The sequence below is a fragment of the Triticum aestivum genome, chromosome 1B (genome assembly GCF_018294505.1).
Source record: "Triticum aestivum cultivar Chinese Spring chromosome 1B, IWGSC CS RefSeq v2.1, whole genome shotgun sequence".
Taxonomy (NCBI): Eukaryota; Viridiplantae; Streptophyta; class Magnoliopsida; order Poales; family Poaceae; genus Triticum; species Triticum aestivum.
In genome coordinates, this window is record NC_057795.1 from 154,693,963 (window position 1) to 154,754,910 (window position 60,948).

Below are 60,948 nucleotides of genomic sequence, written 5' to 3' on the forward strand. Positions count from 1 at the left end.
TTTATACTAACCTATCTCTCGAGTTCTTGTTGAATTTGTTGTGGATGAAGCTTTTGAAAAGAAGAGAAACCATGATATGATAGGAATTAAGGAGACATAAAAGCTCAAGATTGGGGATTTCCAAGGCACCCCAAGATAATATTTCAAGAATTATCAAGCATCTAAGCTTGGGGATGCCTCGGTAGGCATCCCACCTTTCTTCAACAATCATCGGTTAGTATCGGTTGAGCCTAAGTTTTAGCTTCTTCACATGAGTTGTGCTATCCTTGCAATGTCATTTTATTTTGTTTTTCTTGCTGCTTGAATACAATACCAAGATCTGAAATTCTTAAATGATTGCATAATTATTTAGGTACTCATTGATCTTCACTTATATCTTTTTGGATTAGTTCTTCATTTACTCGTGTGCTTCACTTATATCCTATGAGTAAATGGTTGAATGAGTTGGTTGTCATAAATCTGAAATTATATATGTCTCTTTTGCTTATCCCATGGGGAGTAATGACTTCGCATCTAAGAAGTAGAGGTTGTAAATTTATTTACGGTTAGCAAGCATTGTATTAGTCATTTGAACAATTCATGAAAGAATATTGAAGGAAGGGAGATTTCACATATAAATATATTATCATGGACATCTTTTATAATTGTGAGCACTCATTATGTATGACATGCTAAAGAGTTGATGTTGGACAAGGAAGACAACGTAATGGGTTATGTTTTCTCACATCTCAGTTAAAGTATATTGTCATGGATCATTCAAACATGTTGAGCTTGCCTTTCCCCCTCATGCTAGCCAAAAATTCCTAGCACCAAGTAGAGATACTACTTGTGCTTCCAAATATCCTTAAACCCAGTTTTTGCCATGAGAGTCCACCATACCTACCTATGGATTGAGTAAGATCCTTCAAGTAAGTTGTCATCGGTGCAAGCAATAAAAATTGCTCTCTAAATATGCATGACTTATTAGTGTGGAGAAAATAAGCTTTGTAGGAACTTGTTATGGAAGCAATAAAAGCGACGGACTGCATAATAAAGGTCCATATACAAGGGGCAATATAAAGTGGCGTTCTTCCGCATTAAGATTTTGTGTATCCAATCCTAAAAGTGCATGACAACCTCTGCTTCCCTCTGCGAAGGGCCTATCTTTTACTTTATGTCTTTTACTTTATGCAAGAGTCAAGGTGATCTTCACCTTTCCCTTTTTCATTTTATCCTTTGGCAAGCACTTTGTGTTAGGGTGATCCTGATATATATATATCCAATTGGATGTACGTTAGCATGAACTATTATTGTTGACATAACCCAAAGGTGAATACGTTTGGAGGCAACATTATAAGCCCCAATCTTTCTCTGTGTCTGATTAAAACTTCATAACCACAAGTATTGTGTGAGTGTTAGCAATTGTAGAAGACTATATGATAGTTGAGTATGTGAAGTTTGCTAAATCAAAGCTCTGACATAGACTCTTCCTGAAAGTAAGATGAATTGCAATTGTTTGATGACTAAGAATGAAGTTTGCTAGTTTTTAAGAAAGTTTATGGTCTACGCTTTAACATGTGAATTGCTTGTTACTAGTTCGTGAAAAGTTTTATGAGATGAACTACTGTTATGACATATAATGATGCTAGTAAAGGTGATTCAAATTATCATTGATCAAACTTGTGCACCTCTAGCATTCACACTTCATAAATTCTTTCTTTTATCATTTACCTACTCGAGGACGAGTAGGAATTAAGCTTGGGGATGCTGATACGTCTCCAACGTATCTATAATTTATGAAGCATTCATGCTATATTATTATCTGTTTTGAATGATTATGGGCTTTATTATACACTTTTATATTACTTTTGGGACTAACCTATTAACCGGAGGCCCAGCCCATATTGTTGCTTTATTGCCTGTTTCAGTATTTCGAAGAAAAGGAATATCAAACGGAGTCCAAACAGAATGAAACCTTCGGCATCGTGATTTTTTGGAAGAATATCATCCTGGAGGCTTGGAGATCAAGTCAAAAGATCCTCAAGGAGCCCAGGAGATAGGGGGCGCCCCCCCCCCCTACAGGGCGCGGCCCCTTGTCTTGTGGACCCCTCGAGCACCCCCCGACCGACTTCTTTCGCCTATATAGTCCCACGTACCCTAAAAACATCCACAAGACAAGATAGATCGGGAGTTCTACCGCCGCAAGCCTCTGTAGCCACCAAAAACCTCTCGGGAGCCCTTCCCGGCACCCTGTCGGAGGGGGGGTCCATCACCGGTGGCCATCTTCATCATCCTGGCGCTCTCCATGACGAGGAGGGAGTAGTTCACCCTCGAGGCTGAGGGTATGTACCAGTAGCTATGTGTTTGATCTCTCTCCCTCGTGTTCTCTCTTGTGTTCCCTCTAAGGCACGATCTTGATGTATCCCGAGCTTTGCTATTATAGTTGGATCTTATGATGTTTCTCCCCCTCTACTCTCTTGTGATGAATTGAGTTTCCCCTTTGAAGTTATCTTATCGGATTGAGTCTTTTATGAGAACACTTGATGTATGTCTTGCCGTGCTTATCTGTGGTGACAATGGGATATCATGTGCCTCTTGATGTATGTTTTGGTGACCAACTTACGGGTTCCGCCCATGAACCTATGCATAGGGGTTGGCACACGTTCTTGACTCTCCGGTAGAAACTTTGGGACACTCTTTGAAGTACTTTGTGTTGGTTGAATAGATGAATCTGCGATTGTGTGATGCATATCGTATAATCATGCCCATGGATACTTGAGGTGACAATGGAGTATCTAGGTGACATTAGGGTTTTGGTTGATTTGTGTCTTAAGGTGTTATTCTAGTACGAACTCTTGAATAGATTGATCCAAAAGAATAACTTTGAGGTGGTTTCGTACCCTACCATAATCTCTTCATTTGTTATCCGCTATTAATGTCTTTGGAGTGACTCTTTGTTGCATGTTGAGGGATTGTTATATGATCTATCTATGTTATTATTGTTGAGAGAACTTGCACTAGTGTAAGTATGAACCCTAGGCCTTGTTTTCTATCATTGCAATACCGTTTACGCTCACTTTTATCATTAGTTACCTTTCTGTTTTTATTATTTCAGATTACAAATTCCTATTTCTACTATCTATTTTGCATTTGTATCACCATCTCTTCGCCGAACTAGTGCACCTATACAATTTACCATTGTATTGGGTGTGTTGGGGACACAACAGACTCTTTGTTATTTGGTTGCAGGGTTGTTTGAGAGAGACCATCTTCATCCTACGCCTCCTACGGATTGATAAACCTTAGGTCATCCACTTGAGGGAAATTTGCTACTGTCCTACAAACCTGTGCACTTGCAGGCCCAACAACGTCTACGAGAAGAAGGTTGTGTAGTAGACATCAGCTACCAAAAACTCAGCGAGGCAATGACGCGGTATGGGTCATAGTGGATATGTTAACCAAGGTAGCTCATTTCATTCCTGTCAGAACCACATACCGTGTTGATCAGATCGCACAATTATATGTGTCTAGAATAGTCAGTTTACATGGAGTACCTCGAACAATCACTTCCGACCGGGGGTCCCTATTTACCTCCGCTTTCTGGTCGCGTCTCCATCAAGCTTTGGGAATAGCATTGAAATATAGTACTACTTATCATCCTCAGACCAATGGGCAGACTAAACGGGTAAACCAAATACTTGAAGATATGTTGCGAGCATGTGCCTTGGCCCAAGGGACTAAGTGGGAAGACTGTCTGCCATATGCTGAGTTCTCCTACAACAACAGTTTCCAGGCCAATTTAAAGATGTCACCGCATGAGGCTTTGTATGGCCGTAAATGCCGCACCCCGTTGAATTGGTCTCAAACCGGGGATAGCCGCATTTTCGGAATAGACCTCATGATGGAAGCTGAAAAGCAAGTACAAGAAATTCGAGACCGTCTGTGACTGGCCAAATCCTGACAAAAGAGTTATTATGATGCAAAGCACCGACGGGTCAGTTTTGAGCCCAGAGAACAAGTATACCTCAGAGTCACTCCTATGAAGGAAATAAAAAGGTTTCAGACTCGAGGAAAATTGGCACCCAAGTTTATTGGTCCATTCCCAGTTATGTCCAAAGTGGGTACTGTTGCATATCAGTTGGAACTGCCACCAGAATTATCAGAAGTGCACAACATGTTCCATGTCTCCCAGTTGAGACGATGCATATCATCGCCCGAGAAAAAGACTGCTATGACAGAAGTGGAGTTGACTAAGGATTTAACATATGAGAAGAAACCGTTAAAAATTTGGATGAGATGGAAAGTGCCACTCGAAGCAAGGCGAGAAAATTTTACAAGGTCCAGCGGGAGCATCATACAGAGGCAGAAGCAACCTGGGAGCAAGAAGAATTTCTAAAGGCTAATTATCCTGAATTGTTTTCCCGAGCAACCGAATCTCGAGGACGAGATTCATCCTAAGTGGGGGAGGTTTGTGATAGCCTGGTTTTGCCCTCTTTTCTTTTTCTGGATTTCATTTGGAATTGATTTGAATTTTGGCATTTGAATCATTTCAGTTGGACTTAAAACAGTTGGGCATCACCTTGGCTTTCACCCAAGTAGCTCATTTCTCTCCCAAACCATCATTTCCTCTCTGGTCTACCTCAAAATAATATCATGGATATTTTTCTTAAATGAAAAATATTCATTTTCCTCTCAAAAACCCTAACCAGAAACTTGTGCTCCAAAGTAACCCCAATTTTTCTTGCTCACAAAAATCTGAGAAAATTAACAAAAATCCTTGGAAACCTAGGGCACCTCCCTGAGAAAAAATATCACACCACTTTCTGGAATATTTTTGCTACAGAAATTGTTTTCTGTTCTGGATAGAAATGGTAGTTTCTACAGCAACTACCATTTTACTTGCTCCAATGAGGCTGAACTTTCTTGTGCATCACTACCCTCCTAGATGATTGCTAACCACCAAAGCATAGCTCCCAACTCCCAGTCGTTTAACCACAGCAAGCTCTCACAGTTACTGACCAGTAACTTGCAACAAAGTAAAAATCCAGTTTACTGCACCTGAGCTCAACTCAAAGCCTTGGCCCTAACCTAAACACTAAAGACTACAAGCCAGACATGAAACTTGGGGCAAGCCATGGCTCTATGTCGCAGTGCACACAGTGACCACGCATGTGCATGATGCAAGCATGCTTGTCGCCGCGCTCTGGGTGCCCCCGAGCGCTCTGTTCGGCGCGTGCTCGCTTCCCCGCCTGCCAAACCTCGCCACCATCATCGTCCTGACACCATTAACTTCCCCATGGCGCTCGCCGACGCCGGAGCTCGCCGCAGCGAGCACGGGCGCGGTCTGGCCAACCCAATAGTGTGTCGCGCACTGTGTTTGTCGCTACCCCCGTGTTCTATGCTCGTGTCGGTCCGTTCATAGTTCCCGCGTGAGCCGCATCACCTTCCCCCTCTCTCACTCACGCCGCTCGTTGCCGGGGGTAGCGTCCAGGTGTCCTCCGGTGCAGCCCGAACCCCTCGCTCCGCTCGGCTATAAATCTAGCCCCCCCAGCCTTCTCAAGCATCCCCAGCTCCACTGACACACTCCACAAACTCGTAGGAAGCCGTAGCCCGGCCGGGCAGGCCTCGGGCCGCCGTCCCCGAGCTTGAGCTCGCCGGCGATCCCCTCTGTCCGTCCGGACCGCTCTAGCCCCTCCCAAGCTCAGGCGACTCTTCCAGGTCCTCTGTCGTGCTTCAGTGGCATCGTCCGACTCAGTTGGAGCCACTGGGGCAGCCCCTCGTCACTGTCATCTCCAACTCCGGCGACCACAACCCTCTGCCACCGCTGGAGAGGTTCATTCTGTCACCGTCCAACCACCCCTAGATGTTCTACGGGTACGGGCAGGTGCGCCTCTCTCTTCTCTTTCGGTCCATCCCTTCAGATCGGGCCAAGTCGCCCTCCTCGCTGGCGTGTGCTCCGACGAAGCCCAGCCGTGCCTTATCTCTCTCTCCCCCTCCCTCTCACCTGACTAGCGGGGCCCGCTGTCAGCCACTCTGGCTGCAACCGAAGCAGTACGAGTGGAGGCGCCCAGCGGGGTTTACGCTTTCGACGTCACCCCCCCCCCTAGTTCTGTTTATATTATTTCAAATTCAAATAATTCCAGAGAGCTTCAAACAGCCACAACTTTTTAACTATAAGTCCAAATGAATTGATTCTTTTTGCATTGTGTTCTGTATGAAAATCTCTAGCAGCACACCAAAGATGAGATTTTTCTCTGCTGCCTAGATTTTCTGGTGAATTTCAGAGTGTTTATTGATATTTTCTTTTTTGTGTTTTTGAATTGATTTCAGAAAGTGAAGCTTGTTTTGAGGATCACCAGGAGGAGTGTGACCCTCATCTGCACTAAGGCAAGCCACAGCAACATTTTCATGGTGCCATTGCAATATTTGTGATTTATTTTTAACTTGAATGATTAAATTAGTTCATGCATTTAACTCACCTAGTTGAATAATTATTTTTATTTTGTTGCAAGCTTATTCATGTGGATATGTTGATTGACACAAAGTTAAAAGTTAACTAAGTTAGCTTTAAGTTATTATAAGTGATGATAATTTATGAAGAAATAATTTGCTTATGGAAAAGAACTAGTTTGGATAATATTTTCTTGAGTAAGAAAATGATTATGCTATGATATTGCCATGATTAGTTGCTGCATAAACATGACCAGAATAGTGCCATGAGTCTTAGAAATGTTTGATTAGTGCTTGATATAAGTTGACCCGATATTGTTCTAATGATTAGTGAAGCATGTCACATGAGTGCATTTGCATGGCATATCATGACACCGGTTATTTTTATTTTAAGTTGAACCTAATAACAAATCAACTTGAACATATCATTGATCGGGTCATGGTGCCACTGAATCGAGTTTTTCCCAGCGCAACCACATTTGCCTTTATGGGAAAGCCTTTATTCAGTCCATTGTCATTCCTTTGGTCGGTACCTCCAACGAGGGAAGGTTATGGGCGTGCGGTACCCTGGCCCGGTAAGCAGACATAACCTTGTGTGCGCGTTGATGTTGTTATGGTACCTTGTCCCTGTTTGGGACCGTTTTGCCATGATGTGGCCGTTTTGCCACGACGGTGGCTGTTGGTGTCTAGGGTAGACACGGGGCCACCCATGACTTAGCCCAGTGGGGAGTTAGTAGGTGTGGCCGGGAGAGTGTCGTGGCAATGGAGGGGTTCTGTTGGAATGCCGTTGGTCCACCCGAATGGGAGTGCGAGGCCATGGGTTCCTTGGTGTGGGTAAAGTGCGCTAATCGATAGCCGAGTCCACGGTTACAGACACGCTCGAAAGTAGGTCACACCATGGGTCAACGTTTTAATAAATCTTGCACACTAAGTTAATAACATGGCACTGTTGGAAAGAGAATGATTGAAGAACCATGTTGATTTTGATGACCAAGTTGTTGGTCCGTTTGTGATCCGAGAGAGATCACCGTTTGGTTACGAGGTAACCCGTTTGATGACCACATAGTTGGTCCATTTTCTGATCCGAGAGAGTTCACCGTTTGGTTACGTGGTAACCCGTTGGTAAGCAAGTCCGAGGGACTTGAGGCACGAGGTTTCATTCACTGCATCCATAGCATGATTTTGCATTGATGATTAAATTGGTTAATATCATGATATTGTTTGTCATTATGTTTATGCTTGCTGTGAGCTTGCAAGTACATTCTATGTACTGACCTGGTGTGTCATGCCAGATTTCAGGAAAGGTGTGTTGGAACGGAGTGTTGTTCGAGTCTAGATCATGTTCACATTGGTGTCCCTGTGCTATGGAGTCCCGCTTCATCGTCGTTCCGCTGCCGCGTAGTTGTCATGATCGAGGCCCCCTTATGTTCATTAAATAATGTACATATTGTTCAGTCGCATCGTGTGTGCCGCTTGGCCTCCTAACTTGTTGTAATATGAACCATGTTCCGCTAGAATTTATAAAGTGTTTGTTTTCTGTACCAAGATGTTGTGTGTTGCCAGAAGACATGGTCTCTAGGATGGCAATGCAAGGTAAACCGGTTGCTCTGAGCTGGGGTGCCACAGAAAGTTGCTCTAATACTACCGTTGAATCAACCATTCAATAGTAGTCTTGGGGACTACACCCAGTGGGTGCACTTAGCGTGCCCCCACTGGTTCGGTTTTAAACTCGGCAATGGTCTGTCCAGCATGAATAAAAAAGGAGATTCTTATACCCCAGCCGACTACCAGCAGTCGACCGTGGTCTCGGGGACTACACCCAGTGGGTGCACTCTGCGTGCCCCCACTGGTTCGGAAACACAGTCGACTCAACCTAGTCGACTCAAGTGGAAGAACTATACAACTCTAAGACAGAAACACCCCAGTGGGTGATTGGATGTGAAACACAGACCTATGATAGATGCACATAATAGGTTCCAAAAGGCTCATCCTAGAGCACCATATGGGCAACGAAGCAACAGTAGCAACTATTCAAAGAGACCAGTCGGGAATCAACTAACCTTGACGTTGCTTTGCAGAGTGGTGCTGGCGTCATAAGCTACCCGACTGGCCTCATGCACCACCTTCATCTACTCCATCACGAGATTTACCTGGAGAAGGGCCTCCCTGGTAGCACTCGGTGAGTCGTCTAGAGTCTGGTACGCAGTGAAGAGTGATGAGGGCAATGCAGTCGGAGCAGCCACAGGGTCAGATGCATGGAGTTGTACTGGAGTGGCAGAGGTCTGAGCAGTCGACCCTAATGGACGATCAGTCGACAGCGGATTGGCAAAGGTAACATTGGTCCAAGCCAGATCTCCGAATCGCTAGACCACTGTCTCAAGCACTAGTGCCGACTGAAGGACCTGACCCTCAGGTGCTTTCCCGCTTGACGCCCTGCCTCTCCTCCTCTCTCTCGGAGGCACTTCTTCTTCATCATCCGGAAGCTCAATGACGTCCCGTGGAGCTGCAACAAAAAGCAACCTCAGAAATTCAATCGGCCAACAATTCAATCGGCAAAATAAACTCAAGTCGAATGGAACATACTAGCTTTGGAGGTGGCCGCATCATCAGTTTCCTCGTTACCTGGGGCCTTGTCAACGTCCATGTCAATCGCAGCGGAGGTTGGGCTGGAAAAGTTTACAATCCATTCGGTCAGAACAGAAGTATCAGTCGGTGGAAGAAACGCAGAAAGCAAGAAAACTCACCCAGAGGCAACAGGAACATCCATCTTGATCTTGGGCAAAGCCTTCCGAGCCTTTGAGGGGACGACCTTGGGCTGCTTGATGACCTTCTCCGTCGGCTCTAGAGTCTAAGTCCGAGTCCGCTTCTATGCTTGAGTGCTTGGAGCCATGGTCTTGCCACACCCGCTCGTTGGATCATGGAGTAGCTTGGATCGACGTTCCGTATGAGGTGGTGAGTCGACTATCTCGTCGTCGTCCGACTCATCGCTTTCCTCCTCGTCCTCGTCTTCTAGAGATTGCCAATCACCGCTTTCCTCCGCACTGTCCTCTCCTTCCTGGTCTTGCTCCAGAGCTTGCTCACCATTGGGCATCGAGTACATCTCAGTGTAAACCTAAAAGACAAGAAGTCAAGTAAATATCAGTCGGATTCGAAGACAGTCGCAAAATGTATCAAAATACAGTCGGTAGCAGAGACCAAACCTTATCTGGCTGGTTGCTGTTGCTGAATGGGTCGACTCTCCTGGCTCCTCTAGGGTTGTCCTTGTTTCCTGTAATACCCTTCAGCCACAGGGCCACTATCTTGGCTGAAACCTCCTCTGGATGAACCCGAGTGGTGTTGTTGGTTCCAGAGTACATCCACATCGAGTGATCACGAGCCTGGAGCAGCCGGTGACACCCTGATTGATCAACTGGACCACTCTCTCGACCAACATGTTTTTTCCACCCTCTCCGCAGCGGTCACTTTCAGTGAAGAAGGTTGTTGGGCACGATCTAAAGAAAAAGGGGGAAGTCCAGTTGACTAACCTAGAGTCGCAATGTCCTGGCAGTAGAACCAGGTCGACTGTCAGCCCCTGACCGACTCATGAAGTGTCATGGAAGGGAAAGAACTTCTTTTCCTCTTATGGATACCCAAACCCCCACACATTTGGATAATGTGTGTTCTCTCGTCACTCGTATTCGCTTTCTTCACCGACTCGGAGCAGATTGTGAAGATGTGCTTGAAAAGACCCCAGTGCGGTCGACAACCCAGGAAGTTTTCGCACATGGACACAAAAGCAGCAAGGTACGTGATGGTGTTGGGAGAGAAGTGATGGAGTTGGGCTCCGAAAAAGTTCAAGAAACCCCGAAAAAAGGGTGCGGGGGAAGGGAGAAACCGCGATCGATGTGGGTGGCGAACAGAACACACTCACCTGGTCGCGGTTGAGGTTCCGTCTCCCCTCCGGCAGCCTCGCATTCTTGTTGGCGATCAGTCCGGATTCGGCCAACTCCTCCAAATCTTTCGGCCAGAGCGAAGATCGGATCCAATCACCCTGGATCCAACCCGGCGGCAGCGCTGACCGTGATGACGGACCCCGATTTGTCTTCTTGCCTTTCGCCGCCCCCTTCGCCTTCTTCGGACGTTCTAGCGCTGCCGTCTTGTCCTTCACCATGGTGGCAGGGTGGCGGCATCGAGAGCGGAGGAGCTGGATGCGGTGGAGAAGCAGAAGAGAAAGAAGGAGAATGGTGCGCACAGTGCAGACGCTTCGGCCCCGTCGCCTTTTAAGGACCCACTTCCGAGTGGGTGATGCGTGGGCCTGGGTGATCCTGTCAAATCCCGAAATACTCGCGTGCTGAGTACGTGGCGAAAAAGGTGGCGCGGAGGTCGAGGCGCTTCTGTCTATCCATCCCGCTTACCACGGCATGCTCTGTCTCGCGCGCTTCCCTAAAATTTCGAATCCCGTGAAATCCGGGATACGCTATAACCAATCGTGCCAAAGATTTCGCGTCAAAAATAACACTCGACGGGTGATGGTATAAATCCACTCGGCAACTTCTGAATCGATCAAGGCGGCTGAAACGAAGCTGAAGTTCCAACGCGGGCTTCCAGTTCAACATAGATATCTGTGAAGCTCAATAGTCGAAGCAAGACTAACTTCAACTTCTTCTCACTCGGACCTTAATCCATTCGGGGGCTAATGATGATGATATAGACCTAGGGTAGGGTCATAGGCCTGACCTATATGCCCTACCCAAGGTCACTACCCTAGAAGCAAAGAAGCTCAAGAGGAAACAAGGATTGCCCAATGAAGGCGTCGAGTGCAATCCACTCAACCAATCAGTCACTCGGGTACCCCTCCTTCCTGATGTCACATGACCAGTCAATCACTCGACCATACAAGAAACCACTTGACCTATTGAAGACCAGGGGTCACTCAGAACTACAACTGTCAGGCGTTCACTCCGTAGTCTTTAAGATCATTAAAAGCACTTTATGGCTGGCGTTATCAGTAACGCCCCATCTTTATGTACATTGAACTCTTGGTAACGGGGGATGGTCGGGGTCCTGCGCACTCTATATAAGCCACCACCCTCCTTTGGCACAAGGGTTTGCACCCCCTATAACACACACTCTCATAATCCAGTCGACCGCCTCAGGGCACCGAGATGTAGGGCTTTTACCTCCTCCGAGAGGGGCCTGAACTCGTAAACACTTGCGTACAATCTCATCGTAGCTAGGACCTTGCCTCCTCATTCGTACCCCCTATACTTACTGTCAGACTTAGAACCACGACAGCGCGCCCTCCACCCTCGTGGGGCCCACGGGACTCCCCTCCAGTAGCTTTTCGTTCCAGTATTTTTTATATTTTCCAAAAAAATCTCCGTTGATTTTCAGCACATTCCAAGAACTTTTATTTCTGCACAAAAACACCACCATGGTAGTTCTGCTGAAAACAACGTCGGTCCGGGTTAGTTCTAACCAAATCATACCAAAATCATGTAAAAATATTATAAACATGGCATGAATACATCAAAAATTATAGATACGTTGGAGACGTATCATGCCCCCCTCTTTCCTTCTCCCTCTTCTACTCCTTCTCTCTCTCCCCCTCTTGGAAAAGGGAAGGGGACTCCAACTAGGATTGGGAATCCTAGTTGGACTCTCCCTATAGGCGTGCCCCTCCTAGCCATCGGCCTCCTCCCTCCCTCCTTTATATACGGGGGCAGGGGGCACCCCAAAGCACAACAGACAAACTCTTAGCCGTGTGTGGTGCCCCCTCCATAGTTTAACACCTCGGTCATATCGTCGTAGTGCTTAGGCGAAGCCCTGCACCGGTAACATCATCAACACCGTCGCCACGCCGTCATGCTGAGGAAACTCTCCCTTGAACCTCAACTGAATCAAGAGCTCGAGGGACACCATTGTGCCGAATGTGTGCTGAACACGAAGGTGCCGTGCATTCGGTACTTGGGTCAGATGGATCGTGAAGACGTTCGACTACAGCAACTGCGTTATTAAACGCTTCCGCTTTCGGTCTACGAGGGTACGTGGATACACTCTCACGTCTCGTTTCTTTGCATCTCCTAGACAGATCTTGCGTGATCATAGGAAATTTTTGAATTACTACGTTCCCCAACTGTGGCATCCGAGCCAGGTCTATGCGTAGATGTTTTATGCACAAGTAGAACAGAAAAGAGTTTTGGGCGATAATAGCCACACTGCTTACCACCAACTTCTTACTTTGATTCGGCGGTATTGTTGGATGAAGCGGCCCGGACCGACATTACATGACCGTGTTCATGAGAGTGATTCTACCGACGTGCTTTTGCACATAGGTGGCTGGCGGGTGTCTATTTCTCCAACTTTAGTTGAATCGAGTTTGACTACGGCCGGTCCTTGTTGAAGTTTAAAACAGCACACTTGACGAAAAATCATTGTGGTTTTGATGCGTAGGTAAGAACAGTTCTTGCTAGAAGCCCGTAGCAGCCATGTAAAACATGCAACAACAAAGTAGAGGACGTCTAACTTGTTTTTGCAGGGCTTGTTGTGATGTGATATGGTCAAGACATGATGTGATATAAATTGTTGTATGAGATGATCATGTTTTATAACAAAGTTATCGACAACTATCAGGAGCCATATGGTTGTCGCTTTATTGTATGAAATGAAATCACCATGTAATTGCTTTACTTTATCAATAAGCGGTAGCGGTAGTCGTAGTAGCAATAGTTGGCGAGACGACAATGATGCTACGATGGAGATCAAGGTGTCAAGCCGGTGGAGATCATGATGATGCTTCGGTGATGGAGATCATGAGCACAAGATGATGATGGCCATATCATGTCACATATTTTGATTGCATGTGATGTTTATCTTTTATACATCTTATTTTGCTTAGTACGACGGTAGCATTATAAGATGATCCCTTACTAAAATTTCAAGGTATAAGTGTTCTCCCTAAGTATGCATCATTGCTACAGTTCGTCGTGCCGAGACACCACGTGATGATCGGGTGTGATAAGATCTACATTCACATACAATGGGTGCAAGCCAGTTTTGCACGTGCAGAATACTCGGATTAAACTTGACGAGCCTAACATACGTAGATATGGCCTCGAAACACTGAGACCGAAAGGTCGAACGTGAATCATATAGTAGATATGATCAACATAGAGATGTTCACCATTGAAAACTACTTCATCTCACGTGATGATCAGACATGGTTTAGTTGATATGGATCACGTGATCATTTAGATGACTAGGGGGATGTCTATCTAAGTGGGAGTTCTTAAGTAATATGATTAATTGAACTTTAATTTATCATGAACTTAGTCCTAATAGTTTTTGCATGTCTATGTTGTTGTAGATCAATGGCCCGTGCTACCATTCCCTTGAATTTTAATGCGTTCCTGGAGCAAGCTAAGTCGAAAGATGATGGTAGCAATTACACGGACTGGGTCCGTAACTTGAGGATTATCCTCATTGCTGCACAGAAGAATTACGTCCTGGAAGCACCGCTAGGTGTACCACCTGCGCCAGCAACTACAGACATTGTGAATGCCTGGTAGGCGTGTGTTGATGAGTACTCGATAGTTCAGTGTGCCATGCTTTATAGCTTAGAATCGGGACTTCAAAGATGTTTTGAACATCATGGAGCATATGAGATGTTTGAAGAGTTGAAGTTAATATTTCAAGCAAATGCCCAAGTTGAGAGATATGAAGTCTCCAACAAGTTCTATCGCTGCAAGATGGAGGAGAATAGTTTTGTCAGTGAACATATACTCAAAATGTCTAGGTACCATAACCACTTGACTCAGCTGGGAGTTAATCTTCCTGATGATAGTGCCGTTGACAGAGTTCTTCATCACTGTCACCAAGCTACAAAGGCTTCGTGATGAACTATAATATGCAAGGGATGAGGAAAACAATTCCTGAGCTCTACACAATGCTAAAGGTTGCGGAGGTAGAAATCAAGAAGGAGCATCAAGTGTTGATGGTTAACAAGGCCACTAGTTTCAAGAAAAAGGGCAAAGGGAAGAAGGGGAACTTCAAGAAGAACAGCAAGTAAGTTGCCGCTCAAGGGAAGAATCCCAAGTCTGAACCTAAGCATGAAACTGAGTGCTTCTACTGCAAAGGGACTGGTCACTGGAAGCGGAACTGCCCCAAGTATTTGGCGGATAAGAAGGATGACAAAGTGAAAGGTATATTTGATATACATGTTATTGATGTGTACCTTACTAATGCTTGTAGTAGTGCCTGGGTATTTCATACTAGTTCTGTTGCTCATATTTGCAACTCGAAATAGGGGCTATGGATTAAACAAAGATTGGCTAAGGACGAGGTGACGATGCACACCGGAAATGGTTCCAAGGTTGATGTGATCACCGTCGGCACGCTACCTCTACATCTACCTTCGGGTTAGTTTTAGACCTGAATAATTATTATTTGGTGCCAGCGTTGAGCATGAACATTATATCTGGATCTTGTTTGATGTGAGACAGTTATTCATTTAAATCAGAGAATCATGGTTGTTCTATTTATATGAGTAATATCTTTTATGGTCATCCACCCTTGTTGAGTGGTCTATTTTTGTTGAATCTCGATCGTGGTGATACACATGTTCATAATATTGAAGCCAAAAGATGCAAAGTTGATAATGATAGTGCAACTTACTTGTGGCACTGCCGTTTAGGTCATATTGGTGTAAAGAGCCTGAAGAAACTCCATGTTGAGGGGCTTTTGGAATCACTTGATTATGAATCACTTGGTGATTGTGAACCATGCCTCATGGGCAAGATGACTAAAACTCCATTCTCCGGAATAATGGAACGAGCTACTGACTTATTGGAAATAATACATACTATTGTATGTTGACCAATGAGTGTTGAGGCTCGTGGCGGGTATCATTATTTTCTGACCTTCACAGATGATTTGAGTAGATATGGGTATCTACTTAATGAAACATAAGTCTGAAACATTTGAAAAGTTCAAAGAACTTCAGAGTGAAGTGGAAAATCATCGTAACAAGAAAATAAAGTTTCTACGATCTGATCATGGAGGCGAATATTTGAGTTACGAGTTTGGTCTTCATTTAAAACAATGTGGAATAGTTTCGCAGCTCGCGCCACCTGGAACACCATAGTGAAATGGTGTGTCCGAACATCGTAACCATACTTTATTGGATATGGTGCGATCTATGATGTCTCTTACTGATTTACCGCTATCATTTTGGGGTTATGATTTAGAGACGGTTGCATTCGCGTTAAATAGGGCACCATCAAAATCCGTTGAGACGACGCCTTATGAATTGTGGTTTGGCAAGAAACCAAAGTTTTCGTTTCTTAAAGTTTGGGGTTGTGATGCTTATGTGAAAAAAGTTTCAACCTGATAAGCTCAAACCCAAATCGGAGAAGTGCGACTTCATAGGATACCCAAAGGAAACTGTTGGGTACACCTTCTATCACAGATCCGAAGGCAAGATATTCGTTGCTAAAAATGGATCCTTTCTAGAGAAGGAGTTTCTCTCGAAAGAAGTGAGTGGGAGGAAAGTAGAACTTGATGAGGTAATTATACCTTCTCCTGAATTGGAAAGTAGTTCATCACAGAAATTAGTTCCGGTGATTCCTACACCAATTAGTGAGGAAGCTAATGATGATGATCATGAAACTTCATATCAAATTACTACAGAACCTCGTAGGTCATCCAGAGTATGTCTGCACCAGAGTGGTATGGTAATCATGTTCTGGAAGTCATGTTACTAGACCATGATGAACCTACAAACTATGAGGAAGTGATGATGAGCCCAGATTCCGCGAAATGGCTTGAGGCCATGAAATCTGAGATGGTATCCATGTATGAGAACAAAGTGTGGACTTTGGTGGACTTGACCGATGATCGGCAAGCCATAGAAAATAAATGGATCTTCAAGAAGAAGACTGACGCTGACGGTAATGTTACTATCTACAAAGCTCGACTTGTTGCAAAAGGTTTTTGACAAGTTCAAGGAGTTGAGTACGATGAGACCTTCTCACCCGTAGTGATGCTTAAGTCTGTCTGAATCATGTTAGCAATTACTACATTTTATGATTATGAAATTTGGCAAATGGATGTCAAAATTGGGTACCTTAATGGGTTTCTTAAAGAAGAGTTGTATATGATACAACCAAAAGGTTTTGTCGATCCAAAAGGTGCTAACAAAGTGTGCAAGCTCCAGCGATCCATTTATGGATTGGTGCAAGCCTCTAGGAGTTGGAATATGCGCTTTGATAGTGTGATCAAAACACATGGTTTTATACATATGTTTGGAGAAGTCTGTATTTACAAGAAAGTGAGTGGGAGCTCTGTAGAATTTCTAATATTATATGTGGATGACATATTGTTGATTGGAAATGATACGGAATTTCTGGATAGCATAAAAGGATACTTGAATAAGAATTTTTCAATGAAAGACCTCGGTGAAGCTGCTTACATATTGGGCATCAAGATCTATAGAGGTAGATCAAGACGCTTAATTGGACTTTCACAAAGCACATTCCTTGATAAAGTTTTGAAGAAGTTCAAAATGGATCAGTCAAATAAAGGATTCTTGCCTGTGTTACAAGGTGTAAAGTTGAGTAAGACTCAAAGCCCGACCACGGCAGAAGATAGAAAGAGAATGGAAGTCATTCCCTATGCCTAAGTCATAGGTTCTATAAAGTATGCCATGCTATGTACCAGACCAGTTGTGTGCCTTGCTATCTTGGCAAGGGGGTACGATAGTGATCCAGGAGTGGATCACTGTATAGCGGTCAAAGTTATCATTAGTTACCTAAGAGGACTAAGGAAGTATTTCTCGGTTATGGAGGTGATAAAGAGTTCGCCATAAAGAGTTACGTCGATGTAAGCTTTACACCAATCCATATGACTCTGAGTCTCAATCTGGATACATATTGAAAGTGTGAGCAATTAGCTAGAGTAGCTCCATGTAGAGCATTGTAGACATAGGAAATTTGCAAAATACATACATCTCTGAATTTAGCAGACCCATTGACTAAACTTCTCTCACAAGCAAAACATGATCACACCTTAGTACTCTTTGGGTGTTAATCACATAGCGATGTGAACTAGATTATTGACTCTAGTAAACCCGATGTGAACTAGATTATTGACTCTAGTGCAAGCGGGGGACTGGAGGAAATATGCCCTAGAAGCAATAATAAAGTCGTTATTTATATTTACTTATATCATGATAAATGTTTATTATTCATGCTAGAATTGTATTAACCGGAAACTTAGTGCATGTGTGAATGCATAGACAAAACAAAGTGTCCCTAGTATGTCTCTACTTGAGAAGCTCGTTGATCAAAGATGGTTATGTTTCCTGACCATAGACATGTGTTGTCATTTGATGAACGGGATCACATCATTAGAGAATGATGTGATGGACAAGACCCATCTGTTAGCTTTGCATTATGATTGTTACTGTTTTGTTGCTATTGCTTTCTTCATGACTTATACATGTTCCTCTCACTATGAGATTATGCAACTCCCGAATACCAGAGGAACACCTTGTGTGCTATCAAACATCACAAGTAATTGGGTGATTATAAATATGCTCTACAGGTGTCTCCTAAGGTGTTTGTTGGGTTGGCATAGATCGAGAATAGGATTTGTCACTCCGTGTATCCGAGACACTACTAGGAAAAGGCCTACTAATGGTGCACCTAATTTGGCCATTAATGGCGCATCAGTGGTGCGCCATTAGTGCCACGCCATTAGTATATTTTACTAATGGCGCACCACTGGTGCGCCATTAGTATCTGGTATACTAATGGCGCACCACTGGATGCGCCATTAGTATATACAACAGTGCGCCATTAGTATGCCTCCCAGGGGGCCATGTATACCCAGGTGCTTTGGCATACTAATGGCGCACAACAGCAAGATGCGCCATTAGTAACTTCGGCATACTAATGGCGCACTGTCTAATGATGCGCCATTAGTATCCTTTGGCATACTAATGGCGCACTGTGGTGTGATGCGCCATTAGTATGAATATTTGTTTTTTTTGTTTTTTTTATTTTCTGTTTTTTGCACAGGTTACAAAATGTATAATTGGACAAAATATAGACAGCACACATCAACAACAGATTCATCAAATACAATAGAAGATTAGTCTCTGAATACAATTCATCATATTAGTCTCCGAATTGAAAAGACCGAACAAAGATAGAACATTATATTACAAGTCTCGAGACCGCGAGTAGCGAGTTTGTCTTCACATTACAAGTCGATATCGATCATCTAAACTACCATCACATAGAAGAGAGTTGCGGTCATCACGATGAAACTCGTCTTCATCCGGTTCCTCCAACGCTCCCTCCCCTCTCCCGCTAGATAGCGGGCGTATCTAGATTCGGCCTCGGCCCTAGTGGTGTACCCTTTGTAACTGTTACTGCTGAATCGGTGAACCTGTCTCCGACACTCCTCCCAGTCGTCGTAGACTCCGGGAACCTTACCCTTGTACACGACATACGTCGGCATCGCTATGCACTAGCCAAACGAAACGTTAGTACCAATTCACAGACAATACATAAGCAATATATAAGTATGCAACAGAACAATCGGAAGAGAAAATCAAGACATTAATAGCATCGATTACATCTAAGTTGAACGACTCTCGAAACCAAAGAGACATACTACAAGTTCATTAAAGTTTAATTACAACATGAGCCAATCGATGTTTTAGAACTAGACACAGCATCACTGCTTTCGACTCGACTCAAGGGACCGGAGCATGGATGAAGCCGCCGTCTATCGTGGGAGTCATGAAAGAACGGGCGTTGTCAGCCTGCATTTGTAGCATTGTGTCGATGTCGCTGTTGGACGGTTGATTTCTGAGGTAGAACTGCCCCGAGGTACGAAGGACATCTTGATGGATGATTTCCGCAAACTCCGACTGGATGCGAAAGAATTCTTGTCGGAGGTCCGCGTCCTGGATTGTCGACACGCTCTTTGCCCAATCTTTGAGTTTACTCGGTAGCAGAAGTTGATGATGGTCACGTACGATCGCCCGCATGTGATGGATGGCATAGTAGGCACCCTTCTGACCGCCAGGCGGCTGCTTGACGCAGTAGAACGTCGTATTGTGGGAGAACACGTGCTTGCCGTACTTACGAATAGGCCTGCTGAAGGTGCCTCCAGATTTGGTGTAGCCGGGGAGAACATCATCAAGAACCTTCTTGACATTTGTGTAGTCTACGTTCGACTGACGGTCCAGGTCGAAATACGTGGCCATGGAATATTTGGGGCTTAGGAGGATGAGCGTGCAATGTGTGTCACTGCAGAAAACACGGAATGTTAAAAGAAAAACGATCGAAATCTAAGAATTCATATGTTACGGGCCGGTTGAGGGGAGGACTTACTCGGGAAAGTAAGGCACGAGGAAGTTATCCTTATCTTGGTTTGCTAGAATGACGCCTTCGAGGTAAGAACTCGCGACTTGCCGGTCCCCAGCGCTGCCCAAGATCTTGGCACGCATGTAGAAGGGGTCGACTATCACGATGTCCGGGGTCTTGTCGCGAATGATCCGCATCCTCATACTCAGTGAAAATAGCCGAACGAAGGTGTAGTGCAGCGGATGAAGGTTCATCATAGCGTGGATGTCATCAAACCGCAGGACGATAGCACGCCCGATGGAGTTATCCACAAAGCCCTTGCCCTCTGGCACCTTGGCCGCGAAAACCGGGTATGCCACATCCTTCTCTCTGAGACGCCGCTTCTCCAAAGAAAGAACACTGTCATGCAGACTCCGCATAGCACCGGTTGCAGCATTGAGCATATTTGTCGGTAGCATCGCCCTACCCACCACATGCACCCTCCTCGAGATATCCTCAGGTGAAGGTGGCCCGTCCTGAGCACGGATTGTACTTGGTGCCGGCTGGCTCGCACCCTTGTTAGTCTTTCTTTTGCGTGCCTTCTTCTTCTCCTGTAATGGGACCGAGTTCTGCTCACAGACCGCCTTCTTGAGTGTGTTTGGGCTGATAATATTTCGCACCTCGCCTATCTGAGGCTCGGTGAAGTCGGCAGCTGGAGGCGTCTCCTGAGAGCTGAACGGCAGACGGCGCCTGTTGCAACTTGGCTTCTCCGCGGTACCAGCTAGATCGCGCACGTCTTTTATTGGGTTGGGTTCTTGAGAAGGAGCCCCCATGAAGTCGCCATCATACCCATGTTCGGCAAAGTACTGATCGACGTTGCCAAATGTATCGTCGTCGTAGTCGTTCTGATCCTGTGCCATATGCATGTTTGGATCCAGTGGCATAGGGATGTCCGGCACCGTTGCGGCGGTCTTGCCATGAGGCCAACTTGGCGCCGGCACGACTGGCGGTGTTGTCTTTGGGGTGGTGTCCCCCGCCCCCAAACGAATCTGGCTCTTCGGCCAAAGCAGGGGACAGCTCAGGCAGGCGCTGAGGGTCATCACGTCATCATCGTCGGCCCCGACGGGTCGAATCGGAGGTAACAACTCGTCGCAGCCTGGCAGCACCCGAACCAGTTGAACCCTAAACAAGTTGGGTGGCATCTGGGTACCATGGAACAAGGGGTTGCCCGGTTGAACGATTTGGCCCTTGGCGACATCGACCAACTCGTTGTTCACGAAGTGCAGGAGAGTGCACGGAACATCGGCGGCGCCCTGCGAAAACATGTAGGGTGTCAGGGATGCCCAGTCAAAGGCAAGGAGATGTAGTCCTCGGCCGAGAGAGGCTTAATTAGTTACCGTGATGATGGCGTCGAGCTCGGCTAATGTCAAGGCACCGCCAACAGCGGGCGTGCAGTTGATGGAGGGGCCGCTTGCTGCAGAGGTGCCGGCCGGCGTACACCCGGGTGCATTAAGCTCCCGTGCCGGTGTCGGAGACACCAATGCCGCCTCCGCCGGAGACACCAATGGCCCCGCCATCGCATTCTGCGAGTTGCTGGCCGTGAAGCTAGGAATCGGGGGCGGCCCCTGTTGGCCGCCCGCAATCCACGCACTCAACCCCTGGATCAAGGTAGGCACAATGGCGGTGATCGTCGCTCCGAGTCATTGTTCCACTTGCTCTTGGACAATCTCCGGAATCCGCGCCACCTGTGCCTTGAGTTCTTGAACCTCGCGCGCCTGGCTTTCCGAGCTGGTCTTTTTCTCCTTCCGCACACCAGCGGTATAGTATGACCCCCATTTTGTGGACAAGCCTTTGCCGGCCACACGACCAGCTGACGTCGGCTTACTGAGCTTATCCTTGTTCTTCATTACATTCAACGCCCTATTTAGAGTGGTGTCCCAAGGGTTGCTCGTAGTCGACCCCGCGCTACTGCTTTCAGTCGCCTGCGGAAGGAATGTGAACCATTTAGAAATTTGGCTTCATTAATTAGAATGCAACTATATGGAGCTAATTACGTGGGGGTGTATTCCTTACCAGAACAAGCTCAAGCGCCCTGGTCTTCGGATCCGTGGTAAGCTCCTTTGTTATCGGGTCCTCCTTGTACCGGGCCCTGACAAAGTTCCTGGTCTGCTTGTTACCGCTGTATTTCTCGAAGCGGGGTGGTAGGCCTTGCTCGGCACGCTCCACGTCCTCCTTGTCCCATATAGGCTCCGCCACTCTGTAACCGCCGGGACCGAGTTTGTGTTCCCCTAAGTTCAGCTCCCGCATTTCTTTCCCCCACTGACTTGATTGGGAGTTTGCGGTGCTCGAGCAATTGATCTTGAAGTCGTTGTAGTCATCTTCGGTGATCGAAGGATTTTTCTCCTTGATCTTCTCATAACTCTCACCTTTCTCGATCATTCTCTTCACATTGCTTTTCCAAGTAGACAGGGCCTTGCTCATCTTCGTGAGGGTAGCATTGTTCACTTTATTCCCTTTGAGGCTTATGTTTTCAAAAGCAACGGGGAACTTGTATCGTTCGTGCAGCTTCGTGAAGAGGAGGTTGCGCAAATTCCCTCGGTCAGGATGCCTCAGGTTCTTGGTGTTGATCGAGACGGTGCTCCGGAGAATGCACCCAAGCTGAAGCGAGTACCCCTTGACTATTCGTTCGGGTGCCGTTGGATTCCCGTTGGAGTCCACTTCAGTAACTTCCTCCTTGAGGGTGCGGAGCACGGTCGGGCGCCGGTCCTTCCGTTGCCTCTTCTGTTGGCTGCCATCTGTGTGTGTGCCGCCATCATCAGTGGTGGCATCCTCGGCGGCACCATCAGTGGTGGCATCAGTGGGGTCATCCTCGGCGGTACCATCAGTGGTCTCAGGATCGGTGGGGAAGGCGGCGTCCTCATACAAGTGAGGTTGTTCCTCCATCTCCTGGGACAGCTCCCAGAATGCCTTGCCGCCCGAACCACCGGCCTGATCGTTGTTGGCCATGTTTCTCTCTAAATAGGAACAAAGTTTGGTCAAAAAGTTGGTTATTGTCAAGGAACAAGATCATGGTCTCATCATTTAGGGTTTGTCGACACCGAGGCATCCTAAAAGCTAAGCTTTTATCATTGAGGGTTTTTCGACGCCGAGGCACCCTAAAAGCCTAAGCTTTCATCATTAGTCACAAGTACCCCATATGTCCTATTTTTAGCAAAGTCATGCTAAAATTCACGGAAAATTTCAGCATGACCTTTGCTGAAAATAGGACATATGGAGTACCCGAATTTGCTGGAACGGAAATTAATCGACATTCCAGCAAACTCAAGGGCCTCTCGGGTGGACAAGGCAAAAAAAGCCTCCATCACAACAAAGCAAATCATTGCATGGGCATACAGATGCTGAAGTAAGAACGCCAGAAGTAGCATTAAACCATTTCCACAGTACTATGGTGATTTGAGATCATATATTTATGTTCGCAAAGAGTAGTTTATGATCTAAGACTAAAAGGAAATGCACCAGCAGTACTAAATTGTCGGTCAGTCTCCAAAACTGATCCCAGCATTTTAAACAGTCCCTAGCAAGAACACAAATGTGGAAGCAAGTCAATCGCACAACATAAGAAACAAATTGGCAGCTACTGGCTAGAGCTAGTATTATGTTATCATGTTTTCCGAACAGATTATAGGAACCTCAAATATATGACGTTTTGCAAATGGAGATTATAAGGAACACCGACATTCGGCAAGTTCACGGGTTACTACATTGTATATATGAGACTGAAAACATCAGTTTCGGAGAGATGAACTAGATAATAAAATTAGAAGATGAACTTGTAATAGTTTCACGAGGTTTGGTTGGACACTGTAAGTACACTTTCTACCTAACATCGTTCAAAACACAGAGTAATCTACTTGCAGAACAGTATGAGAACTTCCAATTTTTTTGTATATCATCATCATTTTTCATAAATAACTTTGCTTGATATGTCACCTTGGTTCAAATTAATGGAGGTTTGGGCTCTCTGATTTACTGGTTGTTGGTTGACTACTCTTTTCAATCAGATTTCTTGCGTCAAACTGGAGATAAACCTTTTCCATTAACAAAGGAATCTTGCCAGACTAAAGAAATCGTCAAATACCACCCGCTAACAAGAAAAGGAACAACATCTGAAGTTTTAAACACAAACAAGGAAAAGGGGTAGCATTTCAGTTTCTCAAAATGTTCAAGAACAGAGTACTGAACATTAGGTTTGACATCTGCATCGTCTTTCAACACAACCTACACATTCCAAACTGTAAGAAACTGAAAAGCACTTACATGGATGATTAATCCTCGTAAGCAAAGGAGTTTTAATATCGGAATCTATCTTAGATGTTGCAAGTCAAAATTAATAGCACTAACATGGATGATTAATCCTCGGTCACCTCAGGTGAGGCCAGAAGCGGTCACCGGGTTAGAAAAGCATGGGGCATCATCGTTGTTTTGTCCCTAAGCAACAAAAAAGTGCGACAACAAAGTTGGCATAGGTACATTTATCTAGTTTGGCACTTAGAAACAGTGTTTACAATAGTACGACAATGTGAACTGCAGATTTAAGGTGCCATGGCCTATGGCCTAAATTTAAAATAATAGCACCATGGTCTAATAATCTTGTGGTGCTGGAGACAGTTGTTTCGCAATTCATACCCAACACGCCAGAGTATTCATATCCAACATGCAAAAGTAAGAACGAACGGCCATTTTAGTTACATAGATACAGAGGATCCATTAGCGATTCCAAATAGGCTGCCAAGCAAAATGGCACCCCCACTGTAGAGCACACAAACAAATGAAGGAAGACGCTTACATGCCATTCAAATTTTCAAATAAACTAATTGAAAATCAATAAAGGAATACCATGCCTGCCGACCAGTGGCGCATATCATAATAGAAAGAGGGCATGGTGTTGTACTGGTATACCTTAAATCAATGAAGCAATGAATTGAAGCTAACCCTAAATCAGAGGTTGGGGAATTGGAAAATGGTACCTCAAATTAGGCTGAGCCGAGTGCCTGAGTGAAGACCGGGCGGTTGTGTACTGCAAACCGATGATGATGGGTGTAAACGTCTTTGCTTGAGCTAAATCTGAAGAGGTAAATAACGAGGGAGGAAGCAGAGCAGCATACTCGGTGTGTCGAGGCCACTGCAGAGACCAAGACGAAGGTTGTGGCGGTGAAATCCAAGAGAGTGCCTCGGAGCTCTCAGCCTCAACACCAGTGTTCTCCCTCCAAAACAATCAATCTGGAGAGATCTGCCGGGAGAATCAGAGAGATGATTTAGTACTTATACAAACACGGAGTTGCCGATGCTGCATTTACTAGTGTAGATGTTTGTGTGGATCAATTGGTTGTGTACTGCAAACTGATGCTAGGTGTATATGTCTGTGCTTGAGCTAAATCTTAGGAGGCACTGTAAATAACAAGAGAGGAAACAGAGCATACCTGGTGTTGCCGACGCCACGGCGGCGACCAAGATGAAGGCTGTGGGGGGTGAAATCCAAGACGGTGAACACAGCCTCAACACCAGCGTTCTATCTCCAAAATGACCAATCTTGAGAGATCTGCCGGCCGAATCAGAGAGATAATTTGCAAGTCACAAACTAGGAAAGATCTACCAGCAAGAAGAGCAGACTAAGAAAGAGTAATTACCAGGAGGAAGGGATGCTGGCTGCGTGAGATTTGGGAAGGAAGCGCGGTGGAGAAAGGATTGGAGATAAAGCCGGGCGGTGGCGCGGCCACGGGCGGTGGCGCGGCCACGGGCGGTGGCGCAGCCACGGGCGGTGGTGCGGCTGGCACCGAGCGCCGGGCAGGCCGAGGGCGCGACGGAGACGAGGACGATGGGGCGGCGGCGGCGGGGCAGCGGGGCAGCGGCATCGGGGCGGCGTCGAGGCGGCGGGGCAGCGGCGTCGGGGAAGGGGATCGAGGGCGAGGGCGAGGGAGAGAGAGGGGATAGCTAGGTGGGCCGTCGGGGAGGAACTGTGGATGGGGGCGGCACAATACTAATGGCGCACCACACCTCGGTGCACCATAAGTACATCCACACTAATGGCGCACCTCTCCCTGGTGCGCCATTAGTAATTTTTTTTCTGCTTGAGCCAACAGGTTATATTCCACCTGACCTGATCCACATCAAGCTCCTCTACTAGCTCGACTGGTCAGCAGCCAGTTCTCACACCAGGAGATCTTGGGTTCGATTCCCAGGCTCCACAAATTTTCTTTTTCATTTAAAATGTTGTTTGATACTTATTTGTGTTTAAATATGTTCAAACTTGTTTAAATCATAACAGTAATTTTTTTTATAAGACAGTAATATTTTTTGAAAAAATATCATCAAACAGTAATGCCGGTGGAGCGGGGGAGGGTGCGGGGGTGCGGGGGGTCGGCGGCGGCGGTTGAGTAGGGGAGGGGTGTGCGGGGGGTCGGCGGCGGCGGTTGAGTAGGGGAGGGGTTTGCGGGGGTCGGCGGCGGTGGTTGAGTAGGGGAGGGGTGTGCGGGGGGTCGGCGGCGGCGGTTGAGTAGGGGAGGGGTGTGCGGGGGGTCGGCGGCGGCGGTTGAGTAGGGGAATCGAGGGTGTGGGGGGTCGGCGGCGGCGGCCGGTGGACCGGGGGGTGCTCGGCGGCGAGGGGGACCGGACCTGGCGAGGTGGGATAGCGATCGAGATGGAGGGGGATCGAGATCGAGTGTCCATGAAATTTAAAAATATTCATGATAGTTCAAAAAGTGCCCATGAAATACAATCGAGAAATGAAGGCTACGATTTAAATACAATCGCGATCTTAGCTAGCTATCTGTTCACATTCTTCTTGCCCTTCTTTTTCGCAAATGGAGTTCTTCTGTGGAACGGACGTCCTTTAGGTAGGGTGGTCCTGCTTCTTCTTGTGGTGTATGCTGCTACTTCATCATCGTCGTCATGTTCGATCCGCGGGTCGCCGTACATGTCGAAGTCTTGCTCATTGGCTACTCCATCCATTCCGATGATCTTCCTTTTGCCTCTCTCACGACAACACGACTGGGCTTTGGCGGGTCGGTAACGAAGAAGCATTGGTCCACTTGGGAAGCCAGTACCCATGGCTCATTTTTCGCGGTGATGTTTGCGCCCGCGGTCTTGGATTTGGCTTCGGGTATAACCATGGTGGTGAAATATCGGTCTTCTTTTAGGACGCTCTTGGCCCATCTGACACGGAACATCGGCACCTTCTCTCCAGCGTAGCTCAGCTCCCAGATCTCCTCGATCCTTCCGTAGTATCTGTCCTTGTCCTTACCGGTGTAGGATTCCATCGTTACCCCAGAGTTCTGATAACCATCGCTCTTCATGTCCTTGTCCTCGGTGTAGAATGTGTAGCCGTTGATATCGTACGCCTCATAGGTCATCAGGTTGTGCTCGGCGCCCTGTGACAAGGTGAATATGAGTTGTTCTTCCGCGGAAGAATCCTCATGTAAAGGGTACGACAGAAGCTTCTGCTTGAACCAACGCGTGAAACATGAGTTGTGCTCTTTGAGTATATCTCCGTCCGTCCTCTGTTGGTCTTGGTCATTGTACGTCTTCTCAATAAAGGTTTTGTGCTCTACCACCCAAGGATCGACCACGTCTATGTGTTGTAGCGCGACTAGGTTTGCTCTTTCAAAGTCGGCGAGTCGACCCTCGAAGTCGACATGCATTTCGCGGCGACCCTCACGGTGACCCCATCCAGCGAGCCTGCCGAGGTGCCTGTTGACGGGCAAACCAACGGGGTTCTCGATGCCTAGATAATTCGTGCAGTAGGAGATGCACTCTTCGGTCAGAAAGCCCCTGGCTATACTTCCCTCTGGACGTGACATGTTCCGAACGTATCCTTTTATGACACCATTCATCCTTTCGAACGGCATCATGCTGTGCAGGAACGTCGGCCCGAGTTGGATGATATCCTCCACGATATGGACCAGCAGATGCACCATAACGTCGAAGAATGCGGGCGGGAAGTACATCTCAAGCTCGCATAGTATCACCACGATCTCTTCCTGTAGCCTTCTGAGTTGCCTCACGCCAATCGACTTCCGAGAGATGACGTCGAAAAAGTTGCATAGGCCAAATAGCGTTTCACGGGCGTGCGCGTCCATGATCTCACGGATTGCAACTGGAAGTATCTGCGTCATCAGCACGTGACAGTCGTGAGACTTCATCCCGCTGAACTTCTGCTTCGCTGGGTCTAGGTATCTGCTTATCTTCCCTGCGTAATCGTAAGGAAGTTTTACTCCTAGGAGGCAGGTGAAAAACTGCTCAATCTCCTCCTGACTTAGAGTGAAGCACGCGGGAGGGTAGTCATTTCCGGTCTTCTTGGCCTTTTTGCCTTTGCGACGACTTTCTGTGTCCTGCTTCGCCTCATCATCATCATCATCATCATCATCATCATCATCATCATCATCATCATCATCATTAGCGTGAAGCTCCTGCCTGATGCCCATTGATTTCAAGTCTGCCCTTGCTTTCGGCCCATCTTTGGTCCTCTCTGGCATGTTGAGCAGGGTACCAAGCAGACTCTCGCACACGCTCTTCGTGATATGCATGACATCAAGGCTGTGAGGCACACGGTGGATCTTCCAGTACGGCAAGTCCCAGAAAACAGACCTTGTTTTCCATACCTTCAGCAGCGGCTCTGGCGCCTTTCGCTTCTTTCCCGGCAGTGGGCAGTCTTTCCAATTTTTCAACAGCTTGTCTATTTCCTCACCGCTCCTCGTACACGGGCGTTTTCGGGGTTCGGTTTCACCATCGAACAGATCCTTGCGTTTCCTCCACGGGTCATCATCGCGAAGCCACCTTCGATATCCCATGAACACGGTTTTCGAAGACCCGGGATCTCTATCTAGTTGGCGATACGTTGTGTCATCCATGCACCTTACGCATCCAGAAAATCCATGGACTACCTGCCCCGCGAGATATCCGTAACCGAGATAGTCGTGCACCGTCGTGAGCAGTGCGGCTCTCATAGGGAAATATTCTTTCTCTGCGGCGTCCCACGTATTGGCTGGCGTTTTCCACAGCGTGTCAAGCTCCTCTTTCAGTAGCCCCAGATACAGATTGATGTCGTTCCCTGGTTGTTTCGGCCCTTCAATTAGCATACTCATGTGAATGTACTTCCTCTTCATGCACAACCAGGGGGGAAGGTTGTACATCCACACAAACACAGGCCAGGTGCTATGTGTGCTTCTCTGGCTGCCAAACGGATTGACTCCATCGGTGCTCGCGCCCAGCACAATGTTCCTTGGATCGTTCCCAAATTCTGGGTATTCGAAGTTCAACGCTTGCCACTGGCTCGCATCCTTAGGGTGACTCAGCATCTTGTCTTTTTTATCTATATCCGGATCATTTGCGTCATCTTCTCGCTTCTTCTCCTCCCTATCCGCGTGCCAACGCAGGAGCTTTGCTACCTTAGGGTCCGCGAAATACCGCTGCAGACGAGGAGTGATCGGAAAGTACCACACCACTTTTCGAGGAGCTTTCTTCCTCTTCTTGTATCGAGTGACGCCGCACACCGGACATATGGTAGACTCCGCGTGCTCGTCCAGATAAATGATGCAATTGTTCATGCACACGTGGTATTTCACGTGCGGTAAATCGAGAGGACACACAATTTTCTTCGCCTCCTCCAAACTGGTCGGGCACTTGTTCCCCTTGGGAAGACGTTCGTGCCAGAATGACATGTTCTCGTCGAAGCATGCGTCGGTCATTTTGTGTTTTACCTTCATCTCCAGAGCCATGAGCGTTACTTTCAGGCGGGTATCCTCGGGCCTGCATCCTTCATACAATGGAGTAACCGCGTCTAACTCAAGTTGATCCATCTTGGCTTTCTCTCGGGCGGCAGCTCTTGCGTTATCCGTCTGCTTGAGAAGCAGCTCTTGAATATGAGGGTCCTGCACCCAGCCCATCGATGGTCCAGCGTCGTCTGCTCCGTCGGCATCATCATCTTCATGATCATGCCTGTCGTCTACTCCGGCATCTTCCTCATCATCATGTCCTGCATCTTCTACATGATGACTGTGTACAGCATCACCGTCGTGATCATCTCCTGGGGATTCTTCGTCTTCTCGCCCGCCCGAGCCGTGGTGGTTGTCTTGCTGCCCTTCCTCATTTCTTGCCCGGCCCCCATGGACGACTTCGTAGTCATCTTCATCACCTTGCCACTGATAGCCATCCATGAAACCACGCAAGAGCAGGTGGTCCCGCACCTGCCCGGAATCCGGGTCCGCAATAAGGCTCTTCAGCTTGCATCTTCGACACGGACATCTTATCTCCGTCTCGTTCTTTTGAAGCATCTCGGCCTTCGCGGACCTCAAAAACCTATTCACGATGCCTTCGGTCATCATGCGGACCATGATCGCCTGCGGGGTAGAGCAAAACGATATTTTAGAACCAAGAAAATTTTTGGCATGACTTTCCCTAAAAAATAGGACCAAAAAGAATGCTTAATGCCAAAATTCTCGACGAAATGGAAATGAATCAACATTCCGGCAAAATATTGGCAACTATCGCATTTCAAATACCGGTACACCTCCAAACACAAACACATATGCAACACCACGAACATACATAGATCTAGCTAGGCCATAAAAAGTGCATGTGCACATTGTTGTAGGGAGAACAACATAAATATAGCTTCCCCCCTTACTTACCTATCAAAACAAGGTAATTTAACCACTTAATTTGAATGAATCTATGGTGGAATTGAGGTGAATAGAAGAGGCACCCGAGACAAGGAGGAGGCGGTGGAGAGAATGAAGTGGGGGGAAAGTGAGTGTAGGTAGGAGAGGCTGTCCAAAATATCTTGTTGCTGCCCACTTACTAATGGCGCACCAACCACAAATGCGCCATTAGTAATCCAGGTTACTAATGGCGCACCTTCTGGTGGTGCGCCATTAGTAGTTTTGCAAAAAAAACATACTAATGGCGCACTGCTCCAGAGTGCGCCATTACTAGTTTAAACTAGTAATGGCGTACGGTGGAGAAGTGCGCCATTAGTAGTTTTGCAAAAAAAGGAATAAAAAATATAATAAAAAAACAACATTAGTGGTGCACTTTCCGACAGGTGCGCCATTACTAGTTACAACTAGTAATGGCGCACTTCGTCTGGATGCGCCATTAGTATGTTTGGACAGGCGCACTAGTTCAAAAAAAAAGTTTGATACTAATGGCGCACCTTGGGCCAGGTGCGCCATTAGTAGTTCAACACTAATGGCGTAGCAGAAGGTGGTGTGCCATTAGTATATACTAATGGCGCACCGCCTGTCTGGTGTGCCATTAGTGTCAATCCCATCTATAGCCCTTTTTCTAGTAGTGAGAGGTATCTCTAGGCCTCTCGGTAATGCTCATCACTATAAGCCTTGCAAGCAATGTGACTAATGAGTTAGTTGCGGGATGAAGCATTATGGAACGAGTAAAGACACTTGCTGGTAACGAGATTGAACTAGGTATGATGATACCGACGATCGAATCTCGGGCAAGTAACATACCGATGACAAAGGGACAACGTATGTTGTTGTGCGATTTGACCGATAAAGACCTTTGTAGAATATGTAGGAGCCAATATGAGCATCTAGGTTCCACTATTAGTTATTGATCGGAGATGTGTCTCGATCATGTCTACATAGTTCTCGAACCCGTAGGGTCCGACGCTTAATGTGCGATGACGATTTGTATTAAGAGTTATGTGTTTTTGATGACTGAAGTTTGTTCGGAGTCCCGGATGAGATCACAGACATGACGAGGAGTCTCGAAATGGTCGAGACATAAAGATTGCTATATTGGAAGGTTATGTTCGGACACCGAAAAGGTTTCGGAAGTGTTCGGACATTTTTTGGAGTACCGGGAGGTTACCGGAACCCCCCGGGGGAAGTAGTGGGCCTTAATGGGCTTTAGTGGAAAGGAGAGGAGGGTCGCAGGGTGGCCGCGCCCCCTCTCCCGCATAGCAGGTCCGAATTGGACTAGGGAGGGGGCGGCGCCCCCCTCTTTCTTTCTCCCTCTCCTACTCCTTCTCTCTCTCCCCCTCTTGGAAAAGGGAAGAGGACTCCAACTAGGATTGGGAATCCTAGTTGGACTCCCCCTATAAGCACGCCCCTCCTGTCCGCTGGCCTCCTCCCTCCCTTCTTTATATACGGGGGCAGGCGGGCACCCCAAAAGCACAAGAGACAATCTCTTAGTCGTGTGCGGTGCCCCCTTCACAGTTTAACACCTTGGTCATACCGTCGTAGTTCTTAGGCAAAGCCCTACGCCGGTAATATCATCAACACCGTCGCCACGCCGTCATGCTGACGGAACTCTCCCTCGAACCTCAACTGGATCAAGAGTTCGAGGGACGTCATCTGCTGAACGGGTGATGAACACGGAGGTGCCGTACGTTCGGTACTTGGATCGGTTGGATCGTGAAGACGTTCGACTACATCAACCGCGTTACCAAACGCTTCCGCTTTCGGTCTACGAGGATACGTGGACACACTCTCCCGTCTCGTTGCTATGCATCTCCTAGATAGATCTTGCGTGATCGTAGAAATTTTTTGAATTACTACATTCCCCAAAAATAATATTTAATAGATTTCCACCTTAACCATTGCAATCTATTGAAAAAATAGATTAACACATTCTTTTTGGGGAAACTGAAAAAGTTAGGTTTTTAGGGGAATGAGCAAATTTAGGTGTTTCTAGGGGAATAAGAAATTTTTAGGTTTTTCTTAGGTGTATGAACACCAAATGGTTTTTTTGTTGAGAATCCGACAAAAAATTGCTTTTTTCTTTGGAAAGGACAAAAATAGCCACGATTCCTATTTAACATTTATGTGTCAGTCCCTATTATTTTTGCAACTAACGCACACCCTCCGTTCGACCTTCGGCTCGACCCATTAACCTTCGTTCTTCCTTTCTCGTTCACGCCATACATTAGCATCATTCTTTTGTCCCTGCCTGTTTTGAGAACCATCTGGAATTTTTCACGGTTTTTTCAGCACAATTGTTTGCTTTTCTTATTTTAGTTTTTATTCAAACTCGCAAATTATTTTCAAATTTATGAACATATTTTTCAAAGTTCTCGAAAAAAATTCCAAATTCAATTTTTTTTTCAAAATCATGATTTTTTTTCCAAATTTGTGATTTTTCAAGTCATGATTCTGTTTCGAATTCACTTTTTTTTCTAAATCGTAATATTTATTCGAAACCGTGAACATTTTCAAAATTCATGAGGAATTTTCAAACTCACGATTTTTTTTCAAAATTATGAAAACTTTTACAAATCATTTTTTAAATTCATGAACTTTTATAAATTACAAACTTTTCTCAATTTAATGACCTTCTCAAATTAAAAATCATTTTCAATAAGAAAATGTCCGAAATAAAAAACTGTGGACCAATACAAGTGTATAGATTGCGAGCGGGCAAAGCTAACTGTAATTTTTTTTAAACACCTATAATCTTATTCATACTCATAACAATTACAGGTACACTAATTTGGATCTAAAATTCAAGAAAATTTAAAGTAACTCTTAGACTAAGAATTACAATGAAATCTTTTGAGAACACATTTTCCGCTGTATCAATCTCTATTAGAAGAAATACTCCAAAGACTTTGGTAGAGAGACTGCAATTGGACTGGAGCAACGATGTTATAACTCTTTCACCCGCACGAACATTACAAATAATAGTTTTCGGAAGCGCCTTGAGCCGCCTATCCAAACAAATGGGAATCTTGATAGATGAACGTACTTGGGCCGATGATGATCCCCTAGAAGTGCAAACCATCGGATAACGATTTTTTCACCATGATGTCGATGAATCATTTCAACTCCACAAAAAACCAACAAAAAAGTTTGAAACACCAACATAAACTCATCAGATCCAAATAATTGGATCTGCGAGGACAAAAACTCCCTAACCTCATGACACCGCCAAAAGAATGAGAGTGAATTTATTCGCACAAATACAATAATCACTAGACGATGATGAAAAACGTAGAACTCTTGAATATGCAAGGTCCCCTAACCTCTCAGCGCCAAATTGTCAGCAGGAGGCAAGGGCACAGAAAGTTCTCTTGTGGCGGTGGCGGATGCACCTTAACAAAACCCTCCCTCTCTATAGGTTCAAAGCTAACTGTTAGTGCAGAATTAATATAGCTAGCAGTCAAAGCTAATGGGCCACGGTCGGTGTAGAGATCATGCGAGCGCCAATGCGTTCGGGAGCGGGCGCCCCTATGTCTCGCTTATACCGAAAAGAAGGGAACCCTAGGGAACGGGTAGCACGAGATGGGCCGGCCTAGGTGCACCGGAGGCCCAAGCCTCAATTTTAAGTTTTCTTTATTTTATTTTCTTTGCTTTCTCATTTTCTTTAATTTTTACTTTTGCTTATACTTCAAAATATTTTAAATAAAACATACTACAAAAACACTTTACATAAAAACATTTTGAAAAAATTGTTAACCAAGCATTTGAAAATTGTCAAATATTATAAGGAAAATGTTTCTCATGTATACGAAAGAATATACAATGTGTGTAAAAAATGATCAAGTATTTGAAAAAATTAATCAAGCATGTGAAAAAATGCTAAACACGTATTTGACACATATAAATCAAGCATTCAAAAAATGTTAAATGTGTATAGAAAAAAATGATAAACATGTATTAAAAACATGTTAATCTTTCATTTGAACAAAATCTTAATCAACCATTTGAAAAATGTTAAATGTGCACAAAAGAATTGTTGACCACGTGTTCAAAAAATATTAATCATGTATTTGAAAAGGTCAATTAAGCATTTAAAATATTAAATTGTGTATAGAAAGTATGTTGACCATGTATTCAAAAAAAATTGTATTTGAAAAATGTTAATCCAACATTTAAAAAATGTTAAAATGTGTAAGGAAAAAATGTTGATCATGTATTAAAAAAGTGTTAAACTTGTATCTGAATAATTTTAAACATGTATTAGGAAAAATATACTAGATATATAAAAAAATGTACAATGTGTATGAGAATTTGACATAAAAAATGTAAGTTCTCAAAAAATGTTAATCATGTATTTCGAAAATGCTAACCATGTACGTAGAAAATGTTTTAGGTGTATAGAACAGATGTTGAATGTGTACTGAAAATTTTTAACTTGTGTTGAACCAAAAAGAAACTGATAAGGACGATAAAAAAATGTAAAAACAAAGAAACCCCAATAAAAAGCAAAAAGAAAACAAAAAAAAATGAAAAATCTAGCGAAGCCAATTCAAAACAATGGAAATACAGGAAACTGCGAAAGATACAAAAGAAAACAAAGAAAGCCAATAAAAACCAAAAAAGAAGCAAAAGAAAACCAGATAAACAAACCAAGAATAACAATGAAAATCATGAAAGAAACTAGTGAAAATGAAAACCAGTGAAAAATGATGAAAGAAACGGAGAAAACCGACGAAAATGCAAAGGAAACAAAAAAGTGGAGAAACAAACAAAAACAAAAAAGTAAACGAAAAGAAAAATAACCCAAGCGAGAACCAGCGAAGTCAACGACCAACCTAAAGACGGGCTGGCCCAGTAGCTACAACGCGGGAGTAAAACCTTCAGCGAGACTTATGGTAGCTTGGCTATAAGCAAGATATAACATCTGTGTTCAGGAGTGCCTGAAGCACAAGTCGTTATTCCGTTCTTACTATTTCTAGAAACGGGCGCTCACGGGCGCGTTAGTTGGGCTCGGCCCATTCTAGTCTTTTTCTTATTTTCAAACGTCAAGAAAGATCCGCGCACCATAGTTCGAACTCGCGATGAGTTGGTTGCAAAGGATCGGGCAAGGGTAGTCAGTTTTTGTTCCTTTTATTTGGTTGCAAGGGAAGCTTCCCAAACTATTTTTCCCTGTTTGTGATTCAATTTATAGGTGGTTTTATCGTTTTCTCTTTTATCCTTCTTCAAATAACCTTTTTGGTTTTCTTTTTCGGTTTTTTGTTTTGGTATTTGATCTTCTTGCTTTTTCTTTTCCTTTTTAAATTTCGTGATTTTTAAAAACCAACGAACTTTTTTTAAAATTGATGAACCTTTTCCAAATTTGATGAACTTTTTCTATTTTGATGAACTTTTATCAAAATTGATGAATATTTTTCAAAATCGATGATTTTTTAAAATTTCATGAACTTTTTTAAAATTTGATGATCTTTTTTTTGAAATCGATGACATTTTTAAGATTTGCTGAACCTTTGTAAAATTTGCTGAACTTTTTCACAAATTTAATGAACTTTCTTCAAATTCGATGAACTTTCTTCATATTTAATGAACTTTTTTCAGATTATATGAATTCTTTTTAATTTTTGATGGACTTTTTAAAAATCGATGAACTTTTTTCAAATTGAATTCAATTTTTATCAAAATTGATGAACTTTTTTTACAAAAACGAAAAACTTTTTTCAAAATTGACTATTTTTTTGTTTCAAAATCAATGAACTATTTTTAAAACCTATGTACTTTTTCAAATCGATGGATTGTTCTTTCCAAATCTATTAAAATTTTCCATTTTTGTCTTTTTTCTTGAAAATTGGTAAACTTCTTTGAGGGATTAAAAAAATCTATTTTTGAGGGAATGTGATCCAGAGCGAAGCTGTGCGGTGGAGAGCGATCAATTTTTTTCATGGAAGCGTGATCGGGAAGGAATGAAAAAATGGGCCGGCCCATAAGATGGGGTGCATGGGCGTCAGCTACCTATTCGGGCACTTAAGGCGCCGAACAAGAGCTCTCCGAAGCACGACAACTCCTAACTAGCGTCCTAAGCGCCAGTTAGGCCAAGTGGCGCGCCCGCGGATGCATGTACTAGGCTGGCCAACCAACGCCTGGTTGATAGGTGGACTGCTTGATCAATTTGACTGTATTCCCTTTACTTTTTAAAAATAGATTTCAAAAATCATAAAATTAAAAACAAAATTGTGGGTTTGGAAAACATTTCATAAATGTCAAAAAGTTCACTTATATGAAAAAGTGTAAAAATTTTAAAAACTTTCATGACTTTGAAATAAAGCACTATTTTGGATATAGTTCATGGATTTTTAAAAAAAAACTCATAGATTTGAAAAATGTTGGTGGATTTGTTTTAAAACAATCACAACATTTGAAGAAATTTGTGCATTTTAAAATATTCATGCACTTGAAAGATAATCATGGATTCAAAAAAGGTTCATGGATTTCAAAAAACTAATCATGGGTGTTGAAAACTTTCGTAATTAGAAAAAGTTAAAAAAATGAAAACAATTCACAAATTTTTTAAAGTCCATAAATTTTTGAAAATCTTCAAGAAACTTAGAAAATTTCATTAACTTTTGAAAAAGTTTGAAAAAAAACTTGTCCTGAAAAAAATTAAGGAAATACCGCTCTGGGAAAAACCGGTAAAATCTTTAAGAAGATTCCTAAAATTTGTGGAAAAAGAATTACGTGGGCAAATCAAACACGAACCTGGCCCGCCTGTGACATACCTTATGAACAAGAAAAAAAGTGTAAAATGGGCCGAGCCTAAGCTGGAGAGGCGCTGAGCGCCGGCTTGCCCAAACATAGGTGCTTCAGTCGCTGAATAGGCTTTGGGCTGAACCGTTGTATAGGTGCTCTGACCTCCAAAATCACTAATTGAAGAGTACCTCTTTCAAGGATCACTTCGACCTGCGTCACTTGTCGCGTCATAGTTTTTTCCTTTTTCCGTAGATCCCTTTATTCAAAACATTTTATCTCGTAAACCACGTGTTCAAATCTCGAATCGTTTTCACCGTTGGATCCCTCTCGTTGAGATGTTTAAACCTAGATCCTATGTTGATAGGTTTTTGATGAATTTTTACCATGAAAAAAACCGGACAAAAAACTGTTCCTCTCGCCGAAGGAAAAAAAAAGGAAAATGTGTTTCGTTTCCTAGAGAGCAAAACCATGCCTCTCATAGGAAAAAAAAGTGAAAACACCTTTTTTTTCATTTTCGAGAGGCACGACTGTGCCTCTCGCAGAAACAAAACCATGTCTCTCATGGGACGAAAAGAAAAAAAACATATTTTTCTTCCGTTTTCGAGAGGCACGGCCATGACTCTTGTGGAAGCAAATCCGTGCCTCTCACGAAAGGAAAAGAAAAAAAAAAAGCGTTTTTTTCGTTTCCGAGAGGCACGACAATGGATCTCGCGGAAGTAAAACGGTGCCTCTAATGGATGATCAAAAGGAACACATTTTTTTCGCGGAAGCAAAACCGTGCCTCTCACAGAAGGAAAAAATATTTTTTGCGCAAAATTAATCAAAAAGCTAGGAAAGACCGATGAAAAATTAAAAACCAGAAAGAAACATGTAAAAAGCCGAAAACGCGTGCAAAAAAATAAAATACAAAACAGAATCCGAAGGGAGCGCCTAGAGACGACACGTGGCGGCAGCTGGGAGCGCGCTATGTGGATCTCTCTCAGCTCACCCCAAGTAATCGTCGGGAGGCTTCTGAAGGAGCGCTCGTCAACCCAGATCCTATTCGGCGCCTTAAGCGCCGGATTTAGGCAAATCCCCTAACCGCCGCACATCCCCCTCTTCGCCTTGGGCCAGCCCACTTCAAATTTTTTTTCTCAATTCTACAAAAGTTCAAAAAAGATGCGCACAACTTGTTTTGAACTCAAGATCTATAGGTAACATACAGAGAGAGGCAACCAACAGACTATGATAACACTAGTGCTTATTTTTAGGCATGGCTTCATTATTAGTTAAAAACGCAGTGGTTTCTCCCTTTTCCCCTTTTTTCCTTATTTGTTTTGGCCAGTTTTTCTTCTTTTTTTTCTCTTTCTCTTTCTTTTTCCTTTTCTTTTCTTTTTACAAATACGTTCATTTTTTTTAAATCGTGACTATTCTTAAATTCACAAACTTTTTTTCAAATTCGTGATTTTTTTTCCTTTTTTGCTAAATGCGTGAACTTTTTTCTTCAAATTCATGATTATTTTATTTAAAATTGATGAACTTTTCTTCAAGATCTATGAATTTTTTAAAATTTGATGTACTTTTTTTCAAGATCGATGAACTATTTTCAAATTCAATGAACTTTTTTCAGATTTGACGAACTTTTTTTAGATTCAATGAAAATTTTCCAAATCTGGTGATTTTTCTTCATATTTGATGAACTTTTTTTATATTTAATGAACTTTTTCTGAATTGATGAAGTTTGTTTCAAAGTCGATGAACCTTTTTCAAATTCGATGAACTTTTTTTAGATTGGATGACATTTTCACAGAACCGATGAACTTTTTTCAAATCCGATGAACATTTTTGAAAAAGATGGATGAACTATTTCCAAATTTGATGATTTTTTTCAAATCAATGAACTTTTTTAAAACATCAATGAACTTTTTTAAAAAAATCGTAAGCTTTTTACGAAATTTGAAGAACTCTTTTTGTTAAAAAAGTCAACTTTTCCAAATTGTTTTCAAATAATTCACAAATATAATAAATAGAGCGCGTACGTTGGTTCTTAATAGTTTCGCGGCCATTCTAATCGTGTGGCACTTACCGTCTGCTGTGGTTAAGAAAACTGTTTTGGTGTTCTGCTTGCAAGGCGCGAGTTCGAGTCCTTTTAGCCGCACTTTTTTGTTGATTTTTTCGCGAGGCATTTTTCCTTCTACTGCGTGTGGTGGGCCGGCCCATGAGGTGCGGCGCGTGGGCGCCAGCGGATGAGACTTGCCTGCTCCCTTTCCATGCTCCCATCCGTGCTCCCGCGTACATGGCTTGATTTGATTGGAAGAAAATAAAACCCGGCCCCACTTCCTAAAAATCAGGGGGAGATGATTAGATTAGAAAAAAAAGGAAAAAGGATAGCCATAGGATGAAGTGGGAGCATGGGAAGGGAGTAAGTAAGCCGGATCCGGCGCCTCCCTTTCCATGCTCCCATCCGTGCTCCCGCGTACATGGCTTGATTTGATTGGAAGAAAATAAAACCCGGCCCCACTTCCTAAAAATTAGGGGGAGATGATTAGATTAGAAAAAAAAAGAAAAAAGGATAGCCATAGGATGAAGTGGGAGCATGGGAAGGGAGCAAGTAAGCCGGATCCGGCGCCAGCTACTTGTTCGGGCGCTTAAGGCGCCGAACAGGAAGGAGCTCTCTAGTTAACCTCACTACCTAGTTTCTCGAAGTGGGCTGAGCCTCTTGTCTTGAGCTCAGGAGCAGACTTGAAAGGCCTAAAGTAATTCCCTAATTACCACTAAAAAAAAAGTAATTCTCTAATTTAGCCCAGCAAAAAGGCTCCCCCACCTTTTTCAAAAAAAAAGGCTCCCCCACCGTTCCCGCGAGACAGCCTCGTACGTCGTGTGGCAGGCGTCTGATGTGGGAGTGGGACGCCACCTCCCTCGCCGGCGCCCTCAAATCCGCCGCCACTGGCCGTTCCACTCCCCATGTCAAACCCCTCCACGCTGTCCTCCTCAAGCTCGGCCTGTCGGCGTCCGCCATACTAGCTACCTCACTCGCGCACCTGGCACTCAGGTGCGGGCTCCCTGGTTACGCCCGCGCTCTGTTCGACGAAATGCCCAGACGGGACGTGGTCTCCTGGACGTCCCTCATTACCGGCCACGCTCACCAGGGTTTGCACGCAGATTCTCTCGCACTTCTGAGGCGCATGGTGGAATCTGGTGTTGCTCCCAACGGGTACACCCTGTCCGGTGGTTTGCTCGCGTGTGCCGGGGTTGGCCAGGCCGCCCTTGCTGCCGGGAAGGAAATCCATGCCAGGGTTGTGAAGATGAGTATGTATGGCCCGGTCGATTCAGTTGTGGATAACGGGGTTCTTGACATGTATGCGAGGTGCCGGAATGTTGAATATGCGAGGAGAGCGTTTGGGGTGATGGTGGCGAGGGACATTGTTGCGTGGAACTCGATGATGGCTGGGTATCTCGGGAGTGGTCAAGCTGAGGAGACTCTGGGCTTGTTTGCGTCAATGGTTTCTTGTGAGGTTGGTGCAGATGGCTTCTCGTATGCCATAATTGTGGATGCGTGTGGGGAGCTGGCGTTGTTAAAACAGGGGATGCAAGTGCATGCACGGGTTCTTGGTGCAGGATTTGATTCTGATGTTGTTGTAAGGAATTCCTTGCTGGATATGTATGCAAAGTGTGGATGTGTTGATTCAGCAGAGCTTGTCTTCAATGGGACACCTTCATTAGATGCTGTTTTGTGGACTACGATGATCTCAGCCTATGGCAAGTTTGGTCGTGCACAAGACGCGGTATGCTTGTTTGATAGGATGGCACGTTTGGGCATCAAAAGAGATGGAGTAGCATACCTTGCGGTGTTGTCAGCTTGTAGCCATGGTGGACTTGTTCGAGAAGGTTGGCACTACTTCAAGTTTCTGTTTGATGGCCAAAGCTCGGTTAAGCTGCAGCCTGAGCACTACGGTTGTATGGCAGATCTAATTTGCAGGAGAGGTCACCTAGAAGATGCTCTTGAATTCATTGAGAATATGCCATTTGAGTCGAGCATTGCTGCTTGGAGTGCGCTACTTAATTCCTGTCGAATCTATGGGGATGCTAAGTTAGGTCAGCTTGCAGCGTCCCGTTTACTCGAGCTTGATCCAGAGAACCACAGTAACTGGGTTGCTTTATCAAGTATACATGCATCGGAGGGCGATTGGCATGAGACATGGATGATCAGGGAGAACATGAACAGAGAGTGGGTGAAGAAAGAGCCTGGATGTAGTTGGGTCGAGTTGCATGATGGAATTCATGTATTTCTAATGGCTGATCAGTCTCACCCTGAATTGGTTAATGTACTGCAGACTCTTGATTCTTTAAGGAAGATATATGGGTGATGCCTTCAAAACCATAGACGATTTTTGGTGATGCTCTTTGATCAGAGCTATTTTAAATCTTGTTGAACAGTGGACATTGTCCTAGTTGGTTGTTTCCCTTAGAACTAGTGCTACTAGTGACGTCAAATAGGCTGTGAGATGAAAATATGTCCTTGGAAATTTGAAATTGCAGCAAGAGGATAAGTAAGGTGATACGCTCTGGCGACTTGCTTATGTGTGTTTTGTAGATTATACTATATGCGACGGTTTTCAAGATGGTGCTTTCATTCGACCATGAAGAAGTTTTCTTATATATTGAATTGTCGACACAGATGGATATATTGTTCGTTTAAAATAGTAGGATTTCATCAATGCAAATAAGTAAGTGCTTCTTTGATTCAAAAGGTATTTTGGTGGATTCTACTTCGGATTATCCCCCTATAGCTCTTGTTTCATCTATAGACTTAAAGCACATAGATTATTATTTTTCGTATGGAGCACTTTTCATGCAATTTCAAAGAAAATTTTCTATTGAGCCCAACCTCATGGAAAAAGATTGTGTTTCTATGATGACTATGACAATGACCTAATCATTCAAGAAAGTTCATATTTTTCTTGTGGTTCAACCAAACAACTTCTATTACACATTCATGTGTTTTAATTCCTATAGGGTTCGACATGCCATGACATTCAATTCCTATGTTTTTCCTATTCTTGTGTGTTTTTAAATCCTGCAAAACAAAGAAGCCCTAAATTTGATTAAACCGAAAGTTAATCCTTTGTTACTGCAGTAGAAAAACTTGCATTGATGGCCTTATAGGATGTGAGATAATAATCCTTTATTTCATTGGTCTTATCTTTTTGTACTTATTTGTAAGTATCTGCTTAGTATGTTGTTCGACTGTATGGCTATGGCTGTATGACTGCAAGGGACTGATCTCTGTTTTTCCAGCTGCCTTTTGTTTTAAGGAAAATCTAGTCAAGAAGGAGGTGCTTGAACAAGATTGAAGTGAAGGTCCAGTTTCCAAGATGGGCCAGGTATTCTGCCAACTCTTAAGTGTAAGCCCTTCTGCTAAAAAATGTGTTCATGTTTCAATGCAAACACAGTTCTGTTTGTCTTTGTCATATGTTTTGATTGCTAGACATCAGGACACCAACGACACATATGAGATACATAGTGCTGATACATTGAAATTTCTTCCGTCAGGATAGTTGTTCTTCACTCCATGAGGGTCAGACTGTGCATCTGAGCCATCCTCATCTTTGAGTATATCGTGTTGACCTAAGGACCAAATTTCTACTAGAACCATAGCAGCCATGCTTGCAATGAGATATTTGAGGGCGGATGTTTGCTGAGACCAACCAATGTGATGCAAAGCATATAGTTCCTGTCGCCAGATGTTTGCAGTAAAATGATTTAGCATTTCCATACTTCAGAATGATTTCTACTTTGATGTATCTTACAACTCATCATAGTATCTTGGTGTATACTTTATGGTATACATTTTGAATACTCTATTATAATCGTAATATGGATCAGAGGGGTAATATAAATATTTGATGCCAGGAGGAACCTGGTGTTGTTTCTCTTTATATTGCAATGCAATGTAGTAACTATTATAGATAAATTTGTACTTGTCAATACAGCAGTAGACCGCCTACTATGGATTCATTTGAACAAATTGAACATTTGTCATGAAAATTTATACCCTTTCACTTACATCAGCATAAGCTTACGCTCTAGCTCCGGAAGAACGTTGCATGCATCAACGCTTCAGAAGTGGAAACATAAAATAAAATCAAACAACAGTATTATCAGTTTTCAGAAATTCTGAAGCACGGCATCTTCTCTTCATCTCCTGATTAGCAGATAGGCAGAGGCTCGCCGTTCCACTCCTTCAGGCACTCTAGCAGAGCGTCGATGTGCTTTCCCTGGTTCATGGCAATGAACACTTTGTCCACCTCCTCCCCGGGTGACCGTGTCTTCTCTCCGGTCAAGTACACCGTCCCTAACTCCTTGCGCACGAACCGGTACAGAGGGTATGACCGGCAGTCAGCGATACGGTTCGGTTCTGCGGCGGTGCCATTCTCCACTGCACCTCTAGCAGCCTCGACCTCCTGAGGCAGTGCCGCGCAGAGCTCCTGCTCGAATGTAGCAACCTTGGCAAACACCGAGGTTTCCGCGTTGCGCTCAGCCTCGCCATTGGCCAAGGCGTGCTCCACCAGCACCGCACGCATCTTCTTCATGAGAGGGTAGTTGGCGCTGCAAGGGTCGTCTGCGTATGCAAACACCGCTTCCCGGTCGATTGTCTGAAGCAAGTCCTTCTCACAAAAACGAGCGTTGTGGAGGCCACCCATGTCATTTGTGATCAGGGTCTTCCTAGCCACTCTCGTGACACAATTCTTGACGGCATTCTTGACATTCTCTTCAAGGTGGCGCAGGTCGATGGCTTGGCACAACGCAACCAGAAACGTAGAGGACATGAGCTTCAGAATGTCGATGGCCTCGGCGGTCTTCCGAGACGAGATTAATCCGAGGGAGTTAACATCTTGGTTGTGCTGCTCCGCGCTCTGGACATGGTTGGTCACAGGGTTGCCCAAGAATTGAAGCTCCGAGCAGTATGACGCCATGGCGATCTCGGCACCCTTGAAGCCATAGTCCAAGCTTGGGTTGCGGCCACCAGAGAGGTTGGAGGGCAAGCCATTGTTGTAGTAGTCGTTCACCAGCTCCGAGAATTGGGCAAACATGAGCTTGCCGATCGCAGCAATGGCAAGCCTCGTGTTGTCCATTGACACACCGATGGGTGTGCCCTGGAAGTTGCCGCCGTGGATTGCCTTTCCACGAGATACGTCAATGAGTGGGTTGTCATTGACGGAGTTGATCTCGCGCTCGATCGACTTTGTCGCTGCACGAATGACCTCAATTTGTGGGCCGAGCCATTGCGGTGACGTGCGGAGAGCATATCTATCTTGCTTTGGCTTCATCAAAGGGTCGAGTTCACCAAGTTTCTTGGCAAGCATCATGTAGGAGCTGCCCTCTAGGATGTGCTCCATGATAGCCGCGGCCTCGATCTGTCCAGGGTGGTGCTTTAACTTGTGAGTCAGGTGGTCGGTGTACTCTGGCTTGCCATTCATCACTTCGCAGAACACAGCCGACAAAACTTCAGCAAGGACACCAAGGATGTTCGCTTCAAAGAGAACAATCGACGCTAGCCCAGAGCCCACGGCGGTGCCATTAACCATAGCAAGGCCTTCCTTGGGCTGCAGCTCGAAGAAACCGTGCTGGATGCCGGCAATCTTAAATGCCTCGGCGGCATTAACTTTGGTGCCATCGGGAGCCACAGCCACGGCATTGGGGCGGCCGGTGACAAGTCCAGCGATGTAGGAGAGTGGGACGAGATCGCCGGAAGCGGTGATGGTGCCCCGGAGCGGCAGGCACGGCGTCACGTTGGCGTTGAGCAGCGTGGCGATCGTCTCGAGGATCTCGAAGCGGATGCCGGAGTAGCCCTGGAGCAGGGTGTTGACGCGGACGAGCATCGCCGCGCGCGTGGTGGCCGCGGGCAGCACGTGGCCGTCGCTGCCGGTGCCGAACGCCCCGGCGTTAAGGAAGCGGATGAGCTCCCTCTGCAGGGCGCCGCCCTCCTTGGTCCTCCGATGGGAGGTGGCGCCGAAGCCGGTGGTGACGCCGTAGCTGTCGGTGCCGTTGGCCATGCTGGCCATGACCCAGTCGCTGCTCTCCTTGACGCGGCCGCGCGCGGACTCGTCGAGCTCCACCCTGGCCCCGCCGGCCGCGGCCACGGCCGCGACCTGGGCGATGGTCAAGCTCGCGCCCTCCATGACCACCACCGGCCTGCGGTACTCCTCCACCATCCGCTTCACCGCGTCCACATGGCTCCCCGACAGCTCCGCAGCCGCTTTCCCCCAGTTGAGCGGGTCAGCAGCGCTCCGCGGCTTGGCCACGCACAGACCGTCGTTGCCGTTGGCCGCCATTGGTTTGGTCGAGGCTGTGTCTTGGAGTCTCGATGGAGCAGCTCGGGTGGAGACTGGTGGTGTTTACTGTATCAGCTGGAGCAGCTCGATGTATGTGTGGAGCAGCCTTGAGAGAGAAGAGCTCGTTGGAGTAGGAGAGGAGGGGGATGCTCTTCTTGGATGGAAATGGAGGAGAGGGCGGGATTAAATAGGTAGCGCCGGCAGGGTGGGTGGCGATGGAGATTTGGTGTGGGCTGTGACCGGGATGGTTGTGTTGACCGCCGGACTTGGCCGGGTGAGCACGAAGGTGGGTTGGTGGCCTCGTGCGTGCGGACTAGGAAGAAGACGACGAAGAAAGGCAGCTGCTGCGACACTGGGATACTAGTATACTATGCTGTGCCATGCGAGGGGAACGCACGAGTCTGACGCTGCACGCGGTTGCTAGCCGATGGCGATGGTCTCCGGCTGATCAAGTCTGTTATGGAGACGAGCTGCAGCGGCCAGCCTACAAACCAGCTAGTCAGCAGCAAACTTGTCCATTATCGTCCCAGTGATTTCCAGATTTAAGTTTACACCACATTATATACCTATCTAAATAATAAATAATTTCTGCATATTTTCGTTGCGGACTTTTCCTAACGCCTCATTTGGTACAAGGGGCTTGAGGGGTTTCCAGAGGATCAACCCCGCGGGGCCCAAAAACCTCTGAAAGCACCGACGGCCCGTTTGTTTCACATGGTTTGCATAGCCCAATCCCTTCCATCCCCCTTTGATCCCCTTCTATCCACGCGTCTCCCAAGCCCCGAGGGCACACGCAGGGAACACGCCCCGCCCGCCTCTCCATCTCGGCCTCCGGCTCCCGCTCCGCCGCCCCGTCGCCACCACCGCCCACGCCGCGAGCTCCCTCTCCTCCGCCCGCGGCGACCCGCGTGAGGCGGCGGTGGCGGAGCTTCTGCGGGACCACGGCGCATCGCCGGAGGACGCGGCCGCCATCGCCGCGCGCGCGTCGGGGTACGCAGCCATGCTGGCTGACGGCGTCAGGGGCTGGAAGAGCTCGGGCTCTGGGCGTCCTGGAGAGCCAGGGCGGGCGCGCTCGGGTTCGGCAGGAAGGTGTACTTCATGGGGCGGAGCCGGCGCGACGGCCCCGTCGTCCTGCTCGTCGAGAGCCTCGGCGTGCACCTCTCCTCCGCCAAGCTCATCGCGCCCTACTTGCCGCCGAGGGGCTCCCCGTGCTCATCCTCAGGGTGAGTGGCCATGGCATATGTTCCTGTAGTCAAAGTTCCATCTTGGACATCACATCTGTATTAGAACAGAGTTCACAGTTTGCGTTGCATTTTCCGCCTGCGGCTAGCAGAAAGTGAAATTCAGAAGTAAAAGGAATGCTCAAACGCGACGCCACTACACCACCCATTGCTTCATCTGTTTTTTAAAATGCCAAACTATTTTAACCATTTACTGTTAATCAGATTAGAAAATGTGCAGCAAATTGTCGTTGACACTAGTAAATGGTGGCATCGCATCTCTGTCTGATATTGTGACTGTATGGATTATGAGTTTATGACTGAGTCAGATGAGTTATTGTTGACAAATGTGCTACTCCCTCCAATCCATATTACTTGTCGCTGTTTAAGTACAACTTTACAGGAGGGAGTACTGTTTTTTACTATCTTATATATGTTCAGTAGGTTGCAGCATTCTTTACTTAAGGTTTTTATTCGTGCATAGGTTAAGTTCTTGAAGGAAATGCTGTTTTCAAGCAGTGGCTATTAAACTCTAATCGGACGGAATGCTAAGCGCATGATGGCGCACTTGCCAATACCTGCAGATGAGGCACTCCAGAGTACGCTGTCATTTTTCAGAAAAGTAAGTTTTACAGTCCAGTTACCGTGTCCCATTGCTAAAAGAATTTTACTGTTTCCCTATCTCATCGAATCATTTCCAATGCTTCTTCTCTGCTCAGAGGACAAACATCTTCAGGCATTAATTGATTTCCTCGAACACATTGGAGTTCCCAAGCCAAGGATTCCATCAACTCTGCTGGCATTTCCTCCTATTATCCTTTCTGATGTCAAAAAGGATATCAAGCCAAGGATTCATGCATGGGAGAAGGTATGCTAAAAGTACATGATTCAAAACTGAACCCTTATGTTTGTGAACGATTCTGGAACTTGCAATATTATTTTTTTCTCTAGACAACAAGTGTAGTAGTGTAATATTATCCTTTTTCCCTAGGCTGGCATAGAACAAGAGTATATTGGTCGGATGTTGTTGAAGTATCCATGGATTCTTTCAGCAATTGTGATAGAAAACTACAAGCAGACCCTTTTGTTCTTCAACAGAAAAAAAGTAACTGGAGGAAAAAAAATCCTACTATGCCAACATGGCTTAAGATATCTGTTTTATGCTGTATTTGTTTGTAGTCTATCATAATTGGATATGATAGTGTTCGTAAATCCGGTTTTTGATTTCAGATTTCCAGACATTTCTTGGTATCGCTGTCAAAAGTTGGCCTCACATTCTGGGTTGTTCAACAACAAGAATGAACTCAATTCTGGTGCTGTTTGATGATCTGTGCTTTCCATATAAACTCCATTTGTAGTGGAAAAGCCTCTTTGCTTAGCTTTAGCTCTTTCTTTTTCTTCTTTTGGGAAACAACAATCAATTGTCAGTATCGTACATGTTCCATTAGGTTGACATCGATAACAGGTTTCATCATCATTATGTTTTGAGTTTTACAATTTTGCATTGTTGCCCAATTATTTCTAGGATTATGACTCGGGAGGCATGAATGTGTGGCCAAACCTCTAGTCCTAAATTGTTGATATAGGTTCATAGCATACTTTCCTGTCAGTATGTAGTTGTTCCACGCAGCAAGTCTTTTAGTTACATTGTGATCCATATCTGGGGATGATCTTCCAGTAACTCGCTATCTTGGTACTAAATCTGTTACCCCTGTGTCGCCCCTTGGACAAAGTTTGTCATTGAGATCAGTTATCTTGAACGTTCCTTCTTTTCGTCTCAGTGACCATGGCCATAGTGTGACATGAAGTTTTATCTTTGCTCCTCAGGACACTAGTGCTTTGTTGGTATCCTCTTGCACTGTTCATTGTTTTATTAGCCTGCCAATTCTACATAAATATCCTTTGTCCTGACAAAAGGTTGTTCCTGAAAAAAGCTTTACAATTCCTGCCATAGTATCCCTTTTGTTCAGCTATTTGCTGTAATGGTTTTTTCTAAAGGCACTCTAATGTTTATCTCTTTTTGTTTCATCAGGTTCTCATGCACCAAAAGAAGCAACAATAGACAAGCTGGATGAATAAATTTCTTTCAGGTTCTCAATGCTAGATGACCATGATACCAAAAGATGGATACATTTTTCTGCATTATCTTCGTTGCAAAATGATGTTGTGGCTGTGATGAATTGTTTGCTGCGAAAGATTATGTTGATATGATAAATTATGAATGCTGGGATTTGGGGTTCAAAGTCATGCTGCTATGATAAATTATGTTGTTGTTGTGATGAGATATTGATTTCAAGTCATGCAAAATTATGTTGCTGTTGGGAAAGCTGTTGCTAAATTATGAGATATTGATTTCAAGTCATTTTTATCAGGTGACCTTTACAATTCTGTAGCAAGGATATAAGGGGAGTTAGTTACGATGTAAAGATTGGATTTTTAAATGTTCTACACCATGTTATGTCAACATGACAAACCCTTTCAAACAAATAGAAATTTTAAATGAAGAGGATTGTGAAAGGAAGGGTTTTGAGGATTCAAGGGGTTTTGAGGGGATTGGGTGGAAGAGGGGATTCACCAAATCCCCTGAAATCCCCCTTCCCAAAACCTCTACAATCCCTTCCTATCAAACAAGGCCTAACGCTGTCTATTTTGGAATACTCGTAGTAGTAGTAGTAGTACTTTAGAGACAGGTGTTAATGAAACGTACTGCGAAGGAAACTCATTCATTCTTGACGAAAGGAAATGAGGACGTTCACCTACATATAACTTGATTATTAGTAATGCAAGTCTTTGGCCAAAAAGATACAAAGAGAGACGAGAGAGCAAGAGAGTGGGGGAAATTTTACTACCGCTACTACCCGGTTGGAGCATATCACCAAGGAGGCTTATATCCAATCATGGATGATGGTGTAGTATTCGGATATGACCTCCTTCATCCTATGATTGTTTTATGTTTACCTTTTCTATCAAACAATGTTGTCGTTTTTTACTTTTCTTGAACGCGATGGCCGCGCGCATCATGCTACCCAGATGCCAATACGGCGGTATCAGTCTGATGTAATGATCGAATGAAATTCTGTTTATCGAAAAATTTACAATACACATAGTTGCTCAAAAACAAAAACGAAATTACAGTACATATGTGTACTTATATGGGCCGAGGCCCGTACATGGGCGAGCCAAGACGGTCGCCCCTTTCACCCGGCCTGTCCTTCACTAGAGTGAACGAAGCATACATATAAAGATAGATAACATAAGTCATAAGTAAGAAAAAATATTGTCCTTCAGTTCTCAAGCAAAATTCTTATATCTAGGCCAGATACGTCGCATGCATCATGCAGTACACGTACGTTGCTCCGGCAATCGAACTCCTTAATGAAACCATGCTCGAGCAAGCTGCGGTGGTGGCGCCCGCCAAATCATCTGCAAATTCATCTGTCAGCCACTGCGTGAGGTATATATGTAGAGTATCTATCTATCAACCATGCGCAGGCGCAGGCGGAATGTGCGTACCCGCCCCATAGGCCTTTCATGAAGTCGAAAGACCAGCTGCCGCCGCCGCCGCCCCTCCTTTGCTGCGGCCGGTAGCCGTCCATCAAGTCCATCCGGACATGCGCCGTCGCGGTCACGGCCAGCAGCAGGACAACCGCCGCGACCATGGCGATGTGCAAGCTCGTCCTCATGGTCGTCGCCGGCGTACGTGCGTGCCGTTCTCCTCCCCTGCCTCTGGCCCTCTCCGTCCTTATCCTGTACTGGCTATATAATGTATGAGCCTCCGGATGCCACGCATGGAGGCGCGGTGGGGCGCTACGTGCGCGCGAACGCTTGCCTATATTTGCTTTTACCAACGCGGCTCGCGATGCATTCAAATGCATGACTCTGCCCAAATCAGGACGCCCTCGGGCAATAGAGACACATTCAAACTTATGACCAAAGATGACCCCGTGAGTGTCCATTTTGTGCTGAACTTGATAGTGCACGACTTGTTTTTTGAATGTACTGTACTAGTGCATATCGGTCCTATTAAACCCCCTGTCGCAAACCTTTCTGTTAAACTGTGTGCGGCGAAGATATCATGCACGATATAAAACTTGAACCGTGTGCAAATAAAATAATCACGTGCGATCCCTGACCCATCGCGCACGATTGGGTTAGTTAAACTGTGTGTGATACCTTACACATGGTTTTCATGGGCAAAGCATGCGCTGATGAGGCACGTCACGCATTTCAGCTCAGACCATTGATTCCTCTCTTCTAGGAAGATGTTGGCCCCCCCATGCATAGGTTTATTACAAGCATCAATTCCCCATAAATTGATGACCTTAAAGTTTATCGAACCAGTAAAAGTACTTGAATTGCACCTAATGATAAGTATTTGCACACAAGTATGGTACAATATAGTACCAGCCTTTTCCACTTTTTGTTACTATGATAGGTTACTTGCAATATTGAGCTCATCTAACATACATGACTCCCTCTTGGAGATCATTCATCTAAACATAGTCAGTGCACAACTAGTAGATCGGAGAGCATATATGTCTATGAATTATGAAACAAGAACTCATATTAATCTACGAATAAAACATGTATAGATCTAATCATCAGCGAAAATTCATCATACCCTAACAAACACACCACAAATTACATCAGATGAATCACAATTACATAGAGAAGCTCATATGATCATTTTATTGATGAACAAGGGAGATTGCCGTCTAACTACTAGTATGAATTCATAGTCCAAGGAGGACTACTCACACATAGGCATGATGGCAACAAGAATGATAAAGATGACCCCGGAGATGGATTCCTCCTCCGGCATAGTACCGGAACAGGCGTCCATATTGGATCTTCCTAGAAACAGAGAGGTCATAGTGGTGAAAAAAATCCTCGATAAATAAAATTGGGGTTTTTAAATATATAAAGGCAACGGAAGAAAGAAACGGTGAAAAGGCGGTGCAAGGCCACCATTCAACCCCAACACGCGTCATGGTCGCGTCCTAGGGGTGTGTGCTTCCTAGGGGGCGCTTTGGTGGCCAAGGCTCTGTTGGGGAACGTAGCAGAAATTCAAAAAATTTCCTACGTATCACCAAGATCTATCTATGGAGAGACCGGCAACGAGTAGAAAGGAGAGTGCATCTACATACCCTTGTAGATCGCTAAGCGGAAGCGTTCAAGTGAACGGGGTTGATGGAGTCGTACTCGTCGTGATTCAGATCACCGATGATCCTAGTGCCGAACGGACGGCACCTCCGCGTTCAACACACGTACAGCTCGACAATGTCTCCCACGCCTTGATCCAGCAAGGAGAGAGGGAGAGGTTGAGGAAGACTCCATCCAGCAGCAGCACAACGGCGTGATGGTGATGGAGGAGCGTGGCAATCCTGCAGGGCTTCGCCAAGCACCTACGGGAAAGGAGGAGGTGTCACGGGAGGGAGGGAGGCGCCAAGGGCTCAGGTATGGATGCCCTCCCTCCCCTCCACTATATATAGGGGCAGGGGAGAGGGGGGAGGCGCAGCCTTGCCCCCTCCTCCAAGGAAGGGGTGCGGCTAAGAGGGGGGGAGGAGTCCATCCTCCCCAAGGCACCTCGGAGGTGCCTTCCCCCTTTAGGACTCTCCCCTTTTCCTATATCTTGGCTCATGGGCCTCTAGGGGCTGGTGCCCTTGGCCCATGTAGGCCAAGGCGCACCCCCTACAGCCCATGTGGCCCCCCGGGGCAGGTGGCCCCACCCGGTGGGCCCCCGGGACCCTTCCGGTGGTCCCGGTACAATACCGATGACCCCGAAACTTGTCCCGATGGCCGAAACAGGATTTCCTATATATAAATCTTTACCTCCGGACCATTCCGGAACTCCTCGTGACGTCCGGGATCTCATCCGGGACTCCGAACAACATTCGGTAACCACATACAAACTTCCTTTATAACCCTAGCGTCATCGAACCTTAAGTGTGTAGACCCTACGGGTTCGGGAGACATGTAGTCATGACCGAGATGTTCTCCGGTCAATAACCAACAGCGGGATCTGGATACCCATGTTGGCTCCCACATGTTCCACGATGATCTCATCGGATGAACCACGATGTCAAGGACTCAATCAATCCCGTATACAATTCCCTTTGTCTAGCGGTATGGTACTTGCCCGAGATTCGATCGTCGGTATACCGATACCTTGTTCAATCTCGTTACCGGCAAGTCTCTTTACTCGTTCTGTAACACATCATCCCATGATCAACCCCTTGGTCACATTGTGCACATTATGATGATGTCCTACCGAGTGGGCCCAGAGATACCTCTCCGTTTACACGGAGTGACAAAATCCCAATCTCGATTCGTGCCAACCCAACAGACACTTTCAGAGATACCCGTAGTGTACCTTTATAGCCACCCAGTTACGTTGTGACGTTTGGCACACCCAAAGCACTCCTACGGTATCCGGGAGTTGCACAATCTCATGGTCTAAGGAAATGATACTTGACATTAGAAAAGCTTTAGCATACGAACTACATGATCTTGTGCTAGGCTTAGGATTGGGTCTTGTCCATCACATCATTCTCCTAATGATGTGATCCCGTTATCAACGACATCCAATGTCCATGGTCAGGAAACCGTAACCATCTATTGATTGACGAGCTAGTCAACTAGAGGCTTACTAGGGACATGGTGTTGTCTATGTACCCACACATGTATCTGAGTTTCCTATCAATACAATTCTAGCATGGATAATAAACGATTATCATGAACAAGGAAATATAATAATAATCAATTTATTATTGCCTCTAGGGCATATTTCCAATAGTCTCCCACTTGCACTAGAGTCAATAATCTAGTTCACATCGATATGTGATTAACACTCAAGGTCACATCCCCATGTGACTAACACCCAAAGAGTTTACTAGAGTCAATAATCTAGTTCACATTTACCATGTGATTAACACTCGATGAGTTCTGGGTTTGATCATGTTATGCTTGTGAGAGAGGTTATAGTCAACGGGTCTGAACCTTTCAGATCCGTGTGTGCTTTACAAATCTCTATGTCATCTCCTAGATGCAGCTACCACGCTCTATTTGGAGCTATTCCAAATAACTGTTCTACTTGGAGCTATTCTAAATTGTTGCTCCATTATACGTATCCGGTATCTCTACTCAGAGCTATCCGGATAGGTGTTAAGCTTGCATCGACGTAACCCTTTACGACGAACTCTTTTACCACCTCCATAATTGAGAAAATTCCTTAGTCCACTAGTTACTAAGGATAACTTTGACCGCTGTCCTGTGATCCATTCTTGGATCACTCTTGTACCCCTTGACTGACTCATGGTAAAGCACTCTTCAGGTGCGGTACACAGCATAGCATACTATAGAGCCTATGTCTTAAGCATAGGGGACGACCTTCGTTCCTTTCTCTCTATTCTGCCATGGTCGAGCTTTAAGTCTTAACTTCATACCTTACAACTCAGGCAAGAACTCCTTCTTTGACTGATCCATCTTGAACACCTTCAAGATCATGTCAAGGTATGTGCTCATTTGAAAGTACCATTAAGCGTTTTAATCTATCCTTATAGATCTTGATGCTCAATGCTCAAGCAGCTTAATCCAGGCTTTTCCATTGAAAAATACTTTCCAAATAACCCTTTATGCTTTCCAGAAATTCTACGTCATTTCTGATCATTAATATGTCAACAACATATACTCATCAGAAATTCTATAGTGCTCCCACTCACTTCTTTGGAAATACAAGTTTCTCATAAACTTTGTATACACCCAAAATCTTTGATCATCATCAAAGCATACATTCCAACTCCGAGATGCTCACTCCAGTCCTCAGAAGGATTGCTGGAGCTTTGCATACTTATTAGCATATTTCAGGATAGACAAAACCTTCCGGTTGTATCACATACAACCTTTCCTCAAGAATCGTCGAGGAAACAATGTTTTTGACATCCTATCTGCAAGATTTCATAAATAATGCAGTAATTGCTAATATAATTCCAACAGACTCTTAGCATCGCTACGAGTGAGAAAGTCTCATTGTAGTCAACTCCTTGAACTTGTCGAAAAACATCTTAACGACAAGTCGAGCTTTCTCAATGGTGACACTTACCATCATTGTCTGTCTTCCTTTCAAAATCCATATGTACCTAACAGCCTTACGACCATCAAGTAGTTCTTCCAAAGTCTACACTTTGTTTTCATACATGGATCCTATCTCGGATTTTATGGCTTCTAACCATTTGTCGGAATTTGGGCCCACCATCGCTTCTCCATAGCTCGTAGGTTCATTGTTGTCTAGCAACATGACCTTCAAGACAGGATTACTGTACCACTCTGAAGTAGTACGTATCCTTGTCACCCTACGAGGTTCGGTAGTGACTTGATCCGAAACTTCATGATCACTATCATAAGCTTCCACTTCAATTGGTGTAGGTGCCATAGGAACAACTTCCTGTGCCCTGCTACACACTTGTTGAAGTGACGGTTCAATAACCTCATAAAGTCTCCACCATCCTCCCACTCAATTCTTTCGAGAGAAACTTTTCCTCGAGAAAGGACCCGATCCTAGAAACAATCCCTTATTGCTTTCGAATCTGAGACAGGAGGTATACCCAACTGTTTTGGGTGTCCTATGAAGATGCATTTATCCGCTTTGGGTTCGAGCTTATCAGCCTGAAACCTTTCCACATAAGCATCGCAGCCCCAAACTTCTAAGAAATGACAGCTTAGGTTTCTCTAAACCATAATTCATACGGTGTCATCTCAATGGAATTACATGGTGCCCTATTTAAAGTGAATGTGGTTGTCTCTAATGCCTAACCCATAAACTATAGTGGTACTTCGATAAGAGACATCATGGTATGCATCATATCCAATAGGGTGCAGTTATGATGTTCGGACACACCATCACACTATGGTGTTCCAGGCTGTATTAGTTGTGAAACAATTTCCACAATGTCTTAATTCTATGCCAAACTCGTAATTCAGATATTCATCTCTATGATCATATCATAGATCTTTTATCCTCTTATCATGACGATCTTTCAACTTCACACTGAAATTACTTGAACCTTTCAATAATTCAGACTCGTGATTCATCAAGTAAATATACTCAACATCTACTCGAATCATCTGTGAAGTAAGAACATAACGATATTCACTGCATGCCTCAGCACTCATTTGACTGCACACATCAAAATGTGTTACTTCCAACAAGTTGCTATCTTGTTCCATCTTACTAAAAACGAGGCTTTTCAGTCATCTTGCCCATGTGGTATGATTTGCATGTCCCAAGTGATTCAAAATCAAGTGAGTCAAAACGGTCCATTTGCATGGAGTTTCTTCATGCATATACACCAATAGACATGGTTCGCATGTCTCAAACTTTTCAAAAACGAGTGAGCCCAAAGATCCATCAATATGGAGCTTCTTCATGCGTTTTATACCGATATGACTTACGCGGCAGTGCCACAAGTAGGTGGTACTATCATTACTATCTTTTGGCATGAACATGTGTATCACTACGATCGAGATTTAATAAATCATTCATTTTAGGTGTAAGACCATTGAAGGTATTATTCAAATAAACAGAGTAACCATTATTCTCCTTAAATGAATAACTGTATTGCGATAGACGTAATCCAATCATGTCTATGCTCAACGCAAACACCAAATAACAATTATTTAGGTTTAACACCAATCTCTTTGGTAGAGGGAGCGTGCGATGCTTGATCATATTAAGCTTGGAAAAACTTCCAACACATATCGTCAGCTCACCTTTAGCTAGTCTCCGTTTATTCCGTAGCCTTTTGTTTCGAGTTACTAACACTTAGCAACCGAACCGGTATCTAATACCCTGGTGCTACTAGGAGTACTAGTAAAGTACACATTAACATAATGTATATCCAATATACTTCTATCGACCTTGCCAGCCTTCTCATCTACCAAGTATCTAGGGTAATTCTGCTCTAGTGACTATTCCCCTTATCACAGAAGCACTTAGTCTCGGGTTTGGGTTCAACCTTGGGTTTCTTCACTAGAGCAGCAGCTGAATTGCCGTTTCATGAAGTATCCCTTCTTGCCCTTGCCCTTCTTGAAACTAGTGGTTTCACCAACCATCAACAATTGATGCTCCTTCTTGATTTCTACTTTCGCGGTGTCAAACATCGCGAATACCTCAAGGATCACCATATCTATCCCTGATATATTATAGTTCATCACGAAGCTCTAGCAGCTTGGTGGCAATGTCTTTGGAGAAACATCACTATCTCATCTGGAAGATCAACTCCCACTCGATTCAAATGATTGTTGTACTCAGACAATCTGAGCACAAGCTCAACAATTGAGCTTTTCTCCTTAGTTTGCAGGTTAAGAAAGTCATCGGAGGTCTTATACCTCTTGACATGGGCACGAGCCTGAAATCCCAATTTCAGCCCTCGAAACATCTCATATGTTCCGCTACGTTTTGAAAACGTCTTTGGTGCCTCAACTCTAAACCATTTAACTGAACTATCACGTAGTTATCAAAACGTGTATGTCCGATGTTCGCAACATCCACAAACGACGTTTGGGGTTCAGCACACTGAGCGGTGCATTAAGGACATAAGCTTTCTACTGTCCGCATAATCGCTACTATCAACTTTCAACTATATTTTCTCTAGGAACATATCTAAACAGTAGAACTATAGCGTGAGCTACGGCATAATTTGCAAAAACCTTTTGACTATGTTCAGGATAATTAAGTTCATCTTATGAACTCCCACTCAGATAGACATCCCTCTAGTCATCTAAGTGATTACATGATCCGAGTCAAACTAGACCGTGTCCGATCATCACGTGAGACGGACTAGTCATCATCGGTGAACATCTTCATGTTGATCGTATCTTCTATACGACTCATGCTCGACCTTTCGGTCTCCGTGTTCCGAGGCCATGTCTGTACATGCTAGGCTCGTCAAGTTAACCCTAAGTGTTTCGCGTGTGTTCCGAGGCCATGTCTGTACATGCTAGGCTCGTCAACACCCGTTGTATTTGAACGTCTGAATAAAACACCCGATCATCACGTGATGTTTTGAAACAGCGAACTGTCGCAACGGTGCACAGTTAGGGGAGAACACTTCTTGAAATTGTTGTAAGGGATCATCTTATTTACTACCGTCGTTCTAAGCAAATAAGATGTATAAACATGATAAACATCACATGCAATCAAATAGTGACATGATATGGCCATCATCACTTTGCTCCTTTTGATCTCCATCTTCGGGGCTCCATGATCATCATCATCACCGGCATGACACCATGATCTCCATCATCATGATATCCATCATCGTGTCTTCATGAAGTTGCCTCGCCAACTATTACTTCTACTACTATGGCTAACGGTTAGCAATAAAGTAAAGTAATTACATGACGTTTAAGTTGACACGCAGGTCACAAATAAATAAAGACAACTCCTATGGCTCCTGTCGGTTGTCATACTCATCGACATGCAAGTCGTGATTCCTATTACAAGAACATGATCAATCTCATACATCACATATATCATTCATCACATCCTTTTTGGCCATATCACATCACATAGCATACCCTGCAAAAACAAGTTAGACGTCCTCTAATTGTTGTTTGCATGTTTTACGTGGCTGCTATGGGTTTCTAGCAAGAACGTTTCTTACCTACGCATGAACCACAACATGATATGCCAATTGCTATTTACCCTTCATAAGGACCATTTTCATCGAATCCGATCCGACTAAAGTGGGAGAGACAGACACCCGCCAGCCACCTTATGCAACTAGTGCATGTTTGTCGGTGGAACCGGTCTCACGTAAGCGTACGTGTAAGGTTGGTCCGGGCCGCTTCATCCCACGATGCCGCCGAATCAAGATAAGACTAGTAACGGCAAGCATATTGAACAATATCGACGCCCACAACTACTTTGTGTTCTACTCGTGCAAAGAATCTACGCAATAGACCTAGCTCATGATGCCACTGTTGGGGAACGCAGCAGAAATTCAAAAAATTTCCTACGTATCACCAAGATCTATCTATGGAGAGACCAGCAACAAGTAGAAAGGAGAGTGCATCTACATACCCTTGTAGATCGCTAAGCGGAAGCGTTCAAGTGAACGGGGTTGATGGAGTCGTACTCATCGTGATTCAGATCACCGATGATCCTAGTGCCGAACGGACGGCACCTCCGCGTTCAACACACGTACAGCTCGACAATGTCTCCCACGCCTTGATCCAGCAAGGAGAGAGGGAGAGGTTGAGGAAGACTCCATCCAGCAGCAGCACAACGGCGTGGTGGTGATGGAGGAGTGTGGCAATCCTGCAGGGCTTCGCCAAGCACCTACGGGAAAGGAGGAGGTGTCACGGGAGGGAGGGAGGCGCCAAGGGCTCAGGTATGGATGCCCTCCCTCCCCTCCACTATATATAGGGGCAGGGGAGAGGGGGGAGGCGCAGCCTTGCCCCCTCCTCCAAGGAAGGGGTGCGGCTAAGAGGGGGGGAGGAGTCCATCCTCCCCAAGGCACCTCGGAGGTGCCTTCCCCCTTTAGGACTCTCCCCTTTTCCTATATCTTGGCTCATGGGCCTCTAGGGGCTGGTGCCCTTGGCCCATGTAGGCCAAGGCGCACCCCCTACAGCCCATGTGGTCCCCCGGGGCAGGTGGCCCCACCCGTTGGGCCCCCAGGACCCTTCCGGTGGTCCCGGTACAATACCGATGACCCCGAAACTTGTCCCGATGGCCGAAACAGGACTTCCTATATATAAATCTTTACCTCCGGACCATTCCGGAACACCTCGTGACGTCCGGGATCTCATCCGGGACTCCGAACAACATTCGGTAACCACATACAAACTTCCTTTATAACCCTAGCGTCATCGAACCTTAAGTGTGTAGACCCTACGGGTTCGGGAGACATGTAGTCATGACCGAGATGTTCTCCGGTCAATAACCAACAGCGGGATCTAGATACCCATGTTGGCTCCCACATGTTCCACGATGATCTCATCGGATGAACCACGATGTCAAGGACTCAATCAATCCCGTATACAATTCCCTTTGTCTAGCGGTATGGTACTTGCCCGAGATTCGATCGTCGGTATACCGATACCTTGTTCAATCTCGTTACCGGCAAGTCTCTTTACTCGTTCCGTAACACATCATCCCGTGATCAACCCCTTGGTCACATTGTGCACATTATGATGATGTCCTACCGAGTGGGCCCAGAGATACCTCTCCGTTTACACGGAGTGACGAAATCCCAATCTCGATTCGTGCCAACCCAACAGACACTTTCAGAGATACCCGTAGTGTACCTTTATAGCCACCCAGTTACGTTGTGACGTTTGGCACACCCAAAGCACTCCTACGGTATCCGGGAGTTGCACAATCTCATGGTCTAAGGAAATGATACTTGACATTAGAAAAGCTTTAGCATACGAACTACATGATCTTGTGCTAGGCTTAGGATTGGGTCTTGTCCATCACATCATTCTCCTAATGATGTGATCCCGTTATCAACGACATCCAATGTCCATGGTCAGGAAACCGTAACCATCTATTGATTGACGAGCTAGTCAACTAGAGGCTTACTAGGGACATGGTGTTGTCTATGTATCCACACATGTATCTGAGTTTCCTATCAATACAATTCTAGCATGGATAATAAACGATTATCATGAACAAGGAAATATAATAATAATCAATTTATTATTGCTTCTTGTGGGGAGCCTTTGGTGGGCCTAGGTGGCTCTAGCTCAGTCATTGCTTGAAACTCGTGGAGTTTTTTTTCCCTGGATCTTTTTGTCCCCGAAAAAATTGTTTTCTTGGAAAAGTCCAAAAATAGCAGAAAACAACAATTGGCACATGGCAGTAAATTAATACGTTAGTCTCAAAAATGACAAAATCATGGTGCCAAAATTGTGTAATTATGACTTTGAGTGAAACATGTTCACGCATAACTTGCAATTTAAGACATATTTCATTATCAAGTAGTGAATGAGTGTAGCTTAAAGCTCTAGGCAGAAGTTCAACTTAAAAATCTCTGATGAAACACTGGTATATTAAACAAGTAGCAAAATCGGGAAAGTCTCTAAATGAACATTTGAGATCTGGTGGAGGGTTGCTAGAATATTTGGACTAGGCCCAATAGCTAAACCCTAAGAAATCTCAAAGGCCCCTGAATAAATGGCAAGAGGTAGT

At 45.1% G+C, this 60,948-nt stretch overlaps 2 protein-coding genes across 8 annotated transcripts; one reads left to right on the forward strand and one right to left on the reverse strand.

The window, feature by feature from the left end:
* The first annotated feature begins 39,903 nt into the window (after positions 1 to 39,903).
* On the forward strand, positions 39,904 to 49,116 carry LOC123113092 (pentatricopeptide repeat-containing protein At2g13600). Of its 7 annotated transcripts, XM_044534250.1 has the most exons (6): positions 39,904 to 41,925; positions 42,497 to 42,582; positions 47,239 to 47,376; positions 47,474 to 47,622; positions 47,746 to 48,671; positions 48,787 to 49,116. In XM_044534250.1, exon 1 carries the CDS (start codon positions 40,093 to 40,095, stop codon positions 41,563 to 41,565), a length of 1,473 nt encoding a protein of 490 aa, XP_044390185.1. In that variant the 5' UTR covers positions 39,904 to 40,092; the 3' UTR covers positions 41,566 to 41,925; positions 42,497 to 42,582; positions 47,239 to 47,376; positions 47,474 to 47,622; positions 47,746 to 48,671; positions 48,787 to 49,116. The 7 variants fall into 7 exon arrangements, 6 of the variants coding, with proteins under 6 accessions (XP_044390185.1, XP_044390175.1, XP_044390166.1 ...); XM_044534240.1 differs by lacking the exon at positions 47,746 to 48,671 and having other exon boundaries at positions 47,474 to 47,633; XM_044534231.1 differs by having other exon boundaries at positions 47,746 to 49,116.
* LOC123113082 (phenylalanine ammonia-lyase-like) lies at positions 43,217 to 45,720 on the reverse strand. The gene has a single exon (XM_044534212.1). The coding sequence runs from the start codon at positions 45,532 to 45,534 to the stop codon at positions 43,408 to 43,410; it is 2,127 nt and encodes a 708-aa protein (XP_044390147.1). The 5' UTR covers positions 45,535 to 45,720; the 3' UTR covers positions 43,217 to 43,407.
* Positions 49,117 to 60,948: the final 11,832 nt, after the last annotated feature.

Bases quoted from the DNA above. Each gene is read 5' to 3' on its own strand.
- LOC123113092 (XM_044534240.1), top strand. From the start codon at position 40,093: ATGTGGGAGTGGGACGCCACCTCCCTCGCCGGCGCCCTCAAATCCGCC.
- LOC123113082 (XM_044534212.1), bottom strand. From the start codon at position 45,534: ATGGCGGCCAACGGCAACGACGGTCTGTGCGTGGCCAAGCCGCGGAGC.